The sequence below is a fragment of the Triticum urartu genome, chromosome 1, assembly GCF_003073215.2.
Source record: "Triticum urartu cultivar G1812 chromosome 1, Tu2.1, whole genome shotgun sequence".
NCBI classification, from domain to species: Eukaryota; Viridiplantae; Streptophyta; class Magnoliopsida; order Poales; family Poaceae; genus Triticum; species Triticum urartu.
In genome coordinates this window covers 389,873,641-389,945,729 of record NC_053022.1, presented here as the reverse complement: position 1 = coordinate 389,945,729, position 72,089 = coordinate 389,873,641, and the positions used below count along the sequence as shown (strand labels likewise).

General features: G+C 43.8%; 2 protein-coding genes across 2 annotated transcripts; one reads left to right on the top strand and one right to left on the bottom strand.

Annotated features, from left to right (window-relative positions):
- The first annotated feature begins 30,475 nt into the window (after nt 1-30,475).
- Nucleotides 30,476-39,603, top strand: LOC125514101. The gene is made up of 16 exons (XM_048679362.1): nt 30,476-30,698; nt 31,978-32,506; nt 32,760-33,009; nt 33,431-33,729; nt 33,940-34,119; nt 34,289-35,023; nt 35,103-35,197; nt 35,284-35,337; nt 35,602-35,690; nt 35,768-35,833; nt 36,032-36,580; nt 37,483-37,557; nt 37,685-37,755; nt 37,839-37,896; nt 38,268-38,469; nt 38,633-39,603. Exons 2-16 carry the CDS (start codon nt 32,109-32,111, stop codon nt 39,268-39,270), a joined length of 3,759 nt encoding a protein of 1,252 aa, XP_048535319.1. The 5' UTR covers nt 30,476-30,698; nt 31,978-32,108; the 3' UTR covers nt 39,271-39,603.
- Nucleotides 39,604-40,735: 1,132 nt separating this feature from the next.
- Nucleotides 40,736-42,275, bottom strand: LOC125534370 (transcription factor MYB77-like). The gene has a single exon (XM_048697626.1). The coding sequence runs from the start codon at nt 41,979-41,981 to the stop codon at nt 40,992-40,994; it is 990 nt and encodes a 329-aa protein (XP_048553583.1). The 5' UTR covers nt 41,982-42,275; the 3' UTR covers nt 40,736-40,991.
- Nucleotides 42,276-72,089: the final 29,814 nt, after the last annotated feature.

Below are 72,089 nucleotides of genomic sequence, written 5' to 3'. Positions count from 1 at the left end.
AATTCGCACTTTGAGAACTTGGCATAGAACTGGTGTTCCCTGAGCTTATCAAGCACGAAACGCAAGTGCTTGGCATGATGTTCCTTGTTCTTCGAAAAGACCAGAATGTCGTCGAGATAGACCAAAATGAAGTCATTGGTGTAGGCGTTGAAGATGAAGTTCATCATGCGAGAGAAAGTTGGAGGAGCGTTGACGAGGCCAAAAGACATGACAGTGTATTCATATGAACCATAGCTTGTTTTGAAAGCCGTCTTGGGAATATCTTGCTCACGGATTCGAATCTGGTGATAACCCATACGGAGATCAAGCTTGGAGAATACTTGGGCACCTTTGAGTTGTTCGAAGAGCTCGTTGATGTTGGGAAGTGGGTACTTGTTCTTGATAGTCTTCTTGCTCAATGGACGGTAGTCAACACAAAGTTGGTCCGTTCCATCCTTCTTCTTCACAAAGAGTACTCCACAACCCCACGGAGAGGAACTAGGTCGGATGAGACCCATTCGCTCTTGAATATCGAGTTGCTTCTTCAGCTCCTTCAACTCTTCAGGTCCGAGCTTGTAAGGATGCTTGCAAACCAGTTCCGTGCCAGGCTCAAGATTGATGACGAATTCAACTGGCCGGTGCGGAGGCATTCCTGGAAGCTCTTCTGGAAAGACGTCTTGATATTCGCAAACGACTGGAATTTGCGAGATGGCATCCAGTTCACCCTTCTCATTGAGAGAAAAGAGACGGATTGTATCGTCATTAGCGGCAAAGACAATTACATCCTCAGACGAATGAGTCAATTGAATCTGCCTGGCAGCACAATCAAGCTGAGCCTTGTGCTTAGAAAGCCAATCCATTCCAAGAATAAGATCAATATCTGAGTTACCAGGGACCATTGGAGAAGCCAGAACCTTGAAATCACCCATCATGATAGAAACATCCGAGACTATTGAAGTAGCCCTCATAGACTTAGCCGGAGAAACCACTCCCATAGGTTTACCCAACATTTGCGAAACGAAGTTATGCTTGGAAACAAATGATGTTGACATGAAACAATGCGATGCACCAGTGTCAAAAAGAACTTTTGTGGGAAAAGAGTTAACTGGAAAGTTACCCATGATGACATCTGACGAGTCCTCTGCCTGAGCTGCATTCGGCAAGTTGACCTTGGCGTGCTTGGGGTTATGCTTGACCACAGCTGTACTTGCCGATCTCACAGGAGGAGGAGGAGGGAGACGCCTCTGATTGAAGCATTTGTTGGCATAGTGACCCTTCTGTTGGCACTTGTTGCACGTGACCTCTGAAAGCGGACGGTGATACGGAGCACTCGATCTTGGAGCTTGATACGAAGTCTTGTTCTAAAAGCCAGGGTTGGGTGGGTGGGAAAATCCACTGCCACCTTTGCTCTTCTGATACGGTTGACGGAACGGAGGAGGAGGAAGCCAATACTTCTGCTGCTTGGCCACTTGAGTAGAGGAAGAAGGAGTAGCATCTCTGACTCGCTTCTTGGAAGCATCACACTTCAGTTGAGCAGCCTCTTGCTTCAATGCCATGTTGCAGAACTCATCGTACCTCAAGGGCTCAAAGAGAACAAGAGCTAGCTGAATTTCTTCTCTGAGACCACCCCTGAACTGGTATATCATGCTCTTCTCGTCAGGGACGTCCTGCTTAGCAAAGCGGGCGAGCTTCTGAAACAACTTGTTGTAGTCATAGACAGACATAGAGCCTTGCTTCAGGTTGCGGAATTCCTCACGCATGCTTTCAACCACGCTCTGAGGAATATGATGAGCTTTGAAGTCTTGACGGAATTTATCCCAGGTAATCACACGGCCTCCTCTGGAATCATTGTACTGCTGGAACCATTCTGCAGCTTGGTCTTTGAGTTGGAAGTAAGCGAACTTGACAAAGTCCTCAGGCCTGACGTTACTACACTCGAAATGCTTGCATAAGTCCACGAGCCAATCGTCAGCATCAGTTGCCTCAACACAATTACTGAAGGTCTTTGGCCCGTTAGCAAGGAACTGGTTGAGTGTAGCAATGTGATTCTGATTGTTGCCTTGGTTGCCTTGGTTCGCTTGGTTGCGCTCTTGAAGAATTTGCATGATCAACTGCGTGTTTGCATTGGTTGTGGCCATTACAGCTTGCCATGCCTCCGGAGGAGGGGGAGGTGGTGGCGGATCAGGATTCGGAGTCGTGCGTGTTGGAGGAGCCATCCTGAAGAGGTTGACATCCATTAGCACATGGATAGACAAATATTGAAGCTGAATTCAACGGAATGAAATTGCAACATATCGCCTTCACATCCGAACAAAATGAACGAATGCATTCCAATTGAAATGGTCACATATCCATAAATTGAGAAGCCACTTAGAATTTAGGTAGAGGAATAAATCAACAAGGTACGGAACAAGAACGAATACTCGGTAAGAAATCCCAATCTCAAACCAAATATCTATGGAAGAAGAGCTAGAGCTACAAGAATTCCCACCTATGAAACTCCCGAACCTTTCCGGTTATGCAATCAGGTGTTGGGGATACAGGGGAAGCATAATATCTCCCAAATCTAGCAAATCCTACATCCAGCTGTATCCATCCTTCAACACATAACCGAGAAAACTTCGGAAACCATCTACCTCAACCTTCGAAAAGCATCCATTATACAAGTTATGGCAATACTCTCGAACTCCCGCCCCAGTACTGGGTGGCGTCGAGGTTATCTCACCAACAACTGCATAAAAGAGATTTTCGATGTCAGCGTACTAAACTCAGGTATTCCAAAACTACAACGATAAAATTGTGACGACAACACCTCGGAGCTCAACTCCCCGGGACACTGCCACAACCCCTAAATGACAGGAGGCACCAAGAACAATGTTCTCGTCACAAATCCATCGAAACGATTCCAAGATACCCGCGTGATCCTAAATTTTTTTAGTGAAATTTGAGAAGAGAAGAGTCGAAACTCTACGTCAGGATGCCTTACCAGAGCGATGAAGGGACTGGGGAGTAAAAAGAATTCCTAAACTCTCTGATATATAATTCCTAATGACTCAAAACATTTTTTCTAGACTCAACAACGACTGCTAAAAACGATCAATCAGTGGGGGCTCCTAAGGTTGGGGAAGGCTCTGATTACCAACTTGTAACGCCCTCGATGCGGCTATATCTCCTACGTGTCGAAGCATGAGTTAGAGGCATAACCGCATTGAAAGCAATGTCGCAAGTAAGGCAATCTTCACAACATCCCATGTAATATAGATAATAAAAGGGGAAGGTACATAGTTGGCTTACACTCGCCATGTCAAACAAAGTACATAAATAGCATTACATCATCCAATCACTCATGGCCCGACTACGGTGCCAAAATAAAAGATCAACCCAACATGTGACATGGTCCCGATCGCCCCAAATGGGCTCCACTACTGATCATCAGGGAAAGACACATAGTAACGGCGTGAGTCCTCGTCGAACTCCCACTTGAGCTCAAGCGCGTCATCTGGAACGGAGTCATCAGGCCCTGCATCTGGTTAGGAAGTAATCTGTGAGTCACAGGGACTCAGCAATCTCGCACCCTCGCGATCAAGACTATTTAAGCTTATAGGTAAGGCAAGGTAATATGTGGAGCTGCAGCAAGCGACTAGCATATATGGTGGCTAACCTGTTCGCAAAAGAGAGCGAGAAGAGAAGGCAAAGCACGAACGAATAACTAAAGAACATCCTGCGACAAGCATTACCCCAACACCGTGTTCACTTCCCGGACTCCGCCGAGAAGAGACCATCACGGTAACTCACATAGTTGATTCATTTTAATTAAGTTAAGGTTCAAGTTATCTACAACCGGATATTAACAAATTCCCATCTGCCCATAACCGCGGGCACGGCTTTCGAAAGTTCAAATCCCTGCAGGGGAGTCCCAACTTAGCCCATGACAAGCTCTCACGGTCAACGAAGGATATACCTTCTCCCGAGACATTCCGATCAGACTCGGCATCCCGGTTCTACAAGACAACTCCGACAATGGTAAAACAAGTCCAGCAACACCACCCGCTGTGCCGACAAATCCCGATAGGAGCTGCACATAACTCGTTCTCAGGGCACACCGGATAAGCTAAGCATACGAGAGCCAACGTAACCCAAGTTGCCAAGGGACGGCCCCGCACGGTGCTCTAGGTTGGACCAACGCTCAGAGGAGCACTGGCCCGGGGGTTTAAAATAAAGATGACCCTCGAGTCCGCGAAACCCAAGGGAAAAGGCTAGGTGGCAAATGGTAAAACCAAGCTTGGGCATTGCTGGAGGAGTTTTATTCAAGGCGGACTGTCAAGGGGTTCCCATTATCACCCAACCGCGTAAGGAACGCAAAATCCGGGAACATGACACCGATATGATGGAAACTAGGGCGGCAAGAGTGGAACAAAACACTAGGCGAGAGGTCGAGCCTTCCACCCTTTACCAAGTATATAGATGCATTAAGATAACAAGATAATATAATGATATCCCAACAAGTAAACAATGTTCCAACAAGGAACGGTCTCCAATCTTCACTTGCAACTAGCAACGCTATAAGAGGGGCTGAGCAAAGCGGTAACATAGCCAATCAACGGTTTGCTAGGACATGGTGGGTTAGAGGTTTGACATGGAAATTTGGGAGACATGATAAGCAAGTGGTAGGCATCGGCATCGTAGCATAGGCATAGCAAAAGAGCGAGCATCTAGCAAAGCAAAGATAGAAGTGATTTCGAGGGTATGATCATCTTGCCTGCAAAGTTGTCAGAGTTGACTGGATCCTCGAAAGCAAACTCAACGGGCTCCTCGTTAGCGAACTCGTCTCCCGGCTCTACCCACAAACAAGCAAAAAGGACACAATCAACCACGTGCAAAGCTCAAACAACATGATGCAAACATGGTATGCTATGCGGGATGCGATATGTGATGCATATGCAAGATTTGACAAGACAAGGAATGAATGAACCTGGCCTCAACTTGGAAATCCAAGTGTGCCACTGGAAAGGTGAGGTGATTTCGCTTGAAAACAATATAAAGAACACCGGAATCGGAGACACGGTTTGGAAATGGCAAGCAAATCAAATATGGCACCGGTCTGCGATATACAGCAAGTAGCCATCTAAATGCAACAAGACAAACATGCTACAGCACCCAAACATGGCAACAAAATACATGGCAGGGATCCACTCATGATGCTTAACAAAATATGAACACTGAGCTACGTCCAATTCATCCATTAACAGGTTCAAACAAGCATGGCAAAAGTGCAATTGGTAAGCAGATCTCAGACTTAGTGAAATTAACACTTGTCTGGAATTTCAGATCAGGTAGCACACTTTGGAGCATGAAAACTATAAGCTACAGGAACTTAACATGGCAAAGTAAGGTATGGAATGGAGCTACTCAAAGAGCTTAACAAAAGTCCCTTAGTGACCTTGAGCCAAAAGGGATCAGAAAATACAATTGCAAGCATGTGAACATGGCAAAAACTTAAACAGATCACAGACTTAGTGAAAAACTGGAGCATGCAAAACAGATATCAAGTAGGCATGTTTATGAGCTTGATGCACTCACTACAGAGCAAGTCATGACAATCTAAGCATACACCCATCAAGAATACACATTATAAAAGCTAGACATGGCAAGAACAATAACATAGCATGCACGGATCAACTACAACATCCTCGGCAAAATCGCTAACAAGTAGACAATCTGCCCAGATTCATGAAATAGCAAAAGTAGAGCTCCATTGACTCAAGCTAGGGTGCTCCATAATTGCAAACAAAGACATGGATGGATAGAGCACTACAAGATTAACAAATCATCCTTATTGATCATCCTCAAAAGAGGCACGGATCACTAGGAAACAACATGAACATATGGCATATTGATAAAAACAGATCAAGGACTTAGTGGAATTGCTAAGTCCCTGAAATCAGCATTAACGAATGCACCACTTTGCAAGCTTGTGCTAGTCACCACATAAATCACAAAAATATATGGATGGCACCTCTGGAAAGATGACAAAGCATATAACAAAACATATGTAGAGCTCAGGGGCATATCATGCACACATTAATCATGGAAAAAATAACAAATAGCTATTTGGAGCAGCAGATCTGACAATTAACTCAAATAGCACTCTTTCAACAGCATTTCGGGCTCCAAGATGAACTCAAATGAAAATGATGCAATGAGATGAAATGATGTGCTCTCTGAGACGAACATTTTGATATGCTATACGTCCCAAACGGATCTATGGATGAGGAGATATAGCATGATGAAAAACACAAATTATTAGGGTTACGGGAGGAAAGTCAACCAAGGCAATTATCCTAGATCTAGATCCGGATCGGGGTACTATTCATGCGCGCCTCCCGAGGATCGACGGCACCGGAGCTCGATTCGCCGGAGATGGAAGCGGGCGGCCGGAGGAGGCGCGGGCATGGAGGAGGCGGCGGTTGGTGGCGCCGGCCGACGAGGAGCGAGGCGCGGGTGCCGGCGGGCTGCGGGGCGAGCGCCGGCGAGCTGGGGAGGCGGCGAGCTCGCTACGGTGCGGGGGCGCGTCGGCGGCGGCGACCGGCGACGTGGCCGGCCTCGGGGAAGAGGAGGCAGGCGGCGGTGAGAGGCGATGGGCCTCGGGGGCCCGTCCTGGGCCTCCCGGGCCGGCGGCGCCGACGAAGTGGGGCGACGGCGCGGGTCGGACAATGTCCGGCCCGGCGATTTTTGTCCGGTGGCGGCGGATGGAGTGGATCTAGGGTTTCAACCGGGATTTCGAATGGGGGAGATATTTATAGGCATAGAGGGAGCTAGGAGTATCCAAATGAGGTGCGGTTTTCGTCCACGCGATCGTGATCGAACGCTCTAGATGATGGAGAGGGTTTTGGTTGGTTTTGGGCCAAATTGGAAGGGTGTTGGGCTGCAACACACACGAGGCCTTTTCGGTCCCTCGGTTAACCGTTGGAGCATCAAACGAAATCCAAATGGTACGAAACTTGACAGGCGGTCTACCTGTAGTAAACCAAGGCCGCTTGGCAAGTCTCGGTCCAATCCGGAAATGTTTAACCCCCACACACGAAAGAAAGGTAGAAAAGACCACCGGAGGAGAACGGAGCGTCGGAATGCAAAACGGACAACGGGGAAAATGCTCGGATGCATGAGATGAACACGTATGCAAATGCAATGCACATGATGACATGATAAGAGATGCATGACAACAACAAAAACACACGGAGACAAAAACCCGAACCCGAGGAAATAAAATAATTTAACGCCGGAAACGGCAAGAGTTGGATTACATATTAGGTAAATCATATCCGGGGTGTTACAGCCAAGCGCTAAAACCTCTTGGGAGGGCTGATCTGGAGTCCGTTCGGGGCTCCGGAGAGGGGGATTCATCGCCGTCGTCATCATCAACCATCCTCCATCACCAATTTCATGATGCTCACCGCCGTGTGTGAGTAATTCCATCGTAGGCTTGCTGGACGGTGATGGGTTGGATGAGATTTATCATGTAATCGAGTTAGTTTTGTTAGGGTTTGATCCCTAGTATCCATTATTTTCTGAGATTGATGTTGCTATGACTTTGCTATGCTTAATGCTTGTCACTAGGGCCCGAGTGCCATCATTTCAGATCTGAACCTATTATGTTTTCATGAATATATGTGAGTTCTTGATCCTATCTTGCAAGTCTATAGTCACCTACTATGTGTTATGATCCGGCAACCCCGAGGTGACAATAATCAGGACCACTCTCGGTGATGACCATAGTTTGAGGAGTTCATGTATTCACTATGTGCTAATGCTTTGTTCCGGTTCTCTATTAAAAGGAGGCCTTAATATCCCTTAGTTTCCAATAGGACCCCGCTACCACGGGAGGGTAGGACAAAAGATGTCATGCAAGTTCTTTTCCATAAGCACGTATGACTATATATGGAATACATGCCTACATTACATTGATGAATTGGAGATAGTTCTGTGTCACCCTATGTTATGACTGTTACATGGTGAACCGCATCCGGCATAATTATCCATCACTGATCCGGTGCCTACGAGTTTTCCATATACTGGTTCTCGCTTATTTACTTTCCCGCTGCTACTGTTACAATCACTACAAAATACCAAAAACATTACTTTTGCTGTCTTTACTTTTGTTGCTGCTACCACCACTATCATATTTCTGTGCTACTAAACACTTTGCTGCAGATATTAAGTTTCCAGGTGTGGTTGAATTGACAACTCAGCTGCTAATACTTGAGAATATTCTTTGGCTCCCCTTGTGTCGAATCAATAAATTTGGGTTGAATACTCTACCCTCGAAAGTTGTTGCGATCCCCTATACTTGTGGGTTATCAGTGTGCAGCAAAGATGATTGTGGCAAACTAAAAAGAAAATAAAGCAAATACTCATATAATACACAATGCTCCAAGCAAAACTCATACCATGTGATGAATAAAAATATAGCTCCAAGTAACATGTCGATGGTTTGTAGACAAAAGAGCGGATGCCTTCCGGGGCATCTCCAAGCTTGGACGCTTGGATCTCCTTGAATATTACCTTGGGGTGCATTGGGCATCCCAAGCTTAGGGTCTTGCCGCTCCTTATTCCTTAATCCGTCGTGGTCTCACCCAAAACTTGAAAACTTCTGCACACAAAACTCAACAGAACCTCATGATCCGTTAGTATAACAAGCAAATCATAAACTTTAGGTACTATTGTAAACCCATTCATATTTTATTATTGCATAATACCTACTGTATTCTAACTTCTCCATGACTTATACCCCCGATACAATCCATAGATTCGTTAAAACAAGCAAACTATGCAATGAAAACAGAAGCTATCAAAAACAGAACAGTTTGTAATGATCTAAACAAACACAATACTTCTATAACTGCAGAACTTCTGGAAAATTAGGACAACATGGGAAATTTTTATATCAGTAATTTAAAAAAATCAGAATTTTATCATGTTCCAGTGAATTTAAACAATTCTAGTACTGAGCGCAAAAGTTTCTGTTTTTTCACAAAATTAAGTCAACTATCAACCAAATCAGCCCAAAGGATTTACTTGGGACAAACACTAACTAAAACATAAAAACACAACCATAATAGTAGCATAATTGTGTGCACACTCTAAAACATAAAAGAAAAAGGAAAGATAAAGATAACTATTGGGTTGCCTCCCAACAAGCGCTATTGTTTTACGCACCTAGCTAGGCATAATGTATAGTTTCAAGTGTTGTCATCCTTAGTTTTCAATACATCGGTGGCCCTTAATTGATTCATATGGTGGCTTAATTCTCTTTCTAGGAAAGTGTTCCATTCCTTTCTTTAATGGAAATTGGAATGTTATATTACCTTCTTTCATGTCAACAATAGCAGTTATGGTTTGTAGAAAAGGCCTACCAAGTATTATAGGACAAGACAGATTGAATTCAATATCAAGCACAATGAAATCCATGTGTACATACTTTCTATTTGCAGGAATAAGCAGATAATTTATTCTACCCAATGGTTTCTTAATAGTTGAATCCGCTAATAAATGCAAATTAAGGGAACATTCATCCAAATCATTAAGGCCTAGCACATCACATAAAGATTTTGGTATAGTGGAAACGCTAACACCCAAATCACATAAAGAATTGCATTCATAATCTTTAATTTTTATTTTAATAGTAGGTTCTCATTCATCATGCAACCTCCTAGGTATTGAAACCTCCAACTCTAGTTTTTCTTCTAAATCTTTCATCATAGCTTCTACAATATGGTTAGTAAAAGCTTTATTTTGTTCATAAGCATTGGGTGAATTTATCATGGATTGTAACAAGGAAATACACTCAATTAAAGAACAACTATCATAATTAAAGTCCTTGTAATCCAAAGTAGTGGGTACATCACTAGTTAAAGTCTTGACCTCTCCAAACCCACTTTTACCATTTTTGTCATTAGGATCATCACCCTCCGAACAATTGGGACGCCTTCTAGCTAAAGTTGACTCATCTCTAGTCCCTTTTTCATCAAGTTTTATATTACTAAATAAATATTCGATGGGTGAGATACCAATCATTTTAATTTCTTCATTATGATTACGGTAAAAATCGGACGGAATAGCTTTTTCTAGGAATTCTTGCTTAGCTCTCAAATTAGCGGTTCTTTCTTTACATTCATTAATGGAGACATAGATAGCTTTAATGGACTCATTAATATCAAGATTAGGTGGCAAATTTTTAGATTTGAGATTTTCCACATCATGAGCAATTATGTCCATGTTCCTAGCCATATCATCAACTTTATTCAACTTTTCTTCTACCATGACATTAAAAATCTTTTGAGAACTAATGAATTCTTTAATATTACTTTCAAGATCATTAGGTATCTTATTATTATTATTATTATTATTATTATTATTATTTCCATTGGGATTACCATAATTATTAGAGGAATTTCCAGGATACGACAAGGATTAAAATTACCTCTATAAGCATTGTTATTGAAATTACTTCGATAGACAAAATTCACATCAAGAATCATTATTTTGCACAATCAAATTAGATAATGGCACATCATTAGGATCAACATAAGAATTCTTACTAGCAACCATTTTCATAAGAGCATCCACTTTATCACTCAACATAGTAATTTCTTCAACAGAATTTACCCTCTTACCAGTTGGAGCTCTTTCAGTATGCCATTGAGAGTAATTTACCATAATATTATCAAGGAGTTTTGTAGGTTCTCCTAATGTGATTTTCATAAAGGCTCCACCCGCAGCAGAGTCAAGAAGATTTCTAGAAACAAAGTTTAGTCCCGCATAGAAATTTTGTATAATCACCCATAGACTTGAAGCATGAGTGGGGCAATTTCTTATCATTAATTTCATTCTCTCCCAAGATTGTGCAACATTTTCATGCTCAAGTTGCTTAAAATTCATAATTTGATTTCTAAGAGAAATAATTTTTGCGGGAGGAAATTACTTGGCAATGGAAGCATCCTTACACTTATCCCAAGAATCAATACTATTTCGAGGCAAGGATGAAAACCAAATTTTAGCACGGTCTCGTAGTGAGAATGGAAATGATTTTAATTTGACAATACCATTATCCACATCTTTTTTTCTTTTGCATATCGCATAATTAAATGAAAGTATTAAGATGGGATGCATCATCTTCATTAGTGATACGTCTCCGTCATATGTATAATTTTTTATTGTTTCATGCCAATATTATACAATTTTATATACTTTTGGCAACATTTTCTATTATTTTTTGGACTAACATATTGATCCAGTGCCTAGTGCTAGTTCCTGTTTGTTGCATGTTTTTTGTTTCGCAGAATATCTAAATCAAACGAAGTCCAAACGTGATAAAAATTTACGGAGATTTATTTTGTAATATAAGTGATTTTTGGGAGGTGGAATCGACACAAACGGACGCCCACAGGATCCACTAAGCACCAAGCCACGACCTCCCCCAAGGCACGCGGTGATGCCTAGTGGGCACACCATAAGTCGGTTGGGGCTCTTCTTCCATATGGTTGTAGGAAATGAAGGAAAAGCAACGCGCAACTCCAATAGTAGGTGAAGAGCCAAAAACATATGTGCAAATTGTTGCAGAGGTTCTCAAGGGAGTTTCCAAGCACAACACGTTCCTCGTAAGCATGGGAGAGTCATCTGCCTCCAGGCAGAAGACAACCTCTCATGAACGCATTAGAGAGCTTGAAGAGAGGCTTGCAACTCAGGAGGTATTTGCGAGATTAGTAGCCGATAGGTATCAAGAAGAGCTGAATGCAAGAATGGCAGCGCATCAACAGGAAATCGAAGAGATGAAAACAAAGCGGTTAGATGAAATTGTAGCCCTCAAGAAGGCACAAGAGGAGAAAACTGCTTCTATGGAAAATAAGCAATCACAATTCGAAGGAACTTTAGCTTTCTCTTAAGGATGCATGGCGATGATACGTCTCCAACGTATCTATAATTTTTGATTGCTCCATGCTATATTATCTACTGTTTTGAATGTTTATGGGCTTTACTATACACTTTTATATCATTTTTGGGAATAACCTATTAACCCAGAGCCCGGTGCAAGTTTCTGTTTTTACCCTGTTTTAGGGTTTCGAAGAAAAGGAAAATCAAACGGAGTCCAATTGACCTGAAACTTCACGGAACTCATTTTTGGAAGGAAAGAAGCCCAGAAGACTTGGAGTGCACGTCGGGGAACCTACAGGAGGTCACGAGGCAGGGGGCGCGCCCACCCCCTGGGCGCGTCATCCACCCTCGTGAGCCCCTCGTGGCCCCCTGACGTACTTCTTCCGCCTATATATCTCCATATACCCTAAAAACATCCAGGAGCACAATAGATCAGGAGTTCCGCCGCCAAAAGCCTCCGTAGCCACCGAAAGCCAATCTAGACCCGTTCCGGCACCCTGCCGGAGGGGGAATCCTTCTCCGGTGGCCATCTTCATCATCCCGGTGCTCTCCATGACGAGGATGGAGTAGTTCTCCCTCGGGGCTGAGGGTATGTACCAGTAGCTATGTGTTTGATCTCTCTCTCTTGTGTTCTTGAGGTGATACGATCTTGATGTATCGCGAGCTTTGCTATTATATTTGGATCCTATGATGTTTCTTCCCCCCTCTACTCTCTTGTAATGAATTGAGTTTCCCCTTTTGAAGTAATCCTATCGGATTGAGTCTTTAAAGATTTGAGAACACTTGATGTATGTCTTGACGTGGATATCTGTGGTGACAATGGGATATCACGTGATTCACTTGATGTATGTTTTGGTGATCAACTTGCGGGTTCCGCCCATGAACCTATGCATAGGGGTTGGCACACGTTTTCGTCGTGATTCTCCGGTAGAAACTTTGGGGCACTCTTTGAGGTTCTATGTGTTGGTTGAATAGATGAATCTGAGATTGTGTGATGCATATCATATAATCATACCCACGGATACTTGAGGTGACATTGGAGTATCTAGGTGACATTAGGGTTTTGGTTGATTTGTGTCTTAAGGTGTTATTCTAGTACAAACTCAAGGGATGTTTGTGACACCTATAGGAATACCCCAACAGATTGATTGGAAAGAATAACTTTGAGGTGGTTTCATACCCTACCATAATCTCTTCGTTTGTTCTCCGCTATTAGTGACTTTGGAGTGACTCTTTGTTGCATGTTGAGGATAGTTATGTGATCCAATTATGTTAGTATTGTTGAGGGAACTTGCACTAGTGAAAGTATGAACCCTAGGCCTTGTTTCCTAGCATTGCAATACCGTTTACGCTCACTTTTATCATTAGTTACCTCGCTGTTTTTATAATTTCAGATTACAAATACTATTATCTACTATCCATGTTGCACTTGTATCACCATCTCTTCGCCGAACTAGTGCACCTATACAATTTACCATTGTATTGGGTGTGTTGGGGACACAAGAGACTCTTTGTTATTTGGTTGCAGGGTTGCTTGAGAGAGACCATCTTCATCCTACGCCTCCTACGGATTGATAAACCTTAGGTCATCCACTTGAGGGAAATTTGCTACTATCCTACAAACCTCTGCACTTGGAGGCCCAACAACGTCTACAAGAAGAAGGTTGTGTAGTAGACATCAAGCTCTTTTCTGGCGCCGTTGCCGGGGAGGTGAGTGCTTGAAGGTATATCTTTAGATCTTGCAATCGAGTCTTTTAGTTTCTTGTTTTATCACTAGTTTAGTTTACAAAATAAAACTACAAAAAAATGGAATTAAGTTTGTCTCATACGCTTCACCTTTTTAATATGTTTCGTGAGTATGATGGAAAGGATAATTGTGCTCAAGTGCTAGAAGAATAAATCTATAAAATGTTTGGCACTAAATATTTGAATGATGAGCATGATTGCAATGTTGTTAGTACGAATTCTTTGAATATCCATGATGCTACTAATGATTGCACTAGTTATGATGAAAATGCCTCCTATAAACATGTCAATTTTTGTGGAGTAGACTGGGTTTGCAAGTACACACCAAACAGGGAAGATAGATATTGCAAGAGGCATAAGTACTTAGAAACCAATTTGTTGCAAGAAGAGCTAGATGAATGTGCTGAAAATTTATCTTTTCTTAGCCCTACTTGTGAACTTTGCAATGAACGTGATCATTTTAGTACCCAATGCAAATTGTTTCATGAGCGTATCGTGTCCAAAAATTGTGATGACTTGATTTCCCTTGCACATCATAATGAACTTAGTTTGTTCTTGGGTTATGAAGAAATTAAATGTAGAACTAAGGATATTCCAAAATTTGCCCTCGATAAAGTTCTTCATTTTGATCTAGAGGAAATTTATATGTATTACGCGGTGAATTGCATTGAAAATCCTTATATTGCCAATTACATAAAGAAAAAACAAATAGAAGATGAAGAGAATACTAATGAAAGGGAAGAGACTTCCAAATATCCTCCTATTATTTCTTATGACGAATCAGGTAACGAGGAGGAGCCTCCTATTCAACCAATCTCATTAATAAGGAGCTCCAAAAAGGGGATTGAACCCACACATGATGTGGTGAAGAAGAAGAAAAGAAAAAGGAAGAGAGGTAAAAAGATATCTCTCTCAAATAATGCTACTCCTATTACTATTGTGCCTCATGAAAATATAATTGTGGAATATAATGATACTTCTTATGATCTTGAAAATCTTTTTGGCACTTGCTTGGAAGAATATGATAATTGCTATACTATTGGTGCTATCCATACTATTAATTATGAGAGCGATTATGCTTATGATATGAAAAGGCCCAAGCTTGGGGATGCTATGTTTGATGAAGATGATGTTTTTGAGAATATATTTGCTGCAATTAATGTTTGTCCCAAGCTTGGTGAAGCTATGATTAATGAAGATGATATTTTTAGTCTCCCAAGTTTTGATATGCAAATTTATAATGATGATAGCATACCTCCTACTTATGATAATTATTGTGATGATACATACGCTATAAAAAGTAGTGATTATATTTATAAAACTTGTCATGATTATGATTACCCCTTCTCTGAACATTACTCTTTTAATGTGGAAACAATTTATAGTATCCAAGTCTCTTATGATACTCCCACTATTCCGAATGAAAAGAATTTTGCTTATGTGGAGAGTAATAAAATTTCTATGCTTGTAGATCATGAAAATAATGCTTTAGGTGCTGGTTATATTGTTGAATTCATTCATGATGCTACTGAAAATTATTATGAGGGAGCAATATATGCTTGTAGGAATTGCAATAATATCAAATTTCCTCTCTATGTGCTTAAAATCTTGAAGTTATGCTTGTTTTGCCTTCCTATGCTAGTTGATTATTGTTCCCATAAGTTGTTTTCTCACAAAATCCCTATGCATAGGAAGTGTGTTAGACTTAAATGTGCTAGCCATATTCTTCATGATGCTCTCTTTATGTTACAATTCTTATCCTTCATGTGAGCATCATTGAAATCATCATGCCTAGCTAGGGGCATTAAACGATAGCGCTTGTTGGGAGGCAACCCAATTTTATTTTTGTTCCTTGCTTTTTGTTCCTGTTTAGTAATAAATAATTCATATAGACTCTGTTTAGATGTGGTTTTATGCTTTTAATTAGTGTTTGTGCCAAATAGAACCTTTGGGAAGACTTAGGGAAAGTCTTGTTGGTCATGCTGTAAAAAACAGAAACTTTAGCGCTCACGAGAATTGCTGCCATTTTTATTTGGAGAGTGATATTTAGTTAATTCTTTTTGAAGATGATTAATAGATAAATTCCTCAGGTCCAGAAATTTATTTGAGAATTTTATGAGCTCCATAAAGTATACGTTTGATCCAGATTACTACAGATTGTTCTGTTTTTGACAGATTCTGTTTTTCTATGTGTTGTTTGCTTATTTTGATGAATCTATGGCTAGTAAAATAGTTTATAAACCATAGAGAAGTTGGAATACATTATTTTTAACACCAATATAAATAAATAATGAGTTCATTACAGTAACTTGAAGTGGTCTTTTGTTTTCTTTCGCTAACGGAGCTTACGAGTTTTCTGTTAAGTTTTGTGTTGTGAAGTTTTCAAGTTTTGGGTGAAGATTCGATGGACTATGGAATAAGGAGTGGCAAGAGCCTAAGATTGGGGATGCCCAAGGCACCCCAAGGTAATATTCAAGGACAACCAAGAGCCTAAACTTGGGGATTCCCCGGAAGGCATCCCCTCTTTCGTCTTCGTTCATCGGTAACTTTACTTGGAGCTATATTTTTATTCACCACATGATATGTGTTTTGCTTGGAGCTTAATTTATTTTGTTAGGATTTTCTTGATGTTATTTAGAACAATGTTTTGCATCTTTTATTTCAATAAAAGTGGCATTGATAGCCTTTACTATGCCTATGTTACAAGTATACATGTTGCTGTTTGAAAACAGAAAGTTTACCGCTGTTGCAATAATTCCCTAGAAAAGTAAGAATGTGATAAAATGTTGAAACCTTTTGCATATTAAGCTCTGATAAATTTACTACAGTGGGAATTTTCTTTCATAATTTTTGGAGCTAGGGAAGTATGGATGTTGCAGCATTCTTTACAGACTATCCTGTTTAGGCAGATTGCAGTTATGTTTGCATTGTTTGCATATGGTTGCTTCTTTAATGATTCTATTTGAGGATAGGACTATTAAATATGCAGAGGAATTTAGTATGTAATGTTGAATAATAATTTTAGTGATTTGCTACAGTAGAGTATGATAAGGTTTTGGCAATGGTTTATACTAACTTATCTCACGAGTCCTTATTGAGTTTTGTGTGGATGAAGCTTTTGAGATTTAGGGAGACCTTGATATGAGAGGAATTAAGGAGACACAAAAGCTCAGGCTTGGGGATTCCCAAGGCACCCCAAGATAATATTTTAAGAAGTCTCAAGCGTCTAAGCTTGGGGATGCCCCGGTTGGCATCCCACCTTTCTTCTTCAACGATTATCGGTTAGTTTCGATTGATCCTAAGTTTTTGCTTCTTCACATTATTTTTGCCATTCTTAGAATGTCATTTTATTTTGCTTTGTTCGCTGTTTGAATAGAATACCAAGATCTGAAATTATTAAATGTTAGAGAGTCTTCACATAGTTGCATAATTATTCGACTACTCATTGATCTTCACTTATATCTTTCGGAGTAGTTTGTTGTTGCTCTAGTGCTTCACTTATATCTTTTAGAGCATGGTGGTAGTTTTATTTTGAAGAAATAGATGAACTCTCACGCTTCACTTATATTATTTTGAGAGTCTTAAATAGATGGTAATGTGCTTAAAAATCCTAATATGCTAAGCATACAAGATTTGTAAGAATTCTTATGAGTATGTTGAATACTAAGAGAAGTTTGATGCTTGATGATTGTTTTGAGATATGGAGGTGATAATATCAAAGTCGTGCTAGTTGAGTAGTTGTGAATTTGAGAAATGCTTGTGTTGAAGTTTGCAAGTCCGTAGCATGCACGTATGGTAAACGTTATGTAACAAATTTGAAACATGAGGTGTTATTTGATTGTCCTCCTTATGAGTGGCGGTCGGGGACGAGCGATGGTCTTTTCCTACCAATCTATCCCCCTAGGAGCATGCGCGTAATGCTTTGGTTTTTGATGGCTTGTAGATTTTTGCAATAAGTATATGAGTTCTTTATGACTAATGTTGAGTCCATGGATTATACGCACTCTCACCCTTCCATCCTTACTAGCCTCTTCGGTACCGTGCATTGCCCTTTCTCACATTGAGAGTTGGCGCAAACTTCGCTGGTGCATCCAAACCCCGTGATATGATACACTCTTCCACACATAAACCTCCTTATATCTTCCTCAAAACATCCACCATACCTACCTATTATGGCATTTCCATAGCCATTCCGAGATATATTGCCATGCAACTTTCCACCATCCAGTTTATCATGACACATTCATCATTGTCATATTGCTAGCATGATCATGTAGTTGACATAGTATTTGTGGCAAAGACACCGTTCATAATTTTTTTCATACTTGTCACTCTTGATTCATTGCATATCCCGGTACACCGCCGGAGGCATCCATATAGAGTCATACTTTGTTCTAGTATCGAGTTGTAATCATTGAGTTGTAAATAAATAGAAGTGTGATGATCATCATTCAATAGAGCATTGTCCCAAAAAAAGGGAGAAAGGCCAAAGAAAAAAAAAGGCCCAAAATAAAATAAAATAAAAGTTAAAAGGGGCAATGCTACTATCCTTTTTTGCACACTTGTGCTTCAAAGTAGCACCATAATATAGCGAGTCTCATATATTGTGCTTCAAAGTAGCACCATGTTCTTCATATAGAGAGTCTCATATGTTGTCACTTTCATATACTAGTGGGAATTTTTCATTATAGAACTTCGCTTGTATATTCCAACAATGGGCCTCCTCAAGTGCCCTAGGTCTTCGTGAGCAAGCAAGTTGGATGCACACCCACTAGTTCCTTTTGTTGAGCTTCCATACATTTATAGCTCTAGTGCATCCGTTGCATGGCAATCCCTACTCCTTGCATTAACATCAATCGATGGGCATCTTCATAGCCCATTGATTAGCCTCGTTGATGTGATACTTTCTCCTTTTTGTCTTCTCCACATAACCTCCATTATCATTATTCTATTCCACCCATAGTGCTATATCCATGGCTCGCGCTCATGTATTGCGTGAAGGTTTATAGGTTTGAGATTACTAAAGTATGAAACAATTGCTTGGCTTGTCATCGGGGTTGTGCATGATGAGAGCATTCTTGTGTGACATGAAACATGACTAAACTATATGATTTTGTAGGGATGAACTTTCTTTGGCCATGTTATTTTGAGAAGACATGATTGCTTAGTTAGTATGCTTGAAGTATTATCATTTTTATGTCAATATGAACTTTTGTCTTGAATCTTTCTAATTTAAGTATTCATACCACAATTAAGAAGATTTGCATTGAAATTATGCCAAGTAGCACTCCGCATCAAAAATTCTGTTTTTATCATTTACCTACTCGAGGACGAGCAGGAATTAAGCTTGGGGACGCTGATACGTCTCCAACGTATCTATAATTTTTGATTGCTCCATGCTATATTATCTACTGTTTTGAATGTTTATGGGCTTTATTATACACTTTTATATCATTTTTTGGACTAACCTATTAACCCAAAGCCCAGTGCCACTTTCTGTTTTTACCCTGTTTTAGGGTTTCGAAGAAAAGGAAAAACAAACGGAGTCCAATTGACCTGAAACTTCACGGAACTCATTTTTGGAAGGAAAGAAGCCTAGAAGACTTGGAGTGCACGTCGAGGAACCTACGAGGAGGTCACGAGGCAGGGGGCGCGCCCACCCCCTGGGCGCGCCCTCCACCCTCGTGAGCCCCTCGTGCCCCCCCTAATGTACTTCTTCCGCCTATATATCTCCATATACCCTAAAAACATCTAGGAGCACAATAGATCGGGAATTCCACCGCCAGAAGCCTCCGTAGCCACCGAAAGCCAATCTAGACCCGTTCCGGCACCCTGCCGGAGGGGGAATCCTTCTCCGGTGGCCATCTTCATCATCCCGGTGCTCTCCATGACGAGGAGGGAGTAGTTCTCCCTCGGGGTTGAGGGTATGTACCAGTAGCTATGTGTTTGATCTCTCTCTCTCTCGTGTTCTTGAGGTGATACGATCTTGATGTATCGCAAGCTTTGCTATTATATTTGGATCCTATGATGTTTCTTTCCCCCTCTACTCTCTTGTAATGAATTGAGTTTCCCCTTTTGAAGTAATCCTATCGGATTGAGTCTTTAAAGATTTGAGAACACTTGATGTATGTCTTGCCGTGGATATATGTGGTGACAATGGGATATCACGTGATTCACTTGATGTATGTTTTGGTGATCAACTTGCGGGTTCCGCCCATGAACCTATGCATAGGGGTTGGCACACGTTTTCGTCGTGATTCTCCGGTAGAAAATTTGGGGCACTCTTTGAGGTTCTATGTGTTGGTTGAATAGATGAATCTGAGATTGTGTGATGCATATCGTATAATCATACCCACGGATACTTGAGGTGACATTGGAGTATCTAGGTGACATTAGGGTTTGGGTTGATTTGTGTCTTAAGGTGTTATTCTAGTACGAACTCTAGGGATGTTTGTGACACCTATAGGAATACCCCAACAGATTGATTGGAAAGAATAACTTTGAGGTGGTTTCGTACCCTACCACAATCTCTTCGTTTGTTCTCCGCTATTAGTGACTTTGGAGTGACTCTTAGTTATGTGGTCCAATTATGTTAGTATTGTTGAGGGAACTTGCACTAGTGAAAGTATGAACCCTAGGCCTTGTTTCCTAGCATTGCAATACCGTTTACGCTCACTTTTATCATTAGTTACCTTGCTGTTTTTATAATTTCAGATTACAAATACTATTATCTACTATCCATGTTGCACTTGTATCACCATCTCTTCGCCGAACTAGTGCACCTATACAATTTATCATTGTATTGGGTGTGTTGGGGACATAAGAGACTCTTTGTTATTTGGTTGCAGGATTGCTTGAGAGAGACCATCTTCATCCTACGCCTCCTACGGATTGATAAACCTTAGGTCATCCACTTGAGGGAAATTTGCTACTGTCCTACAAACCTCTGCACTTGGAGGCCCAACAACGTCTACAAGAAGAAGGTTGTGTAGTAGACATCAGGCGACTCTGACAAAAGCATGTCACGGCCTATTTTGGGGGGCTATGACAACAACATGTCGCAGCCCACTTTGGGGGGCTTTGACAACAACATGTCCCAACCCTGATGGTGGTCTTCTTCGTTCGAAAGCTTTGGTTGTCCCTTATTATATTTTTTAATGTGTGGTACTCTGTCGGTTTCCTTTTATGTCGTGTGTGGTACTTTCTCGGTTGGCTGATCATTATCAGAATTGTGTTAAGCATGTCTGTTTTCAGTGTTAACGAAAGTCATTTCATTCTCATAATTGATATTTTACAAATTTTAAACTTTAAATTCAAATTTAAATTTGGTTGACAGTTGTAACAATGAATAAATTGTGACGGTAATAGTGACGGAAATGTGTGTGATCACCATCTTCCGGACCCACATGTAAGCAGCCACGTCAGTATCCCATGGGCCCACATGTCAGGATCTTTGACCGGTCAAACCTGATTATTAGCGATGGGCACCGTCAGTGGTAAAATCTCGGTTCGGCCCAGTTGAAGGTGCCACGTTAGCATATTATGGGCCCGCACGTCAGATTCATTGACTGGTCAAACATGGTGGGTCGCTTGTTGCTACCTCTTGAGCACTGCGTTGGTTTTCCCTTGAAGAGGAAAGGGTGATGCAGCAAAGCAGCGTAAGTATTTGCCTCAGTTTTTGAGAACCAAGGTATCAATCCAGTAGGAGACCACGCGCGAGTCACATCGTACCTACACAAAACAAATAAGAACCTCGCAACCAATGCGATAAAGGGGTTGTCAATCCCTTCACAGCCACTTGCAAGAGTGAGATCTAATAGAGATGATAATAATAAGATAAATATTGTTGGTATTTTTATGATATAGATTGAAAATAAAGATTGCAAAATAAAATAGATTGGAAACTTATATGATGGAAAATAGACCCGGGGGCCATAGGTTTCACCAATGGCTTCTCTCAAGATAGCATAAGTATTACGATGGGTGAACAAATTGCTGTCGAGCAATTGATAGAAAAGCAAATAATTATGAGAATATCTAGGTATGATCATGTATATAGGCATCACGTCCGTGACAAGTAGACCGACTCCTGCCTGCATCTACTACTATTACTCCACACATCGACCGCTATCAGCATGCATCTCGAGTATTAAGTTCATGAGAACAGAGTAACACCTTAAGCAAGATGACATGATGTAGAGGGATAAACTCATGCAATATGATATAAACCCCATCTTTTTATCCTCGATGGCAACAATACAATACGTGTCGTTTCCCTTTCTGTCACTGGGATCGAGCACCGCAAGATTGAACCCAAAACTAAGCACTTCTCCCATTGCAAGAAAGATCAATCTAGTAGGCCAAACCAAACTGATATTCGAAGAGACTTGCAAAGATAAAACAATCATACATAAAAGAATTTAGAGAAGATTCAAATATTATTCATAGATAGACTTGATCGTAAACCCACAATTCATCGGATCTTGACAAACACACCGCAAAAGAAGATTACATCGAATAGATCTCCAAGACAATCGAGGAGAACTTTGTACTGAGATCCAAAGAGATAGAAGAAGCCATCTAGCTAATAACTATGGACCCGAAGGTCTGAGGCAAACTACTCACACATCATCGGAGGGGCCATGGAGTTGATGTAGAGGCCCTCCGTGATTGATGCCCCCCTCCGGCGGAGCTCCGGAGAAGGCCCCAAGATGGGATCTCTTGGGTACAGAAGGTTGCGGCGGTGGAAATAGGGTTTCATGGTGCTCCTGAATGTTTTCGAGGTATATGAATATATATAGGAGGAAGAAGTAGGTCGGTGGAGCAACGAGGGGCCCACGAGGGTGGAGGGCGCGCCCACCTGTCTCGTGGCCTCCTCGATTGTTTCTTGACGTCCACTCCAAGTCCCCTGGATCACGTTTGTTCCAAAAATCATGCTCCCGAAGGTTTCATTCCGTTTGGACTCCGTTTGATATTCCTTTTCTGCGAAACACTAAAATAGGCAAAAAAACAACAATTTGGGTTGGGCCTCCGGTTAATAGGTTAGTCCCAAAAACAATATAAAAGTGCAAAATAAAACCCATTAACATCCAAAACAGATAATATAATAGCATGGAACAATCAAAAATTATAGATACGTTGGAGACGTATCAAGCATCCCCAAGCTTAATTCCTGCTCGTCCTCGAGTAGGTAAATGATAAAACAGAATTTTTTGATGTGGAATGCTTCCTAACATATTTCTCAATGTAATTTTTCTTTATTGTGGCATGAATGTCTAGATTCGAAAGATTCAAGATAAAAGTTTAATATTGATATAGAAATAATAAATTTCAAGCATACTAACTAAGCAATTATGTCTTCTCAAAATAACATGGCCAAAGAAAGTTATCCCTACAAAATCATATAGTCTGGCTATGCTCTATCTTCATCACACAAAATATCAAATCATGCACAACCCCGATGACAAGCCAAGCAATTGTTTCATACTTTTGATGTTCTCAAACTTTTTCAACTTTCACGCAATACATGAGCGTGAGCCATGGACATAGCACTATAGGTGGAATAGAATGGTGGTTGTGGAGAAGAGAAAAAGGAGAAAATAGTCTCACATCAACTAGGCGTACCAATGGGCTATGAAGATGCCCATCAATAGAAATCAATGTGAGTGAGTAGGGATTGCCATGCAACGGATGCACTAGAGCTATAAGTGTATGAAAGCTCAACAAAAGAAACTAAGTGGGTGTGCATCCAACTTGCTTGCTCACGAAGACCTAGGGCAATTTGAGGAAGCCCATCATTGGAATATACAAGCCAAGTTCTATAATGTAAAATTCCCACTAGTTTATGAAAGTGACAACATAGGAGACTTTCTATCATGAAGATCATGGTGCTACTTTGAAACACAAGTGTGGAAAAGGGATATTAACATTGTCCCTTCTCTCTTTTTCTCTCATTTTTTTATTTGGGCCTTCTTTCTTTTTTCTTTTATTTTGGCCTCTTTTCTCTCTTTTTTCGTCCGGAGTCTCATCCCGACTTGTGGGGGAATCATAGTCTCCATCATCCTTTCCTCACTGGGACAATGCTCTAATAATGATGATCATCACACTTCTTTTTACTTACAACTCAAGAATTACAACTCAATACTTAGAACAAAATATGACTCTGTGTGAATGCCTCTGGCGGTGTACCGGGATATGCAATGAATCAATAGTGACATGTATGAAAAAATTATGAATGGCGGCTTTGCCACAAATACGATGTCAACTACATGATCATGCATGGCAATATGACAATGATGAAGCGTGTCATAACAAACGGAACGGTGGAAAGTTGCATGGCAATATATCTCGGAATGGCTATGAAAATGCCATAATAGGTAGGTATGGTGGCTGTTTTGAGGAAGGTGTATGGTGGGTGTATGATACCGGCGAAAGGTGCGCGGTAATAGAGAGGCTAGAAAATGTGGAAGGGTGAGGGTGCGTATAATCCATGGACTCAACATTAGTCATAAAGAACTCACATACTTATTGCAAAAATCTATTAGTTATCAAAACAAAGTACTACGCGCATGCTCCTAGGGGGATAGATTGGTAGGAAAAGACCATCGCTCGTCCCCGACCGCCACTCATAAGGAAGACAATCAATAAATAAATCATGCTCCGACTTCATCACATAACGGTTCCCCATACATGCATGCTACGGGAATCAGAAACTTCAACACAAGTATTTCTCAAATTCACAACTATTCAACTAGCATGACTCTAATATCACCATCTCCATATCTCAAAACAATTATCAAGTATCAAACTTCTCATAGTATTCAATGCACTTATATGAAAGTTTTTATTATTCCTAAAAGCAAATTACCATGATGTTTTAAAGGACTCTCAAAATAATATAAGTGAAGCATGAGAGATCAATTTTTTATATAAAATAAAACCACCACCGTGCTCTAAAAGATATAAGTGAAGCACTAGAGCAAAAACTATATAGCTCAAAAGATATAAGTGAAGCACACAGAGTATTCTAATAAATTCCGATTCATGTGTGTCTCTCTCAAAAGGTGTGTACAGCAAGGATGATTGTGGTAAACTAAAAAGCAAAGACTCAAATCATACAAGACGCTCCAAGCAAAACACATATCATATGGTGAATAAAAATATAGCTCCAAGTAAAGTTACCGATGAACGAAGACAAAAGAGGGGATGCCTTCTGGGGCATCCCAAAGCTTAGGCTTTTTGGTGTCCTTGGATTTACCTTGGGGTGCCTTGGGCATTCCCAAGCTTAGACTCTTGTCACTCCTTGTTCCATAATCCATCAAATCTTTACCCATAACTTGAAAACTTCACAACACAAAACTTAACAGAAAATCTCGTGAGCTCCGTTAGCGAAAGAAAAAAAAACACCACTTTAAGGTATTGTAATGACCTCGTTCTTTATTTATATTGGTGTTAAAACTACTATATTCCAACTTCTCTATGGTTTATGAACTCTATTACTATCCATAGATTCATCAAAATAAGCAAACAACACACGAAAAACAGAATCTGTCAAAAATAGAACAATCTGTAGTAATCTGTAACTAACGCAAACTTATGGAACCCCAAAAATTCTAAAATAAATTGCTGGACGTGAGTAATTTATCTATTAATCATATGCAAAAATAATTAACTAAATATCACTCTCCAATAAAAAATGGCAGCAATTCTTGTGAGCGCTAAAGTTTCTATTTTTTACAGCAAAATCAAAAAGACTTCCCCCAAGTCTTCCCAACGGTTCTACTTGGCACAAACACTAATTAAACACAAAAAACACAACCAAAACAGAGGCTAGATAAATTATTTATTACTAAACAGGAGCAAAAAGCAAGGAATAAAAATAAAATTGGGTTGCCTCCCAACAAGCGCTATCGTTTAACGCCCCTAGCTAGGCATAAAAGTAAGAATAGATCTAGGTATTGCCATCTTTGGTAGGCAATCCATAGGTGGCTCTCATAATAGATTCATATGGTAATTTAATTTTCTTTCTAGGGAAGTGTTCCATGCCTTTTCTTAACGGAAATTGGAATCTAATATTCTCTTCCTTCATATCAATAATTGCACCAATCGTTCTAAGGAAAGGTCTACCAAGAATAATAGAACATGAAGGATTACAATCTATATCAAGAACAATGAAATCTACGGGCGCATAATTCCTATTTGCAACAATAATAATATCATTAATCTTTCCCATAGGTTTCTTAATAGTGAAATCCGCAAGGTGCAAGTTTAAAGAACAATCATCAAATTCACGGAAACCTAACAAATCACACAAAGTTTTTGGGATTGTGGAAACACTAGCACCCAAATCACACAAAGCATGGCATTCATGATCTTTAATTTTAATTTTAATTGTAGGTTCCCACTCATCATAAAGTTTTCTAGGGATAGAAACTTCCAACTCAAATTTTTCTTCATAAGATTGCATCAAAGCATCAACGATATGTTTAGTAAAAGCTTTATTTTGACTATAAGCATGAGGAGAATTTAGCACAGATTGCAACAAGGAAATACAATCTATCAAAGAGCAATTATCATAATTAAATTCCTTGAAATCCAAGATAGTGGGTTCGTTGCTATATAAAGTTTTGACCTCTCCAATCCCACTTTTATTAATTTTTGCATCAAGGTCTAAAAACTCCGAATTTTTGAGATGCCTTCTGACTAAAGTTGACTCATCTCCAGTCCCATCATTATCAAGATTCATATTGCAAAACAAGGATTTAATAGGGGACATATCAATAACTTTTAGATCTTCATCCTTATTATCATAAAAACCTTCCGGTTTAGCGGCTATCCTATTAACTAAGGTGGCCTACTTATCCGAGATTTTAGCAATTTATTTTTCAAGATGAGCAATCTGAGATTTCAAACCATAAAATTCCTTAGACATATCATCGAGCTCTTTATTCATGAAACCGATAAAACTTTTTTGTTCTTTAAGCTCGTTTCTAAAGAAATTATTATGCTCAAACTGCAAGGACATAAAACTTCTAACATTGTTTTCGATTTCTTCCAACCTTATAAGGTGAGGATCAACCCCTTTTGGTAAAGCCATAAGGGCAACAAGCAACAAGAGGCAAGCGAAAAAGAGGCGAACGAAAAAGTGAGGGTGAAAGGAAAAGAGGGTGAATAAAATGGCAAGGGTGAAGTGGGGGAGAGGAAAACGAGAGGCGAATGGCAAATAATGTAATGCGAAGGATAAGAGTTGTGATGGGTACTTGGTATGTCTTGACTTGGTGTAAATCTCCCCGGCAATGGTGCCATAAATCCTTCTTGCTACCTCTTGAGCACTGCGTTGGTTTTCCCTTGAAGAGGAAAGGGTGATGCAGCAAAGCAGCGTAAGTATTTGCCTCAGTTTTTGAGAACCAAGGTATCAATCCAGTAGGAGACCGTGCGCGAGTCACCTCGTACCTACACAAACAAATAAGAACCTCGCAACCAACGCGATAAAGGGGTTGTCAATCCCTTCACGACCACTTGCAAGAGTGAGATCTGATAGAGATGATAATAATAATATTTTTTTGATATTTTTATGATATAGATTGAAAGTAAAGATTGCAAAATAAAGTAGATTGGAAACTTATATGATGGAAAATAGACCCGGGGGCCATAGGTTTCACTAGTGGCTTCTCTCAAGGTAGCATAAGTATTACGGTGGGTGAACAAACTACTGTCGAGCAATTGATAGAAAAGCGAATAATTATGAGAATATCTAGGTATGATCATGTATATAGGCATCACGTCCATGACAAGTAGACCGACTCCTGCCTGCATCTACTACTATTACTCCACACATCGACCGCTATCAGCATGCATCTAGAGTATTAAGTTCATGAGAACAGAGTAACACCTTAAGCAAGATGACATGATGTAGAGGGATAAACTAATGCAATATGATATAAACCCCATCTTTTTATCCTCGATGGCAACAATACAATACGTGTCGTTTCCCTTTCTGTCACTGGGATCGAGCACCGCAAGATTGAACCCAAAACTAAGCACTTCTCCCATTGCAAGAAAGATCAATCTAGTAGGCCAAACCAAACTGATAATTTGAAGACTTGCAAAGATAAAACAATCATACATAAAAGAATTCAGAGAAGATTCAAATATTGTTCATAGATAGACTTTATCATAAACCCACAATTCATCGGATCTCGACAAACACACCACAAAAGAAGATTACATCGAATAGATCTCCAAGAGAATCGAGGAGAACTTTGTATTGAGATCCAAAAAAAGAGAAGAAGCCATCTAGCTAATAACTATGGACCCGAAGGTCTGAGGTAAACTACTCACACATCATCAGAGGGGCCATGGAGTTGATGTAGAGGCCATCCGTGATTGATGCCCCCTCCGGCGGAGCTCCGAAAAAGGCCCCAAGATGGGATCTTTTGGGTACAGAATGTTGCGGCGGTGGAAATAGGGTTTCATGGTGCTCCTGAATGTTTTCGGGGTATATGGATATATATAGGAGGAAGAAGTAGGTCGGTGGAGCAACGAGGGGCCCACTAGGGTGGAGGGCGCGCCCAGGGGGGTAGGCGCGCCCCCTTGTCTCGTGGCCTCCTCGATTGTTTCTTAACGTCCACTCCAAGTCCCCTGGATCACGTTTGTCCAAAAATCACGCTCCCGAAGGTTTCGTTCCGTTTGGACTACGTTTGATATTCCTTTTCTACGAAACACTAAAATAGGCAAAAAAAACAGCAATTTGGGCTGGGCCTCCGGTTAATAGATTAGCCCCAAAAATAATATAAAAGTGTAAAATAAAGCACATTAACATCCAAAACAGATAATATAATAGTATGGAACAATAAAAAATTATAGATACGTTGGAGACGTATCACTTGTTAGTATACGATGAAAGTTCTAGACATTTTTTGGCCGTCGTAGAAGATAGTTTTGGCGACCTTTTTGGTTCGTCACCTAAGATACGATCTTGCGTGATGGAGGAAGTGGTACCATCAAGATTTTATTTTTTATGATGGTGTTTCGGAAAACGGCTATACGTGACACAAGTGAAATGTCGCAAATAGAGCAAATTTTGTAGCGTGAACAATATACACTTATGACATACTTTCTGCTGAATGTAATCTCAATACATGTGAGAAACTAAAGATGATACTATAAAAAGACAAAGGTAGAACGTTAGCCCCAAAACACTGTATAATAGGTGAATAATAATTCTCTAACCATGTTCATGATAATACGAGAATGATGATAGTACATGGCAACATAGTCGAAAGTTTGCACCCCCCTCCTCTGGAGAAGATCATGAAGTGACTTCTGATGAAGGAAAAGAAATGAGAAATGGAGAGACTCAGAAGAACGTTGCAACTCTTCGCACCATAGGATTAAAAGAAGAATGAAGAAAAAGAGGATCAAGAAAGCAGAAGATGGTCAAATATGAGATAATTACTTCATTAGCTAGATGGCACATTAAGTGAACAAGGAAAAAATATGAGAAGATCAATGCCAAAGGTTCTACAGCACGTACCGATGCATGCACGAAATTGAAGACCAATTATCGTGTCACCACCAGGCCACCGGAGGGGTGAATCCGCCACCAGTTAGTCGATTGAAACATTATCCTACGCCAACGTAGTCTCACAGTTCTTTTCAAAACCCCCATCATTTCCCAACATTTCTTCCTCCTGTTTGACTTATGGATATTTCTTGTTTCTTAGTTGTCGCATTATCGTACTCCTCCTTAGATCCACTATCGTCCGCTAATTTCATATGCTTTGACAATGCCAAGTCGGGGCATCGCCGCTTGTCGGTCGTGCACTCACATCTAAGTCGGGGGGGGGGGAGGCTTATTATCCTCTCAGCCATTAGTGCGCCACCACCTTGTTGCCGTCGTCATGCGCCACTTCCTTGACGTTGGTCGCCGGTTGTCTGTCATTATCGTTCTTGCCACTCCAACTTGTACACCTTCTCTCTTCTTTTCCTTTCTTTTTCGCCGTTCCGGCTTGTCATTCCTACCCGTTGCGTTCCTTCTTCACCGCTTCGGCTTGTCATTCCTACCCGTTGCGTTCTAGGACCATCCACTCGACATTCCTTCCGTAGTTTTTTTTGTTTAGCAGTTATCTTGAACAATTGAAGAAGTAAGAATTTTCTAGTCTGAAATGAATGAATGGCATTGGTTAGATGCGATGTTTGCCTTTTGAAAACCTTTGTATCCCGCTGGAGTTTAAACAAGATTGAAATTCTTCAGAAAAATGCCGCAATCTAAACATATGCCTTGAGACTCCTTAACCAGTAGCTCTAAATTTTGGCTTTACGGCGTTGTTTGGATACGTGATACGTAGATAACTGGTTCTCTACAAATCAGGAAAACGATGTAACAAACTAAAATCCTGTTTGGCAACTCTATCTAATCCGTGAATATAGAAAATCTGGTTCTCCATAATCCAGGATTCGGGTATATAGAAAAACGAGGATTAGTTGTTTTTCTAAAAATGCGATCTGGATATACTCGATCGCCAACTTTTTCTCTGCGCCCGTCCTTTTCTCAACAAACTCGTTGATGCGTGTGGGCGAAAAGCCTATCCAAACCAAACAAGGAACGTGACAAACGAGCCTAAGTTTTTTCTAGTCCAAACATCTTTTTTCATAAACTGGTTACACATATAACAATTGATAAAACCGATTTTACTAAAACTTGGCTAAAAACCAGTTCTATATAATCCCGTCGCTGCCCAAACAACGCCTACAGGAGATTGTACCCACCAGGCCAACGAAACCCCCACACATCACCGCCCCCTGCCACTGCCCAGCGAGCCCGGTCCCACATGTCATCGGCACAGCCACCGCCACCCTTTTAGCTTGACTCGTTTTCCTCCTTTGTCTGTTCAGACCGACGGCGACCCCACCTCGTCCCCTTCCTTCCTCCGCCTTCACCGAAGCCGCCCTTTCTTCCCTGGAAGCTCTCTCCAACTCGAGCTCTTCCTCCGAGCCCGAGCTCCCCCGCCGGATTGAAGATCCGGATCCCTGCGCTCTTGGTAAGCCCTAATCCCACCGTTCACGCCCAATTTGATTCCGCCGAGCAATCGTGCTGTTCCCTCGTGCGCGGGGTGCTCGGGGGCAGCTGTCTGAGCTTGCGGGCGGGATTTCTTTGTGCGACGCGTGGTCTGACATGTGGGCCCACCCCGGCGGTTGATCCGCCACAAGGGTTTGGCCACGGGATCCGGCATGGGTCGGGGCGTCTAGGATGATGGTGGTGTTGCTGATGGTTGCAGGGCTGTGGAGAGGTTCACGAGAGATGGTATGTGCTGGATTTATCTGGAATTGCCGGGATCTCTGCTGAGATCCGGGCGGTGAGTGGCGGTTGGTTGAGCCGGCTGGATCAATAGAGGCGGGCTAGAGTGCTGTAGTGGCAAGCTTCGTTAGCTTTGAATTTGGTGAATTCTTGATTGCAGCTAGCACGAGACTTATCAATTTTCTGCGGGGTTTGACAACCGAGAATGGCTGAGTTTGCTGGACCTTTGAAAAAGAATTGAGAGTAGTTCTCAGTGCTTCATTTTGCGCTTCAGCAACTTCTACATTTCGGTCATTGAGGGACGTTGCATGGAGCCATGTATCATGGTTTATTTGATTTGTTAGCTAGCTCCAAGAACTTTGGGTAAAGTTGTTCAGTCGTCCTTTTCCTTGTAGATGGTGCATTTCTGTTGGTGATACTGATTGTCAAGTGGTCTTCGGTTTGTACTAGAGCTTATCCAGAGGAGCTGCTAGTATCTCTGTTGAGCTTTGCTCTGTGCATTACATTGCCACTATGGCATGATTAACCGGATTTGGGATTTGAAAACTAACTAGAAGTCTAATCTGATGGAAAACAAACAAATTTTGTGTCTCATAGTTTACCCCAAGACTTATGGAAGGAGTAGAGCTGGTTGCACTTATCAATAGTATTGTTGCATTAATGGACGCGTCACATATAATTTGACAAGTTGTTTATTTATAATTTATGTACGACTAGCGTGTCACACTGCAGTTGGCCTGTTTTGCAGACTATGTTTTATCGGTCAATATTAATACGTAGAAAGTTTCTTTACACGGAAAGAAGTTTGTGTTTGTAAAAATCATGGAATAGAACAAGATGTCACACGCAGAAATATTTATTTAAAACATTAAGTGGTGGCACAATCCATTAATGTCGTGTGTTTTGTTTGGTCAAAGCTATCTTTTTTGCTCCTTACTTTGGACCTGGAGCGTACCATGTTACTTGATGTGAAAGACTGGTTCCATGATTTATTTATAACTCACGATCTTCTATATTGACAGGTATTTCTGTGATTTGAGATCCCTCACTGCTTCTTGGGCATTTGAGCTCAATGGTTGCAAGATTAGTCTTTTGCAACTTTTTGTACTCATGTTGAACTTTTTAGCGGCGTAAACTAGCCAGAACCAGGTTAATGGCATCTAGTACAAAGTCAGACTTGTTGTCTGGCAGCCCTGATGGGCATGGATACTTCAATGGATCACGCGGGTCATATTCGTCTGCTTCATTGGAAAGGTCAGGAAGCTTTCGTGAAGGTGGTGATAGTTATGCGACGTTCCCAGTATCAAGCTCAACAAGATCACCAGCAATTGACTCTGCTACCTTGCTTCAATCCCTTGCCATGGAACTAAGGGCAGCAACTTTGGATCAGAAAGCATCTCGATTAGATGTAAAAAAATCAATAAGTTCCATATTTGGAACTTCCCCAGAAGAATCAACATCAGCTCCATGTACAGGAAGGAACTTTCCTAATTCTCTTGAAGAGATCAGACGTTTGAGGCATAACATTAATGAGATGTCAAACAAAGCTAGGTACTACTCTCTATGCTGTATTGTCAGATGAACTAAGAATGTGAAAGACGGCAGCAAATACGGAACTCTAAATTCTGTTAATTAGTTGATTGGCTGATGTGTCCAATTTAGAAACGCATCTTTTATTGGAGATAGGCCTTTCTTCTACAATACTGATTTTGTCGTACTAGGAAACGTTCTATGGGCAGACAATGTGCATATGGATTATTATGTTAACTATGCACTAATTATTCAGTATGTTTTTTTTTTGCAGTTTAAGAGCTAGAGCTTTTGGTGCTGCTGTAGCGAAGATTGATAAATGTTGTCCTAACATTACACGAAAACGTTCCCGCGGAGACAGTTCATCTAATGAACGATCTACTGCATCTTTGTGTGGAGGAGCTATGTCCAGGATTGGCCCGTACGGCCATCTAAATGCAGATGATGCAGAACTTGGGCCTCAAAGAGAAGAGAGGACAAAGAATGCAGTACAAAATAGGAGATTGCGTACATCCATGACGGAGGTTGTAGCTTGCAGTGCTAAATTTTGTTTAACTCTCCGCTTGTCACTTCTTTTCTTCTACATGGTTGTTTAATAACTAGTTGCTAAAGTGTTGGACAAAAAGGAATGATATGACTATGTGTTGCTACTCAGTGTACGGGTTGCTCTCTATCTCTATTAGTTTTCCACACTGTCAAATTAGGCCTTGCTTTAAACTGATTTTCTCTCCATTTATCATGTTGTTTAGCTATATGTTCTACTACATTGACTCTGATATGCTGTTTTGTCATTGTTAACTTGCATGGAATGATATTTCTTGTGCATGGAAATCAGATGACCTGCCAGTTTTATTTAACTTATTATTATGGATTTTTATATATTTGTTTAGTTTACATTTTGATTGTTCTCTTAATTGATAACACAACTTATTTCTGGTTTACTAGATTGACTCAAGGACCACGAGTATCTCAAGGGGGCTGGCACCCGTTGATAGAAGCTCGGATCCTGGGAAAGTTACAAATGGTGGTCCAGCAGTTCCTGAAGAAAAAACGAGAGGCCTGGCAACTAGTATTGATGGTTGGGAGAAGCCAAAGATGAAGAAAAAGCGTTCTGCCATCAAGGCAGATGCTTCATCTGTTAGTACTTCACGAACCATGGATGTAGACTGGGAGCAGAAACAAGGCATGCAACACAAGTTTAGCAGTGATGCCAGGGCAAGAATGGGAAATTCCCCTAGTTTCAGGTGAAAGACTCATTCTTCGGTCCTTGCTTTTCTTTGCACTGATTCTCTATTGTTCAGGCTTCATTTGCTCTGAGAAATTCAACTGTTTCTCTCTGTACATTCTTCAAATTCAGTAATTCCACTAAATTTAATAGGTAGTCCTTCTCATGACCATGCAGCACCTTCTTTCTTCTTCTTCTGGGTATTAATTATGTGAAACTGAATGTGCAGGTCTGGAGCTGTTGCATCTGTCTCTGGCACTGGTAAAGCAGACTTGCTTTCTGGACAAAATGGTCTTGTTGGGCGATCCCTGAATAGGAATGACCAAGACAGTGGTTTCCATCCTACTAACAAAAGGGATCGACAACTCGTTTTAGACAAGGAAATGTCCAATCCCAAAGCTATTAACAAGTAAGATGTTTCTCTACCTTTCACTTTGTATCCTCTTACCCCAATTCATCACTTGCCACATCGAATGGACGTAGTTACCTCCTGCATGTCAAGACTTACTTTTTTCTACCAACAGTTGCTTCTTTCTGCAAGTAAAAATGCATGGCATCTGATGCATTGAATTTTTCAGATTCAATGAAGATGACACTAGTTCTAATATCACAGCAGTATCAAAGGCAAACGGGTCTGCTAGGGGACCCCGATCAAACTCTGGTTCATTATTGAAGTCATCTCCAAACAGGCATCGACTACAAGCTAATCCTGATGACTGGGAACATCCTTCTGCCACAAATAAGTTGAGTTCTGCTAGTGGATCTGGCAATTCTAAACGTACAAAGTCTGCACATTCACTATCCCCTCCCACCCAGTGGGGTGGGCAGAGGCCTCAGAAGATTTCCCGTTCAGCAAGGAAGTCAAATCTCCCCATCATCACAAGCACTGATGGGACATTAGTATCTGGTTCGCTTGAAAGTCCATCTATCAGTGAACAATCTGCTGGGTTACCCAGGCGTGCATCTATAAATGGTTCACAACAAGCCAAACGGGGAGATCATGGGCACTCAACTGGACCTGAAGGAGGCGAGTTTGGATTTGCTGAGAAAAAGTTGAGGGACAAAAGCAAAAGGGCTGGTGAACTGGATGATGGCCACTGTGGTTTTCAAAAGACTGCAATGCTTGGGCATCCTTCCAAAAAGAATAAGTTTTCTGCTGATGAAGATATTGGTGATGCTTCACGAAGACAAGGAAGGATTGGTCGTGGTTTTACTCCAACCAGGCCCAGTACCCCTTCATCACTTGACAAGCTTGAAAATGCTCCGATTACAAAACAAAGAAGTGTAAGGACAGTCTCGGAGAGAAATGAAAGGTGAGACTTTTCCCTCAACCAACCGCAAGTCATTTGAGATACGGCTCAGAGATATTCTTACGGTGAATTTTCCTTGCAGTAAATCTGGAAGACCACTGATAAAGAAGATATCAGAGCGTAAAGGCAATGCACGCTCCAGGCATACAATTAGCAATCTGCAGTCGGACTCTCCTGGTACATGCCCACCACCGAGTGTTCAACTGTTGTTTGTGATTCTAGTGTTCTTTCATTCTGCTGACGTTATTTTATTCACTTGCCAGTGCAATCAGAAGATGATCATGAGGAACTGCTTGCTTCAGCAAATTCTGCTCTAAGTATTTACTATACTCCTTAAAGTCCAGCATTTATCTTTGAGAGAAGTCCATATTACAACCTTGAATTGTCAACAAAGTCTAAGATACAACCCCGAACTTCAAAACTGTCTACTTTACAACCTCAGACTTCCAAAATCTGACAAAAACCAACTCTGAACTGGTTTCAACTTTCAACACAGTTTTGACTGATTTTGGCCATTGACTTCATAGTCAGCATCATCTTTTTATTTGGAAGTTACTGAGTGATGTTTCTGCTTGTTTTAGGGTCTGCTTATGGAAGTGCATTTTGGCGGCAGGTGGATCCTTTCTTTGGTTTTGTGACCACGGAAGACATAGCGTACCTAAGTGAACAGGTATACATGATCTTATTTTCTATCAAAATAATTACTCTTTACTCGGCGGTTTCTTGATTAATACTTCAATTGTTTAGATACATTTGCTAGATGACTCTGCTGCGAGCAGGTCAGTTGAAGGAGACGAAAGTCGGAAATACAAGGTACTATAGTATGCTATGAAGATTACTTCTTTCATTACACTACTGTAAAAATATGTCTGGTTAGCTATGCATTTGTGGGTAGTTACCATATATAGAAGTCGAGAATGCATTCATAGTTTGATACCCTCTATTTATCATTAATCCCTACCATTTGTTTCTGGTACAGTCAATTTATGCTGAAATTTTTCCATTTTGCAGGGTAGCCTTGAATACATTTCAGAGCCATCAACTCCGGCTGGTAGCAACAAAGATGACCATAGTGCTCTTCCAAATGGGTATGCCCTGAATGGGATGGTGAATGATTCAGGCGCCTGGGGGACAAGCTGCATTGAACCTATCCTGGATCAACTTGTCCAAGGAATTGATGTGCGAGAAGTTGGTTCGGTTGGCCAAAGACTTATTCAAGCTTGGATAGATGAAGACAAGGTTGATGATATTGCCAACGACGTTTACAGAAGCGAAGGATATCCATTCGATACACATGAAATACATTTTGATGAAGGAGGATGGAAATCTCATTCAGAAGGTTATAAGTTGGAGCCTTTGCTGAATTTTGAAGCTGCAGGGAATTGCCCTAATGGTTTCATGTTGGGATCTGATTGGAAATACAATGATGAACCGTCACACAAGAACAGTAATGTCATGGAGAAGGCCAAGGTGTGGCCCGAGTTTCAGTACAGTGAAATGTGCTTCAGTGATAGGATTATCATCGAGCTAAGTGAAGTGGGTGTATCTATTGAACCCGTGGTAGGTATCTTGTCACTATCACAGTAGCATTTTATGCAATTTGTTTTGGTTACATAGGATTTTATTTTGCATTGATTATCTTCCCATGTGCATTTTGAACACGAACATGTATGGTCTACTCTCAGTAACAACTTATTTTCAATCCATTTCTTTTGCATAATCAGATAATAACTTTGGAGATTGCCTTAGCGAGCAGTAAGAGGTTGACAACCATTGAAGTTAGACCGCTCATGAGTGGGTTTGCCTAATCTGCCGAGACTGCTCATATGCCAACATCTTGCCCGTGTTGAAGTTTATATGTGGATTGCCTAGCCCTTTCCATCAGTTCGGACTTTTGGTTGTGTTGGCTAGTGCATGAAACTTAACATGGTATTAGGACCTAAGGTCTTGAGTTCAAGTCCAGGCTTTCCCGCGTCACACGTGAGAGGGGGCTAGTGCATGAAGCTTAACACGTTGCACCATTTTTGGCGGGTTATCGCTAATGAACAGCCATAGTAGACCTAGTTCAGAAGTCACTGCATTAACAGTTTCTTCTATTTTAGTTTAATAATTAGGTGCCTTCTTATTTAGTATGGGCTATGTTTTTCTACTGTTAAGAATGTTGGACATGTGAAGAGTATTTTGTGCTACACACCGAATATACCTGCAGCCCAATAATAATAATAATATGATGATGATGATGAGTATTGGAGGCAAATAGTAGGTAAATTTTATTAGCATTTTAATATGGGTATTTATGTTTAGCTCTATTTATTAATAAAACTATTGATGTTTATATTTATTGATAGAAGCATTTATGTTTACATTTATTAATAAAAGTATTTATGTTTTGGTCTCTTAGTTTTCTGAAATTACAGTGCAGATCGTTTTTCCATGTTTTGACTGTTCTGTTACCATTCCAGCCCGATCTTGCACAGAGTGAGGACGAGGATGTCAATGCTGAAATCTGTAGATTAGAAGGCCAACTTCATAAGGAGGTATTAATAAATCACTATACATGTGTGTGCGTGCGTCGGCTAACCTGTTTCACTATTCTGAGTGTCATTGGCTCATTCCTTCAACATAAGATGTCAAGTTAATTGTAATCCTTTTATGGTGTTGAAGGTTCTTGAGAAGGAAAAGTTACTAGCGAAGTTGGACAGAATGGTTAGAACTGAGAAGGAGTCTCAGCAGAGGTATTGTACATTGTTCCTTATTTGTTACAACACTATTTCATGAGTTTCAAACTTATATTTACACGGTTCGGCCCAATTACCAGGGAATTTTCGCGGCGCGCCATGGAGAGACTTGTGCTGATTGCTTACGAGAAATACATGGTAATAATTTCATTCTAAAAATCTCGAAAATACAACTACGGAAGTACCTCTTAATTTCTTTGGGTCATTGGCTAGGGTGCACTAATGTAGTTTCCTAATTGCTAATATAGTATGAATATAACCCTAATTTTGTTCTACTTGGGTTTTTGAGTCGAATGAAGATATTTGCTAAAATTGAAGGTTTTGTGTTGATGTTATTTTGTTTGAAAATTTCTTAATAATCAAGATTTGTTTTCTCATACCAAGCATTTGCTGTTTATGAGATAATGACCTTGGTTGCTTTGTTTACCTCAATTTCTTTTTGTGAATCCCAAATTCATTGTGTTAGAATACTTTATTAAACGGTTATTATTGTTGCTGCCAAACTACAGGCATTCTGTGGGTCAAATAATTCAAGCAGCAAAAGTGTTAATAGAGCTAGCAAACATGCTGCCCTCAGTTTTGTTAAACGCACGATGGCGCGTTGCCAAATCTACGAAGAGGCAGGAACAAGCTGCTTTGATGAAGCCCCTTTCAAGGATATGTTTATATCAGCAACTTCACACAGAAGGGACCCAGATTCTGCTTCACAAGGTATTGTTTGTACTTTATATTAACTACTATTAAGCATCCATACACAGATTCATAAAGACAAGTAATACTTGGGTTCTTGGTAGTAAGCATTCGTGTATACCGAATACTGTTCTACTTTGTCTTCACTATAACATCGCTTGTGTTCTTACTCGTCTTTTTACAGAAAATAATACACTACCAAAATCGGTCCAAAGGTCTAGTGCATCAGACGCTTCTCGAGCGAGCAGTCACATGTCGGACCTGTCATTTGCTAAGGAGGATCCCTGGACAAATAATGTAAAACAAAGGGAATTGTTGCTTGATGAGGTTGTAGGCAGCATAACTGGAGGAACCCTGAAGAGTTCGGGCCTTGGGGCTTCCCTTGTTAGCAATGCAAAAGGAAAGAGAAGTGAGAGAGATAGGGAAGGTAAAGGGCACAGATCAGGGCGACCGCCATCGTCCAATGCAAAAGGGGAACGGAAGAATAAAACAAAGCCCAAACAGAGGACAGCCAACATATCTGCTCCTGTGGGCAGTGCTCCTCCCCGGGATCCGGATCCACAGCCGCAGACGATAGTAACTCCTTCAGACAACAAGAGCAAGGACGGTGGCACCTTTGCTGCCACTAGACGTGATGAACCGGCAAATCCCGCAAATGATGCTGAAATACCAGACTTATCTAACCTCGAGCTGCCAGGAATCGACGGCGATTTCGGCGGCTGGTTGAATAATATAGACGACGACGATGGGTTCCAGGATCTCGACTTGATGGGCCTCGAGATCCCCATGGACGACATCAACGAGATTAATATGATGATATAGGCCCACATAGAAAGCTTCATATAGTGCACAGGTAACAGGTGGTTCTCTCAAGATAACCACCAAACCCCAGCAGGTTTAACACCAGGCCGGATAGTCTCCAGGTAGCTTTTTGTTCTTTTTTGATAAAAGCTTGTAGAGACCTCACACCCCTCCCCCCTTTGTATCATCGGCGTGCAGCTCGCCTCCCTACCTTGTACAGCACGTCACCTTGTACTGTACATATCTATTTTGGTGCTGTACAAGGCAGGGAGGCCAGTTGCTTGATTGTACTCGAAAGGCTGTACATATGGTATCCCCTTGTGCCAAAATAAAGCGGCGTCGGTTATAGCTTTACTGCTGTTTGCCTGTTGGCGTTTTGTTGGTTGCGGTCTGCCGCAACAGTTGGCGCACGCCTCCGTTGCTACCTGGCAGGCGCATTTCCCTTGCTATTTCGGAGCGTCTTGTGTATCTCGGCCGATGCTTTCTGTCACCTGTTTCAGTGGACCATGTGACACCGTCTCGTTATGCCAGCCAGTTGCGGGACCAAGTGCTATGAACTTCAAATTAAGTTGAAAGAGACACTCCCTCTGTTAAGATCTTATATTTCTTTAGAAAGGGAGTACCAACTAGTCTTGCTATAACAAGGTCCATCCATTTTATTATCGCCAAATGTAGCTTAATTATGCCGCTTTGATTATAAAAGATCAAATACCGAGTAACATACCGAAAAAGGTTCCCCTGCTTTGTATACAAAGCAACAATGCCAACAATGGCAGCTCGACAAAAGCACGGATGACGTGCCACCGCTGCGTACCAAGCAACACCTCCGACCCTCAAAAAAAAAAAACCCAAGCAACACCTCCAAGAAGGAATGCAACACCGATGATGATGTTGCCTGGACGTGTCCTAGGATACCGAGTAACATATACTCACTCCCTTCCGGTTTACAGATCCTAATTCAAAAAACTTCCCAACTAAGAATTTATTAAATTTTATAGTTTGCGAAAGAACCTAATCAATACGTTCGTTTTCTTAAAAAAAATTACAACCGTATTAATTGCAATGCATGCATGCATAACCATTAAATAAAAAAAAATACATGCATATAGCGAGTTTTCTTATGATTAATTTAATACGCCTCAAAATCTGAACAGGTGATGGGATAGAAATGGGACTAACAAAGTGAAAAAAAAGAGATATAAACTCCGCCACATCTTGTGCTAATAGATGTAAACTCACATCTAGTACCCCGCAAAAAAAAAAAAACTCACATCTAGTAGCAGTAACGGAAACGCCCGTCAAAGTGTGAGCCCACTGGTGTACTCACTTGAAACCACCAGCAAAACCGTTACTGGGCGAGGAGCCGAGACGACGTGACGGCGACGTGCGTGCGTGCGGTTGGGTAACGCCGCGCCCACCCAACCAAACTCAACGCACGCACAACACATTCAGTGACAATCGCAACCACACCCGAACGAACTCCCCAGCAGGAAAATAGCACCAATCCGTCGATCCAACCGGCCCAACTAATTCACAGGAAACACAGTGCTCATCCGAAATGCTTCTGTTTCTCTTGAAGATGTAATTTCTAAGGTAAATAAAACAACAAAAAAAAGCTAGCTAGATTCTACTAGCAGGGGACGGAAATGGAGATGGAGACGGACATGGACGAGATCGACGAGTGACAACGAGGAGTTGAGTGAAACTTGCAATGCAGCCGCTTCTTGACGCGTCTCGTACGTCTATCCGTCCGTCCGTTGGTCTCGACCGCCTGCCGGGTGCGTTTCTGATCGGTCGACCCTGGCCGTCGGCAGGGTGGCCGCCGCCGCGCCGGCCCTGCCCAGGGACGCCATGATGGAGCACACGCTGCCCATTTGCCGCCGCACCTCGTCTTCGACCATCCGCTTCATCGCCTCCATGAACCACGGGTTCTGCTCCAGCATCGCCCTCGCGCTCTCCATCCAGGGCTCCTTCGCCGGCGCTGGCGCTGGCACCGGCGCCGGGGGAGTCGGCGGGGTGACGGCGCCGACCCCGGTTCCCGGCAGGCTGAGCGACAGCGACGTGGGCGGGTCGGGCGGCGGCGCCCGGTCGTCCACCTTCACCGCGGGAGGGACGACGTCCACGCGGGGCCGCTTGGCGCTGGCGGGCGGTTCCACCGAGCCGTCGCTGTCGCCGTCGTCGTCGTCGTAGTCGTCCTCCCCGCCCTTGGTGAGATCCACAGATTGGAACGACATGGCAGAGGCGGGCGCGAAGGCGGGCCCGCCCGCCGCGTTGCCGACGGTGGCGGCGGCCGCGGCCGCCCTGCGGCGCTTCCGGAGCGTGGAGTTCCAGTGGTTCTTGACGGAGTTGTCGGTGCGGCCGACGAGCTTGCGCGCGATGGTGGCCCACTTGTTGCCGTGCTTGCTGTGGAGGTCGAAGATGAGGCGGTCCTCGTCGGGGGTGAAGGCGCGGCGGTGCACCCCGGGGCTGAGTTGGTTGCACCAGCGCAGGCGGCAGGACTTGCCCGTCCGGCCGGGGATCTCGGCGCTGATGACGGTCCAGTTCCGGGCCCCGTGGCGCGCCACGGCGTCGCGCAGCAGCTCGTCCTCCTCGGGGCTCCACGACCCCTTGATCCTCCCCGCCCCCGCGCCCGCGCTGTCCGACCCGCCCCCGCCGTCCGGCATGCCTCCTCTCCCCTCTCTAGCCGCGTCGGTCTCGGTCTCTCGGCTGCGGCTGCCGCGGGGGTTGTGCATATAAGGAGGTACGTGGACGTGGGCGTGCGGTTGGGCCGGGGGACGGGATGCGGGGCGTTGGTTGGTTCGTGTGCTGCTGCGGGCGTGTTAGGTGGGCGGGCGCGCTTTACAGTTTCGCGTTTCGGGCGTTTTCCGTGGGGTTTTTGGGCGTTTTCGGTGGTTTCCGGCGGGCGGTGCGTGGGACGGATGGTTGCCCCTGGCCGGCGTCACCCGCGAACCGCCGGCGATGGACGCATTTGCATGCCCGGCTGGCTACACGGCGTGCGCGCGCGATGTGCCGGGCCAGGCCAGGCCAGGCCAGGCGGGGCTGGACGTCACGCGTCGCGACCTGCTGCCGTTTCTCTCGAGTGCTGTGGGCGGAAGGTGGCCCGCGAGACGTCCGTTTCCTGTTATCTCCAGCCCCAGGGTGCGACGTGCCGTGGGGGAGGGAGGGAGGGTCGGTCGCAATCCGCCGAATACTGGTGCCGTCGGGCCATATCTTATTTGCTGCCTTGGAAGGCCGTTTTGAGTTTTTATTTTTTTGATTGATGAGTCGATGAGTTGTAGTACCAATCTGAAGCTTGTCGCCGTCACGATGCTTCTTGTGTTTATCTGAAAAAAGGTTTCTGATACTGGTTTTATGTTTGCGTGCTGCAAAAAACTACTTCTAAATCGATCAATTTACGACTACAACTTTACAAGTAAGTATTATCACAATCTTCCCTAAAAAAAGTATTATCACAATCTTTTGAGTAATTTATTTAAATACTAATTAAATTGCACACCATCTTAAAGATTAAAGGTTTGGCGTCATGGAGTCTCTTTCCATGTACTACAGGCTGCAGTCTCATGGCTGGTAGTGGTATACGTGTAAGTGTAGCGAGAAGGGCTCTGCATGCTCCTGTAGGAGTACGCCCACGCGTGAGCATGCGCGTAGAAAAAAAAAAGATGGCTGCATGCGTGCGAGGGAAGATCGCAACCTTCGTACCAGAAGCTGGCGCTATCTTGTTGCCTTCGAACTACACACACTTGCATTTGGCCGATAGTGCACATGATAAACCGCCTCTCGCTTATTATTTATTTATTTATTAGCAAAATATTAGCCAGGTCACTTAAACCGTTTAGCCCTCTCCTAGCCATGATGGCCTTTCCCCCAAAAAGAATGTACTCCGTATAAGGTTAAATGGCGTTCAGCTCACCCTGTTCTCATGGCAACGGAAAAAGGTTCGTAGCCACGTCAGCAGCCGGGAGCGAGAAGCCCCGAACTCACGTAGTACTACTACGTTTCTCTCCCTACCGGAGTTGGGGACCATCGAGGATAGCTTTTCTTGCTGCGGTCTGCAGATATCACAAGACGCATGACCCATCAACTGTCAGGTTAGCTTGGCATATGGTGACCTGCGGCATGCTTCCCCGTCAAATCGGTTTAGTACTACCGATGATTTGTGCCAAGTGCATCCAATTATGTTTGTACCCAATGCTATGCTCTTGTCCCCATTGGCGTACTCACAGATTTTTTTTTAAAATATAGAATTATGGATACAACAGTATTAGTACTAGTTAAATCGGTATGTTTTTACTGTACTAACTAAATTTTGGTCAAGGTTAGACCCCAAATTCGAGACGGCCTTACCTTTTTTTTTTTGCGTGGAAGCTTTACATGTTCTAAAGAAGAGACTGTTAACTTGTCAGGCAGAAGTCACAAGGCTGTTCCCAACACACGCGCATGCATTCCTCATTGCGTCTCCGATTCACAATTCGTATAGCTAGCATGAGAGAAAGAAACCACACAAACGAAAACAACAAGGGAACAGCAGAAGAGAAAGGGAAAGGCAAAGGGAGAAAAGCGGCGAGGGCTAGCCATGCATGGAGTCATGTCTCTGCTGGTGCCAAGCGTGCGTTGGGTTGTCACCAATTTTTTGGTTACCCAATCAACCGCTACTAATTCGTCGGCTAGGCTGCAGGTACTGTATGTGGTTGTGTTGCTTTGTGCTGAAAACATTTGACACTGCATGCATGCAGATCAGTCCGTCGGCCGTGTGATTGGTACGCACCTGCGCAGCGCAGGGCGCCTAACCGAAATGCTAGCGGGCGGGTAGCCGGCCGGTGAGACATGGACGGGCTAGCCGGCCGCGCTCGACGGCTCATCTAACCCCGACGGGGGCTCGCGTAACGACCTGCGGACCTGGCACCAAACCGGCCGGTGAGCCATGCATGCAGCCAGAAAAGAGCAACCCCAACAACACACACTATATAAATATATCGGATTTGCTAGTTGCTAAGAAACCAAATATTGCCTTTTGAGTCCGAGCACCATGGAGGCCTCCATTTGCAAACACAGAATTCATATTTTTACATTTTAAAAAATTCTGAAAAAAATACAGATATGCATGGAGGCATAATGTACACGTGCCTAAATTCTCGGGACGAAATACATTGAAACGAGGTCTATGCAAAAATAAAAAACTGAGGCTTTTCCGCACATGATACTATTCATCCTCTCTTCAAATAGGCTTTCGTCCCGCTTTATAAATAAAGCAGCACCGAAGAAAAGTACACGGCCGAACGATACAAGATGGTGAGGTTGCCATCTTACACAGCTGATCTCAGGATAATCGGATCACGCAGAGCGCACGCGCCTACGCTACCAACACAGAACACAGGAAGAAATGAACATAATGCCACACTATGACCTAGTGCACCTAAGCTCCACTACAACACCCTCAAGAGGGAAGACGACGCCAAGCGTCGCCGCTGTCGAGTCCACAGCGGACAAAGGTCTTCGCCCAGGGCCCTGACACGGAGAGAAGAACCACGACGACGTCTTCATGAAGAGTGCGACACCCACGGGCGTCGCCGTCGTCGGTGCCAGGTGCGGAGCTTTCGCTCGGCATCTCACACGTGCCACCATGAGGTCGCTAGGACGAGTGTGACGAGGTCAGGTCCCCATAGCCGGATCAGGGCAATGCCCCTGTGGGGACAGAGGGCATGCCCGAGCCACCCGTCGCTACACCTCCCGCCGCCCGCACAACTAGGAAGGAGAGCCACCACCGCCGTGATGGTGCCCGCCGACGACCAAACCATGCAGACCGCCATCCGGGGCCGCTGCCCCGGCCTCCATGTCGCCAGATACCGAACGCCGCTCACTTCACATCGCGCTCAGCCACGATAGAAGGAACAGAGGCACGCCCCCTACTCCTAGCCCGGCATCAGTCACCGAGTCTGGGTAGGCGCTTCCACAGTAGGGGGCACCCACGCCTGCATCCCCAGCCAATTCCTAGTGGATTGGGGGGGGGGGGGAGACGACCCTATGACTGCCGACGGTCGTCGGCGAGCCAGCCCCGAGCCCTGGCCCAAGCTAGCCAACACAACGCCATGTCCGTGGCCACTGTCGCCGTTTCGGTCCCCAACGTCCTGGAATCACGACCACCGCCGCCGACCACCGTACCCGCGAGGAGATGAAGAACATCACCCGCGAGCATAACCCAGACCAAACCCCACTTCACCTACCCGGAGCAAGAATTCCGATCTGCCTCGGGCCCAGATCCGGTCCGCCCGAGAACAAACCCTAGGTCATAGCATCCACCTGCCCGTACCCAGGAGAAGGAAAGTGGTCACCGCCACCCGCTCCCCGCCGCCGAGCACCAAACGCCATGCCATGCCGACACCAACGTCCGGAGGACCCCCGAGCCACCACCAGCCCACCACCCCGAAGCACCGGGAGCCCCCAACCATGGCCAACCAAGGCCAGCACAAGCCATCGGAGGAGAGACCCTTGCCCAGGCCGTCAACCACCGCCGATGGATGGCCCCGCACCACCCAAGGTGCCGGCGGCCAGATCTGGACCAGATCGACCCCCCGGCCACCATAGGTGCTTCCCGAACGGCCTTCCACGCGACCACCAGGGGACTCCACGAGCACGCGACATGCACTGCTCCCGCCGTCGCCCCCGGAACCGCGCCGGTGTGCCCCGCCGCCAACGCGCCACCATCCGCTGCAAAACGCTGCCCGCGCCAAATCCCGACAACCGAGGGGAAAAAGGGGTCCCGCCGCCGCCGCCGCCGACCGGGCTTTGCCCGACGGCAGCGAGGAGGAGAGGTGAGGGGAGGGTCGCGGACGCGGCGGCTCTAGGGTTTCCCTCCGGTCGCTGCGCGGGGGCGACACGGGAGGGGTGGGAGGTAAGTCTGAGAGATTGCAAATAAAAACCATACTATTCATCCTCAAAGTCTCTGAATTTGTCTTTTGTATACATGTTGCATTTCAAGTTATTTCATCTTGAATTTTTACACACATATACATTTCATCCTTGTATACTTGCATTTTTTTCAGATTTTTTTGAAACCCAAAAATTTGAATTTTGAAATTTTCAAAAGTAAAGGGTTTGTTGGAGCCCGGTCACCAAAACCCGCCACTCCTAAGTGTTAGAAGGGAGAGAGGGATTTGGTGAAATTGTGCATTGGTTGTATTGCTTGAGCCTCGTAGGCATATATATATAGGAGTACATGATCTACTTGGAGTACAAGGCAAGTCAGAATATTTCCTAGTCTAACCTATGTTTCCTAATACAATCACATTACTCAACATCCCCCGCAGTCACAACGGTAGCGACGCAGACGGTGAGACTGGAGAAGAATCCGAAGGCAAGCCGACGGACAACCCCCCACAGTCGTAATGGTCGACGCATTGCGGAGTCGTGGCTGGAGTGGAAACCAACGAGGTTGCTCAAGCAGGCGGTAGCCCTTTGTGCCGTTTGTCGATGTAGCCGAGAGCGTGGGTGGTGGAGCCGTGGTCGAGGTAGCCATGCGAAGAATGCCGTGGTCGATGTCGAGTCAGGGTGGCCGGTGTCGAGGAAGTCGCCGTGGAGCCACGGGCGCAAGGGGGCGCCGACTGAGCATGGGCGCAGTGGTGTCGATGTAGTGGTACGCCGAGGAGAAGATGTTGCTGACGACATCATGGACGAAGGCACGCATCGATGTTTCCAGCACCGGGCATGCGTAGATGGACGAAGATGAAGTTGACGAAGCGCCGACCAGGCTTGCCAGGCCCGGGGACACGTCGTGGATGAAGGCACGCATCGGTGTTGCCAGCACCAGGCATGCGTAGACTAGGGGCCTGCACGAGCTGTACGCCATGTCGAAGAAGTCGGAGGGGCCAGCAGAGAAGAACTCGACGACGATTGCGGCGTCCATCGGCGTGGGGCCGATGTCACCAACGGTGGTTGGAGTAGACGAAGTGGACGGGGTAGATGATGGCGACGCTGGCGACGAGCTGGTGCTTGGACGAAGACGAAGGGGGTGGACGAGGCGTGGCGGCAGCTATGGAGGTAGCCGCGACGGCGGCCAAAGAAGAGCGGCGGCGTCGGCCTGACGGCGGCGGCTAGGTTAGAAGTGCGGCGGCGGTGCTCGAAGTAGGCGAAGAACCCTGACAGCGTGACAAAGACCGGCGCGGACGGTGGCGTTCCCGCGCCAAGGAAGACGGCGCGACGCATACCACGGGGGGTTGACGCGCGGTGACGACGGAGCTGACCGCGGGCCGCGACGCTACGGCCCGAAGCGGCGACGCAGCGACGGCAGGCGAGTCGGGGTGGCGGCGGGAAGACCTCAGGGCGGCGGCGGGGACCGCGTATCGCGGCACTACGGCCCGAAGGGGCGACGCAGCGGCGACACATGAGTCGATGCAGTCGCGAGGAGAACCACGGGGCGGCGGCGCTGCAGCCTGACAGGGCGACGCAGCGGCAGCCCGATGTTCGATCGGCGGAGAGGCACGCTGAACTCGGGGACGATCTTCATGGGACCTGCGGAGATGCCCATAGCCGACGGGCCAGGTCGGTCGAGCGGCGTAGATGAGGCGGATCGCAGCGGTGAGCGGGTGATCAAGCCGATCGCGCGCGAGGTCGAGACGCCGCTCGATGGAGGCGTGGTGGCGGCAGAGTCCAAGATGAAGCCGGCGACGACGAACGCCGTGGGACGTCACGGACGAGCTTGTCAGCACCGGCACCCGGGCTGCCAAAGCAGCGCCGACGCCCGGGCAGCGAGGCCCGAGCGACCAACGGAGCATCGGCGTCCGAGTTGAGGCAGCCGACGAGCCTGACGTAGCCGTCCCGACGCAGCCGAGAACGAGGCCGGCGAGGTAGACCGCCGGGCCACTGTGCGCATGTGACAGAGGCAAGTGACGTGGATCGATGGGCGGGCCGGCGCGCGAGCGACAGCTATGATTGGCCGTCGCATGGCGCGAGGCCGCCGGGTCAGGACGATGCAGGTGTCTCGGTCGGAGGAAGGCGGTGACGGTCGACGCAGGGCGACGGGCGGACCGATGCGCGGACGGTGGCTGGCCGTGATGGGCCGCCTCGGCGCGCGTGGCCGCCGGGTCGGAGGAGAGGCCGGCTGGTCACGCCGGGGTCGGAGTAGAGGCGCTCGGGGTCGACGGCGGCGGTGGGCGACGCAAACCGATCAAGAATAGATCGGAAGACCAAAAAGAAACCACCGATCAAGTTGACCGGCGGGAGAGAGAAAACCCCGGAGCAAGGGCTTGGGGAAAAGACTCTTTAGGGCAGCCGGCCAACGCGGCCAGCGGACGAACCCTAGGTACGGGCGACGCGGCCCCGGCGGCGGTCATGGAGGTCGACCGCCCCGAGGACGGCGCGCGGATGCGGAAGCGGCGGCGGCTAGGGTTTAGAACTCGGAAACTAATACCAAGTTAGAAGGGAGAGAGAAATTTGATGGAATTGTTTATTTGTTGTATTGCTTGAGCCTCGTGGACATATATATATAAGAGTACATGATCTGTTTGAAGTACAAGACAAGCCAGAATATTTCCTAATCTAACATATATTTCCTAATACAATCACATTACTCAACACTAAGAAACGACCTATCAAACATTATGACAGTACAGACATCATAAAAAATAATAAAGAATATATTTAATTTCATTTTCTACCCTCAAGTTTCATGTTTGTGACACATATTATCCCATCTTAGCGATTTTATTTATTTATGCCCACTCCAGCAAACTTGTGCCGCTTTTTGCCCCATTTTTTGGTGTTGACTGGGCGTGCCATGTAGGCAAGGTTTTATCATTTTATCTAGTTTGTCATATGTTTTTTTCAACATCTAGCCCGTATTTTCGGTGGTTTATTTTGTACGACAGCGACGATGCCGTAGCATCGATGTTGAGGCCATCCGTGCCACAGTCGGCATGAAACTCATCATGTATGAGGAGAGAGGCGAGAGGTGGGAGATGACTGTGGCGCGGGGTGGGCCAAGTTGGGCCCCACGGCTGGGTATGGGTTTGCTATTTGCTGCCTACTGCTAGCTGGCTAGCCTGTGTGAGGAGAGAGAGACACACACACAGACAAAGAGAGAAAGATATATGTCTCTATTTTATTATTTCTGCTTTTATTAATGTGCTCTTGTTTTAATTTGATAGAGGGTTCAAAATACCTCTAAATTTTGTGACTTTTTGTAGCATCTCGCGTATATTAAAAAGCAACATAAATTATATCAGCACTTTGAGTTTGTACTTTTATTTCTAGAAATATAAAGTCCATTTTTTAATATGTAGGGTTGAACTACAATTGCATGATTTAGGCTTCTAGTATTCCTGAAATAATTCCGGTAGCTTCCTGTGAGCAAGTTTTTAAGAGAAATCACCATGTGAAATCCCTCCATTTAAATAGGTCAAGATCTATGCCTTTCATTAAAAATGGAGTCAATTAGAGTTTGCCCTTTTAGGAAAATTTGAGGGTTGAATTATCCTAATTTTCAATTACCAGTAACTAAACATGATGCTTGTGATGCACAATCAATTTCTAATTAGTAAGTACTACTATAAATCTGGGCTGTTACAATTTTGGCATGGTCAAACAATACTTTTAGTAGGCACTATTCCACTTTTTTCATTATTCCTATCTTAGTGTATTAATTTTCCTTTTTAAACCTAATTTTTGATTGTTTTTCGTGTAACTTTGATTCAATTTCCTTATCTTTGGTGATGCTCTAGATGGTTTATGTGTAGTTTTTTATTTATCGTAAAGTCTTTATTTTTTTCTATCACCACGGATTTGCCAATTCTCTAACCCGAGAATTAGCTAAATCCCAATCAATGATACAACGATCACATCTAGGCGAAATTATTCACGTGAGTTTATCGTTTCATGTCATAAAATGTCACTATACGCGACATTGCAGTTATTGTGAAGGTACTTTTGGAGTGCGTGCGCCTCCTAGAGGTGTGCTTGGGAGCTTTCAAAGGTATGAATGAACTAATAAGTTTGTAAGGGCAAAGAGATCACCTACTTCATAAATATCTATCCCAATGAGGCTAGAGCTTCATGGTTTAAGCCATGGTGCAATTGGTTGGTTCCTCTTCGTGAGCCCAACCCTCCATGGGCATAGTCCTTCGTGGACTTAGGAACCGTGATCTTAGAGCTTCAGGGTTCTAAGGCTCCATCAACATGAAGTTGAAGGAAATATGCCCTAGAGGCAATAATAAAGTTGTTATTTATATTTCCTTATATTATGATAAATGTTTATTATTCATGCTAGAATTATATTAACCAGAAACTTAGTACATGTGTGAATACATATACAGACAAAGTGTTACTAGTTTGCCTCTACTTAACTAGCTCGTTGAATCAATGATGGTTATGTTTCCTAACCATAAACATGAGTTGTCATTTGATTAACGGGATCACATCATTAGATAATGATGTGATTGACTTGACCCATCCGTTAGCTTAGCACGATGATCATTTAGTTTGTTGCCATTGCTTTCTCCATAACTTATACATGTTCCTATGACTATGAGATCATGCAACTCCCGAATATCGAAGGAACACTTTTTGTGCTACCAAACGTCACAACGTAACTGGGTGATTATAAAGGTGCTCTACAGGTGTCTCCGATGATGTTTGTTGAGTTGGCATAGATCGAGATTAGGATTTGTCACTCAGATTGTTGGAGAGGTATCTCTGGGCCCTCTCGGTAATGCACACCACTATAAGCCTTGCAAGCAATGTGACTAATGAGTTAGTTGTGGGATGATGCATTACGGAACGAATAAAGAGATTTGCCGGTAACGAGATTGAACTAGGTATTGAGATACCGATGATCGAATCTTGGGCAAGTAACATAAAGATGACAAAGGGAACAACATATGTTGTTATGCGGTTTGACCGATAAAGATCTTCGTAGAATATGTAGGAGCCAATATGAGCATCCAGGTTCCGCTATTGGTTATTGGATGGAGACATGTCTCGGTCATGTCTACATAGTTCTCAAACCTGTAGGGTCCGCACGCTTAACGTTCGATGACGATCGGTATTACGAGTTTATGTGTTTTGATGTGCCGAAGATAGTTCGGAGTCCCGGATGTGATCACGGACATGACGAGGAGTCTCGAAATGGTCGAGAAATAAAGATTGATATATTGGACGGCTATTACCGGAACCCCCCAGGGAAGTATTGGGCCTTAGTGGGCCTTAGGGAAGAGAGAGGGCAGCAGCCCAGGAGGTGGCGCCCCCCCAAGGGGAGTCCGAATAGGACTAGGGGAGGGGGGCGCGGCCCCTCTTTCCCTCTCCCTCTCCCTCTCTTTCCTTCCCCTTCCCCCTTCCTAGTAGGACTAGGAAAGGATGAATCCTACTCCTACTAGAAGGAAGATTCCTCCTCTCCTTTGGCGCCACTAGGGCCGGCCGGCCTCTCCCCTTGCTCCTTTATATACGGGGGCACGGGGCACCCTAGGACACACAAGTTGATTGTTCCAAACCGTGTGCGGTGCCCCCCTTCATCATATTCCACCTCGGTCATATCATTGCAGTGTTTAGACGAAACCCCGCGCCGGTAACTTCATCATCACCATCATCATGCTGTTGTGCTGACGAAGCTCTCCCTTGAAGCTCTACTGGATCGTGAGTTCGTGGGACGTCACCGAGCCGAACGTGTGCAGATCGCAGAGGTGCCGTACGTTCAGTACTAGGATCAGTCGATCGTGAAGACGTACGACTATATCAACCGCGTTGTCATAACGCTTCCGCTTATGGTCTACGAGGGTACATGGACAACACTCTCCCCTCTCGTTGCTTTGCATCACCATGATCTTGCGTGTGCGTAGGATTTTTTTTGAAATTGCTACGTTTCCCAATAGTGGTATCCGAGCTAGGTTTATGCGTAGATATTATATACACGAGTAGAACACAAAGGAGTTGTGGGCGTGGGTATATACATATTGCTTGCCGTCACTAGTTGATTCTTAATTCAGCGGTATTGTTGGATGAAGCGGCCCAGACCGACATTACGCGTACGCTTACGCGAGACTGATTCTACCGATGTGCTTCGCACACAGGTGGCTGGTGGGTGTCAGTTTCTCCAACTTTAGTTGAATCGGATTCAATGAACAGGGTTCTTTATGAAGATCAAAAAGCAATCACTATACCGTGTTGTGGTTTTTGATGCGTAGGTAAGAACGGCTCTCGCTCAGCCCGTAGCAGCCACGTAAAACTTGCAACAACAAAATAGAGGACGTCTAACTTGTTTTTGCACGGCATGTTGTGATGTGATATGGTCAAGACATGATGCTAAATTTTATTGTATGAGATGATCATATTTTGTAACAGAGTTATCGGCAACTGGCAGGAGCCATATGGTTGTCGCTTTATTGTATGAAATGTAATCGCCATGTAATTGCTTTACTTTATCACTAAGCGGTAGCGATAGTCGTAGAAGCAATAGTTGGCGAGACGACAACGATGCTACGATGGAGATTAAGGTGTTGCGCCGGTGACTATGGTGATCATGACGGTGCTTTGGAGATGGAGATCAAAGGCACAAGATGATGATGGCCATATCATATCACTTATATTGATTGCATGTGATGTTTATCCTTTATGCATCTTATTTTGCTTAGATCGACGGTAGCATTATAAGATGATATCTCTCACTAAATTTCAAGGTACAAGTGTTCTCCCTGAGTATGCACCATTGCGAAAGTTCGTCGTGCCGAGGCACCACGTGATGATCGGGTGTGATAAGCTCTATGTACACATACAACGGGTGCAAGCCAGTTTTGCACATGCAGAATACTCGGGTTAAACTTGACGAGCCTATCATATGCAAATATGGCCTCGGAACACTGAGATCGAAAGGTCGAGCGTGAATCATATAGTAGATATGATCAACATTGTGATGTTCACCATTGAAAACTATTCCATCTCACGTGATGACCGGACATGGTTTAGTAGATATGGATCACGTGATCACTTAGATGATTAGAGGGATGTCTATCTAAGTGGGAGTTCTTAAGTAATTTGATTAATTGAACTTTAATTTATCATGAACTTAGTACCTGATAGTATTTTGCATGTCTATGTTGTTGTAGATAGATGGCCCGTGCTGTTGTTCCATTGAATTTTAATGTGTTCCTAGAGAAAGCTAAGTTGAAAGATGATGATAGCAACTACACGGACTGGGTCCATAACTTGAGGATTATCCTCATTGCTGCACAGAAGAAATACGTCCTGGAAGCACCGCTAGGTGCCAAACCTGCTCTAGGAGTAACGCCAGATGTTATGAACGTCTGGCAGAGCAAAGCTGATGACTACTCGATAGTTCAGTGTGCCATGCTTTACGGCTTAGAACTGGGACTTCAATGACGTTTTAAACGTCATCGATCATATGAGATGTTCCAGGAGTTGAAGTTAATATTTCAAGCAAATGCCCGGATTGAGAGATATGAAGTCTCCAATAAGTTCTATAGCTGCAAGATGAAGGAGAATAGTTCTGTCAGTGAACATATACTCAAAATGTCTGGGTATAACAATCACTTGATTCAACTGGGAGTTAATCTTCCGGATGATAGTGTCATTGACAGAATTCTTCAATCACTGCCACCAAGCTACAAAAGCTTCATGATGAACTATAACATGCAAGGGATGGATAAGACAATTCCTGAGCTCTTCGCAATGCTAAAGGCTACGGAGGTAGAAATCAAGAAGGAGCATCAAGTGTTGATGGTCAACAAGACCACCAGTTTCAAGAAAAAGGGTAAAGGGAAGAAGGGGAACTTCAAGAAGAACGGCAAACAAGTTGCTGCTCAAGTGAAGAAACCCAAGTCTGGACCTAAGCCTGAAATTGAGTGCTTCTACTGCAAAGGGACTGGTCACTGGAAGCGGAACTGCCCCAAGTATTTGGTAGATAAGAAGGATGGCAAGGTGAACAAAGGTATATGTGATATACATGTTATTGATGTGTACCTTACTAATGCTCGCAGTAGTGCCGGGGTATTTGATACTGATTCTGTTGCTAATATTTGCAACTCGAAACAGGGACTACTGATTAAGCGAAGATTAGCTAAGGACGAGGTGACGATGCGCGTGGGAAATGGTTCCAAAGTCGATGTGATCGCAGTCGGCACGCTACCTCTACATCTACCTTCGGGATTAGTATTAGACCTGAATAATTGTTATTTGGTGCCAGCGTTGAGCATGAACATTATATCTGGATCTTGTTTGATGCGAGACGGTTATTCATTTAAATCAGAGAATAATGGTTGTTCTATTTATATGAGTAATATCTTTTATGGTCATGCACCCTTGAAGAGTGGTCTGTTTATATTAAATCTCGATAGTAGTGATACACATATTCATAATATTGAAGCCAAAAGATGCAGAGTTGATAATGATAGTGCAACTTATTTGTGGCACCGCCGTTTGGGTCATATTGGTGTAAAGCGCATGAAGAAATTCCATTCTGATGGACTTTTGGAATCACTTGATTATGAATCACTTGGTACTTGCGAACCATACCTAATGGGCAAGATGACTAAAACTCCGTTCTCCGGAACAATGGAGCGAGCAACAGATTTGTTGGAAATCATACATACTGATGTATGTGGTCCAATGAATGTTGAGGCTCGCGGCGGGTATCGTTATTTTCTCACCTTCACAGATGATTTGAGCAGATATGTGTATATCTACTTAATGAAACATAAGTCTGAAACATTTGAAAAGTTCAAAGAATTTCAGAGTGAAGTGGAAAATCATCGCAACAAGAAAATAAAGTTTCTATGATCTGATCATGGAGGAGAATATTTGAGTTACGAGTTTGGTCTTCATTTGAAACAATGTGGAATAGTTTCACAACTCACGCCACCCGAAACACCACAGCGTAATGGTGTGTCCGAACATCGTAATCATACTTTACTAGATATGGTGCGATCTATGATGTCTCTTACTGATTTACCGCTATCGTTTTGGGGTTATGCTTTAGAGACGGCTACATTCACGTTAAATAGGGCACCATCGAAATCCATGGAGACGACTCCTTATGAACTGTGGTTTGACAAGAAACCAAAGTTGTCGTTTCTTAAAGTTTGGGGTGGCGATGTGATAACCCACAAGTATAGGGGATCGCAACAGGTTTCGAGGGTAGAGTATTCAACCCAAATTTATTGATTCGACACAAGGGGAGCCAAAGAATATCCTCAAGTATTAGCAGCTGAGTTGTCAATTCAACCACACCTGGAAACTTAGTATCTGCAGCAAAGTGTTTAGTAGCAAAGTAATATGATAATGGTGGTAGCGGTAACAAAAGTAAAGACAGCAAAAGTAATATTTTTGGTATTTTGTAGTGATTGTAACAGTAGCAGCGGGAAAGTAAATAAGCGTAAACCAGTATATGGAAAACTCGTAGGCACCGGATCAGTGATGGATAATTATGCCGGATGTGGTTCATCATGTAACAGTCATAACATAGGGTGACATAGAACTAGCTCCAGTTCATCAATGTAATGTAGGCATGTATTCCGTATATAGTCATACGTGCTTATGGAAAAGAACTTGCATGACATCTTTTGTCCTACCCTCCCGTGGTAGCGGGGTCCTATTGGAAACTAAGGGATATTAAGGCCTCCTTTTAATAGAGAACCGGAACAAAGCATTAGCACATAGTGAATACATGAACTCCTCAAACTACGGTCATCACCGAGAGTGGTCCCGATTATTGTCACTTCGGGGTTGCCGGATCATAACACATAGTAGGTGACTATAGACTTGCAAGATAGGATCTAGAACTCTCATATATTGATGAAAACATAATAGGTTCAGATATGAAATCATGGCACTCGGGCCCTAGTGAAAATAATTAAGCATAGCAAAGTCATAACAACATCAATCTCAAAACATAATGGATACTAGGGATCAAACCCTAACAAAACTAACTCGATTACATGATAAATCTCATCCAACCCATCACCGTCCAGCAAGCCTACGATGCAATTACTCACGCACGGCGGTGAGCATCATGAAATTGGTGATGGAGGATGGTTGATGATGACGGCGGCGACGAATCCCCCTCTCCGGAGCCCCGAACGGACTCCAGATCAGCCCCCAAGAGGTTTTAGGGCTTGGCGGCGGCTCCGTATCGTAAAACGCGATGATTTCTTCTCTCTGATTTTTTTCTCATCGAAACTCAATATATGGAGGTGGAGTTGGAGTCGGAGACGCAACAGGGGGCCCACGAGGTAGGGGGGCGCGCCCTAGGGGGGGCCCACCCTTGTGAGAAGAGTGTGGGCCCCCTGGTCTTCATATTTGGCGAGGATTTTTTATTATTTTTTCTAAGACCTCCCGTGGAGTTTCAGGTCATTCCGAGAATATTTGTTTTCTGCACATAAAACAACACCATGGTAATTCTGCTGAAAACAGCGTCAGTTCGGGTTAGTTCCATTCAAATCATACAAGTTAGAGTCCAAAACAAGGGCAAAAGTGTTTGGAAAAGTATATACGACGGAGACGTATCAACTGCCCCAAGTTTAAACCCTTGCTTGTCCTCAAGCAATTCAGTTGACAAACTGAAAGAAAGAAAGAAAAACTTTTACAAACTCTGTTTGCTCTTGTTGTTGTAACTATGTCAAGCCAGCATTCAAGTTTTCAGCATAGATCATAACTAACCACATTTGCAATAATTCTCAGGTCTCATCATTACTCATATCAATAGCATAATCAACTAGCAAGTCATAATAATAAATCTCGGATGACAACACTTTCTCAAAACAATCATAATATGATATAACAAGATGGTATCTCGCTAGCCCTTTCTGAGACCGCAAAACATAAATGCAGAGCACCTTTAAAGATCAAGGACTGACTAGACATTGTAATTCATGGTAAAAGAGATCCAATCATAGTCATACCCAACATAGATTAATAGTGATGAATGCAAATGACGGCTGTGCTCTCCAGCTAGTGCTTTTTAATAAGAGGGTGATGACTCAGCATAAAAGTAAATGGATAGGCCCTTCGCAGAGGGAAGCAGGGATTTGTAGAGGTGCCAAGCTCGATTTTGAAATAGAGATAAATTGTATTTTGAGCGGTATACTTTCATTGTCAATGTAACAACTAAGAGATGACGATATCTTCCATGCTAAACACATTATAGGCGGTTCCCAAACAGATTGGTAAAGTTTATACTCCCCCTCCACCAACAAGCATCAATCCATGGCTTGCTCGAAACAACGAGTGCCTCCAACATACATCAGGTCCCAGGGGGAGTTTTGTTTACAATTAATTTTGATTTAGTTTGCATAAAGCATGGGACTGGGCATCCTGATGACCAGCCATTTTCTCGTGAGTGAGGAGCGGAGTCCACTCCTCTTGAGAATAACCCGCCTAACACGAAAGATAAGGACAGCCTTTGTTGATACATGAGCTACTCGAGCATACAAAACAGAATGTTTATTTGAAGGTTTAGAGTTTGGCACATACAAATTTACTTGGAACGACAGGTAGATACCGCATATAGGAAGGTATAGTGGACTCATCTGGAATAACTTTGGGGTTTAAGGGATTGGATGCACAAGCAGTATTCCCGCTTAGTACAGGTGAAGGCTAGCAAAAGACTGGGAAGCGACCAACTAGAGAGCGACAACAGCCATGTATATGCATTAAAATTAATAAACATTGGATGCAAGCATGAGTAGGATATAATCCACCATGAACATAAATATCGTGAAGGCTAGGTTGATTTGTTTCAACTACATGCGTGAACATGTGCCAAGTCAAGTCACTTAAATCATTCAAAGGAGGATACCACCTCATCATACCACATCATAATCATCTCAATAGCATGTTGGCACACAAGGTAAACCATTATAACTCATAGCTAATCAAGCATGGCACAAGCAACTATGATGTCTAATTGTCATTGCAAACATGTTTATTCATAATAAGCTGAATCAAGAACGACGGGATCATCATATTTACAAAAACAAAAGAGGTCAAGTTCATACCAGCTTTTCTCATCTCAGTCAGTCCATCATATATCATCATAATTGCCTTTCACTTGCACGACCGAACGGTGTGAATAATAATAAGAGTGCACGTGCATTGAACTAAGCTGGAATCTGCGAGCATTCAATAAACAGGAGAAGACAAGGCAATATGGGCTCTTTGGTTAATTCAACAATAATGCATATAAGAGCCACTTCAACAATTTAATTATGGTCTTCTCCTACTTACCCCCAAAGAAAAGAAAAGAAATAAAACTATTTACACGGGAAAGCTCCCAACAAGCAAAAGAAGAACGGGAAATATTTTTGGGTTTTCTTTTTAATTATTACTACTACAGCAGAAAAATAAACTACTACTAATTTTTTGGTTTTTCTTAAGGTTTACTAAACACACAAGAAGAAAGCAGGAAAAAGAAAATAAACTAGCATGGATATTACAGTGAAACAGTATGAGCACCGACATCTAGTAATGAGTGTGTGTGGACATAAATGTAATGTCGGTGAGAAATACGTACTCCCCCAAGCTTAGGCTTTTGGCCTAAGTTGGTCTGTGGCCACGGCTGGCCTGGCGGATATCCATAATAATAGTTGTTGGGGTCGTACTGTGATGAAGAGGAATAGTTAGGATCATACTGTGATGAAGAAGAAGACTCTGACTGCCACTGGCTGACAGTCATCTCTGGATCCCAAGAATAAACAGATTGTCGTGGAGGCTCATCTTGTGGTTCCTGTTTTGGCTCCTCGACTGGTGCAGGGTTCCGGTAGGCGTGAATAGCCGTCAACGGAACAAGGTACGTGCCTACAGTCAAATCAAACAAAGAAGGAGCAGGTAAGGTAATAGTCTCATGATGATGTTTATTAAAGAACAATTGATATCTAAGCTCCCCTGCCCTATTTTTAACAATAAAATCATGTGCCACCATACTTTTATGATCTAGATAAACACGGGGTTGCACTTTTTCTTCCTTCTCGGCATGCCTAATAGGTATGTTAAAATGTGCTGCTAGGCGTGTGGCATAAATGCCTCCAAAGATGGGGCCCTTAGTACGGTTCATATTTAACCGTCTAGCAATAATACCGCCCAAACTAAAAGTGTTAGCACTATATAAACCTTGGAGCAGAATAATTAAATCAAGGATACCAAGGTTTCCAGAATTTCCGCGTCCAATTAAACAACGACTAGCAAATAATGCAAAGTAACGCAAAACAGGAAAATGTATGCTAGTGATTCGTGCATCAGAAACCTTCCTGGTTTCTCCTACAGTGATATTATCAATAAACCCAGCCACATCATCATGATGTGGTTCTTCTGTCTTTCCGTCAAAAGGGACTAAACAAATCCGACAGAAATCATAAAGTGACATCTCCTTAGGCTCATCATATAAATGAAATTCCACCGTAGGTGGTGAGTTCCTATGATGAAAATAAAAGTTTTGCACAAAGGTATTTGTGAGTAAGAGATACTGATCGCATTGGTCGTGGAGGAAAGCGGTGAGGCCTGCATTGTGAGCCAATTCATGAAAATCTTCATAGATACCAGCTGCTCTCAAGAAATCATCAGAAGGCCATTCACACGCCCGAATCTCCGCGGTGCGTGGCAAATTATACTTAGGCTTAGGTGCCTTTTCCTTTGAGCTTTGGCTTGATGAGCCCCTCAATAATCTCCTCATCATTTTTCCGAAATAATCTGAAATTTTTAGTAACTTCAAACAAAAATGAACCAACTTCAATAAAACTGATAGTAACTACTCCTACAAGTGCCTAGAGCCTATATCAAGCATTAGAACTACTTGGAACTATATAAATTTGACATGAAAACTCAAGAACATGGTCACCTATTGTAACGCCCTCGATGTGGCTATATCTCCCATGTGTCGAAGCACAACTTAGAGGCATAACTGCATTGAAAGCAATGTCGCAAGTGAGGTAATCTTCACACAACCCATGTAATACATAAGGGAAAGAGATACATAGTTGGCTTACAATCTCCACTTCACACAATACATGAATAAAGCATTACAACATCCAAATACAATCAAGGTCTGACTACAAAACCAAAATAAAGAGCAACCCCAAATGCGACAAGGTCCCCGATCGACCCCAACTGGGCTCCACTAATGATCAACTAGAACAAAACAACATAAAGGACACGATCTTCATCGAGCTCCTCCTTGAGCTTGGTTGCATCATCTGCTCGGTAACATCGGCACCTGCAAACTAGTTTTGGAAGTAGACAAACGGACGTAGCCAAATGGGTCCTCACAAACGCGACGTTAACGGAACCAACCCGAAGAAGCAACACCGGAAAGAAGCACATAACATAGTAAACAAACCACTCATGAACATGGTATGATATGCGGGATGCGGGATGCGATGCATATGCATGATTTGGAAAGGAATGATTGAACCTGGCCTCAACTTGGAAATCCAAGAATGCCATTGGAAAGGTGAGGTGATTTCGGTTGAAATCGATATAAAGATCACCGAAATCGGATGCACGGTTTGGAAATGGCAAGCAAAACAAATATGGCACCGGTCTGCGATGATCAGCAAGTGACCAACTAAATGCATCAAGATAACTATGCTACAACACTCAAACATGACAAAAAATACATGGCAGGGATCCACTCATGATGCTTGACAAAAGATGAACACTGAACTACGACTAATTCATCCATTAACAGGTTCAAACAAGCATGGCAAAAGTGCAAATAATAACAGGTTTCAGACTTAGTGAAATTAACACAAGTCTGGAATTTATCATCAGGAAGCACACTTTAGAGCATGAAAACTACATGCTACTGGAACTTAACATGGCAAAGCAAGGCATGGAATGAAGCTACTCAAAGCACTTAATAAAAATCCCTTAGTGACCTTGAGCCAAAAGGGATCAGAAAATACAATTGCAAGCATGTGAACATGGCAAAAACATAAACAGATTCAGACTTGGTGAAAAACTGGAGCATAGCAAAACAGTTAATGTGTATGCATGTTTACGAGCTCGATGCACTCACTACAAAGCATGGCATGACAATCTAAGCATACACACATCAAGAAGACATGGCATAGGAGCTAGAAATGGCAAGAACAACATCATAGCATGCACGGATCAATAGCAACATCCTCGGCAAAATCGCTAAACAAGTCAACAATCTGCCAGGATCATAATTTAGCAAAAGTAGAGCTCGATTGACTCAAGCTAGGGTGCTCCATAAATGCAAACAAAGACACGGACGGATAGAGCACCACAATGTTAACAAAACATCCTTACTGATCATCCTCAAAAGAGGCACGGATCACTAGGAAACAACATGAACATATGGCATACCGACAAAATCAGGACAAGGACTTAGAGAAATTCTAAGGCCCTGAAATCAGCATTACCGATTACGCTACTTTGCAAGCTTTTGCTAGTCACCACAAATATCACAAAAATACATGGCAAGCACCACTGTAAAGATGGCATGGCATATAACAAAACACATGTAGAGCTTAGGATGATATCATGCACACATTAATCATGGCAAAAATGACAAAATGCCATTTGGTGAAACAGATCTGACAAAATACTCATATAGCCGTCTTCCAACAACATTTCGGGCATCAAGATGAGCTCAAATGAAAATGATGCAATGAGATGAAATGATTTACTCGTCGAGGCGAACATTTTGATATGCTACACGCACAAATTGGAGTCACAGATGATGAGTTATGATGCGATAAAAATGGGCATATGAATCTGGAAACTTCGGGGACTTAGTGGATATTTTACCTCCGCGAAAAGTCAACGTGGGATGAGGATATCCGGGACGTGGGGAAGGAGCCGTTTGGTTGGAGGGACCGGTGGATCTGGTCCCGCTTCTTCTCCGGCGAGGCGCGGTTCTCCGGCGAGCTCGAGGAGGTCCGGCGAAGACGACGCTGGCCGGAGTTGATGGATCCGGACCGGATCTGTCCGGATCCGGCCGGATCTCGACGAGGGCGGCGCGGTGAGGTAGCAACCGGCTGTGGGCCAGGAGGCCGGTGGCGGACCTCGGGAGACGAGGCAGCGGCGCCATGGCTTCAGGCGGCGGGGTGCGGGCTTCGCGGCGGAGCGGCGGCGCACGTGGGCCTCGGCGGCACTCGGGAGTTGTCGGGGCGAGGCGCGAAGGCGGCGGGATGCGGTGGCCGGCGGCGAGCAACTCCGGCGAAGACGGCAGAGACGGCGGAGTCCGGCGATGCTCCGGTGGTGGAGTCGGCGGCTGACGGGCGGCGCGGCGTCTCGGGCACCCGGGCGGTGCGGGCGGCGGGATCCGGGCCGGGCGGGCCGCGCCTGGGCCCGCAGGGCCACGGCGGCGGAGGGGAGAGAGAGAGGAGCCGGCAGGATGAGGTGGCGAGGCGTGATTGGAGGTGGGAGGCGGCGGTGATGACGTGTCCTAACGTGATTCGCCGGAGTGAGGTGGCGGCTGGACGCGTCCGGCGGGCGCGGACATGTCCGGCGGCGTGCGGGGAAATCTTTAGGGTTTCATCTACGCAAAAATTTCGGGGGAGGCCACATATTTATAGGTAGAGGGAGCTAGGAGAGTCCAAATGAGGTGCGGTTTTCGGCCACACGATCGTGATCGAACGACCGAGATGATGGAGGAGGTTTATGTGGGTTTTGGGCCAAATTGGAAGGGTGTTGGGCTGCAACACTCATGAGGCCTTTTCGGTCCCTCGGTTAACCGTTGGAGTATCAAACGAAGTCCAAATGGCACGAAACTTGACAGGCGGTCTACCGGTAGTAAACCAAGGCCGCATGGCAAGTCTCGGTCCAATCCGGAAATGTTTAACTCCCGCACACGAAAAGAGGTAGAAAGGCACACCGGGTGACATAGAAGCGCCGGATTGCAAAACGGACAACGGGGAAAATGCTCGGATGCATGAGATGAACATGTATGCAAATGAAATGCACATGATGACATGATATGCAATGCATGACACGCAAACAATGACAAGGCAACAGCAGCGAATAACTGGAGGACACCTGGCACATCGATCTCAGGGCGTTACAACACTCCACCACTACGAGAGGATCTCGTCCCGAGATCTAGAATGACACCAGAGGGAAAAACGGAAGAGAAAGAGAAGAGGTAAAACTAAGTTGCTTCTTTGACAAACGAGTGAAACCAAAGAACCTTGAAAAGGTTGAGCAAAAAGAAAGAAAGAAAGCCATGGAGAAGAACAAAGTTGAAAGCACTCCGTTAAGAAAGAGGAACAAGGAAGAACAAATTTGAACAACACTCCGGTTGAGAAGGGATGCAAGACTTGATAAAATGAAAGAACTTGAGCAGCGGGCACACACTCCAGTTAAATGGATAAGCACGAAAAGAACATGATCTTCACAATTCGAGATGATGATTGAAAAGAGCAACATCACAAGGCCTCCGGAACGAAAGAATAGAATATAGATAATTGAAATAAAAGAATGGAGAAGAAAATGCCAACTTCTGTCACAAAAGAGTTTGAGAAGGCATCCTTCGGAGAAGGGTCGAACGGAGTTGTTGGAACACGAACAACGAAAAAGAATAAGCTTAATATGGTCTTACGGAATACATCTCAAATTATGAGGTGAAATTATGCCACTGACGAAAAATAATAGATTGGATTGATATCAACAAGGAGACGAGAAACTTATTTCCCCGGGAGGATAAATGAAGAAATTGGATCATTTATAAGCACCATAATTAGCAACAATCCTTACGGAAAGTTTTAGGTGAAATATAACCCAAGATAATTCCAATGAAGAGATTGATGGATTTAAAATACCTCATTCTTAACAACGTGTGAATCATGAAACATGAACTCAGATTATCAAGAATGACATAATACCACCTCCAATGATACGGAAGAAAGAATTGCACTCCGGATAGCAAGATGAAGAAAACTTGAGCTTCTTAGCAAAGAATGTCGATGAACACTTCGAGAAGGAATTAAATCCTTGATGAATCCAGCATGTAGAACCTTCATGAAGAACTCTCGTAATAAAAGAATGATCCAAAATAATTGAATGATGAAAAGAATAAGATTGAAGCCTTGCAATGATTTAGATAGAGAACTCCGTGATAATATAATTGAAAGAGGTTGGAACTCCGGGAAAAAGAGAAAATGAAACAAATGAAACCGAGAATTTGAAGGGCCTCCGGAATAAAGAATTAATCATTAGGATGAAACAAGAATAAGAATTACATTATGCTTGTCCTTCATCAATTAAATTGATGATAAACAATGGGTTTGGCACACTACTTATTCCCGTAGAAAAGATTAAGAAAGATATAACATAAACTTGAGAATGTCTTCAACGAACTGCCGGTAGAATCAAAACAACGAATGAATAGATATGATAACGTATAAAGAGGGATCTTGAACGAACCACCGTAAGAATTGGAAATGAATGAAGTAAAGATAAAGAAACACCGGGAAGAATTATAAAAATAACGAAGATACTTGAGACAATCTACATACATGAGAACGAAGGGATCACGAGCCGATTAGAGAGTCCTTGATTTAAACACCGGTATGATTTAGAGTATGAGAGCTGAAAGCTGGAATGAATAAACCTGAATTTATGGACTCCGGATAATCCAACTGAGAAGGCTCTTGAATTGCTCCGGATAGGTGAAAAGAATTCTCACAATCCAAAAACAACTATGAGAGGATGGCAACAAGCTAGAATGACGAATCTTTGAGAGAACAGATAAGATATGGAGGAAAAACTCTTCTTCGGTCTTCAAAATCTGAGAATGACGATGAGAAACACCACCATGAATTGTAGAGGCACTCCGGAATAAAGAAGAATGGAAAAGTTGAACCAACGATGAAAAGAATTTGAAAAATCTTGGAGAAATACATATGACTGATGCTGAATCATTCTTACGTCAAACTTTGAAAAAGAATTTTGAGAATAACTCCGGAAAATTAGAAGAGTCAGGTAAGATCCAGGGAAAAGACCTGTGGGTTAGGGCCCACTCAAAAGAAACACTGTTGACATGATTTAAAACAGAGGTTGCACCGGTTGAATTAAATGACTTGAATGAGATAACAACCTCGAAAGATCTTGAACGAATGCAGAGTGAAAAACACGAATCTTCGAGATATCTTGAGCACTCCGGAACAATTGAATAGCGAGAGGTGAATGATTAAGAATTGCACCGGCATGAGAAAACCTTGAAATGAGGAAAAGGATATGATCCACAAAGCTTGAATTGAAACCCCCGAAGAAGAAAACAAGTGAAGAGTGACGAACTAGAAGCTCCGTTAGTATCTTCTTTGAGAATCACCGGGTAAGAACATTTACGGAAAAGAATGGAGAGATTTCGCACCAATAAGATGGATACTTGATAATGAAAACTTATTCCTTGAAAAAAAAAAAGGGGGGGGGGGGGGGGAAAAACAAAGGAAACTTGGAACGGATGAAGCAAACACCGTTGAGAAGAACTGTAATAGATCTTGCTGATATTGAAATGATCGGATCCACTTGAAGAGAAGCACACCGGTTGAAAAGGATTGACATGACATTCTCGATTATCATGAAGGTTTGGTATTCACATAGGAGTATGAGAACACCATTTGGGGAAGGTATGGGATCAACACTTGACATTGAAGCAACTCGAATACCACCACTGAAAACAAAACCAAAGGATTGGCTTGCAAAATAAGCCGGAACACACATATGATAGAGATTTCGTCCGAAGTTTTTGTGGTGGGGCCTACACGGGCTCGATCGTACAACACCATCATGTACAAGGCAGTACACATGACATACGAAGCGTCCCCGAGTCGGCATAGCCAAGGACTCTTTAAGACACAACGAGACCACTGTAAAACCAACCGTGGATAGGTGGACCACCAGACGTCGAACCCCAATTCCATATCATACATCTGTCGGAAAGATATCCTAAGAGCTACTTGAATTCCCACTTATAAACTCCCGAAATTCTCTGGTTATGCAATCAGGTGTTGGGGATATAGGGGAAGCATAAAATCTCACCCAAAACTAGCAAATCCTACATCCAGTTGTATCCATCCTTCAACACATAACCAAGAAACCTTCGGAAATCGTCTACCTCAACCTTTGAAAAGCATCCGTTATACGAGTTATGGCAATACTCCCGAACTCCCGCCCCAGTACTGGGTGGCGTCGAGGTTATCTCACCAACAACTGCATAAAAGAGATTTTTGATGTCGGCGAAACTAAACTCAGGTATTCCAGAACTGCAACGATAAAATTGTGACGACAACACCACGGAGCTCAACTCCCCGGGACACTGCCACAACACCTAAATGACAGGAGGCACCAAGAACAATGTTCTCGTCACAAAACCATCGGAACGATTCCAAGATACCCGCGTGATCCTAAATTTTTTTAGTGAAATTTGAGAAGAGAAGAGTTAAAACTCTACGTCAGGATGCCTTACCAGAGCGATGAAGGGACTGAGGAGTAAAAAGAAGTCCTAACTCTCCGATATATATAATTCCTAAATGACTCAAAACATTTTTCTAGACTCAATAACGCCAGAGATTCGATCAAGCAGGGGGCTCCTAAGGTCGGGGAAGGCTCTGATTACCAACTTGTAACGCCCTCGATGCGGCTATATCTCCCACGTGTCGTAGCACGACTTAGAGGCATAACCGCATTGAAAGCAATGTCGCAAGTGGGGTAATCTTCACACAACCCATGTAATACATAAGGGAAAGAGATACATAGTTGGCTTACAATCGCCACTTCACACAATACATGAATAAAGCATTACAACATCCAAATACAATCATGGTCTGACTACGGAACCAAAATAAAGAGCAACCCCAAATGCGACAAGGTCCCCGATCGACCCCAACTGGGCTCCACTACTGATCAACTAGAACGAAACAACATAAAGGACACGATCTTCATCGAGCTCCTCCTTGAGCTTGGTTGCGTCATCTTCTCGGTAACATCGACACTTGCAAACTAGTTTTGGAAGTATCTGTGAGTCACGGGGACTCAGCAATCTCACACCCTCGTGATCAAGACTATTTAAGCTTATGGGTAAGGTAAAAGTTATGAGGTGGAGCTGCAGCAAGCGACTAGCATATATGGTGGCTAACCTATTCACAAAAGAGAGCGAGAAGAGAAGGCAAAAGCATGGTCGAACAACTATGATCAAGAAGTGATCCTAGAACAACCTATGTCAAGCATTACTCCAACACCGTGTTCACTTCCCGGACCCCGCCGAGAAGAGACCATCACGGTTACGCACGCGGTTGATGTATTTTAATTAAGGTCAACTTCAGGTTTTCTACAACCGGACATTAACAAATTCCCATCTACCCATAACCGCGGGCACGGCTTTCGAAAGTTCATATCCCTGCAGGGGTGTCCCAACTTAGCCCATCACAAGCTCTCACGATCAACGAAGGATATTCCTTCTAGCGGGAAGACCCGATCAGACTCGGAATCCCGGTTACAAGACATCCTCGACAATGGTAAAACAAGTCCAGCAACACCGCCCGAATGTGCCGACAAATCCCGATAGGAGCTGCACATATCTCGTTCTCAGGGCACACTCAGATGAGACATCCTACGAGTAAAACCAACCCTTAAGTTGCCCCGAGGTGGCCCCGCAGTTTACTCGGTCGGACCAACACTCAGAGGAGCACTGGCCCCCCCCGGGGGGGGGGGGTTAAATAATGATGACCCTCGGGAGCAAGACTCCCAAGGGAAGAAGAGGCTAGGTGGCGAATGGTAAAATCAATGTTGGGCATTGCTGGAGGAGTTTTATTCAAGGCAAACTATCAAGGGGTTCCCATTATAACCCAACAGCGTAAGGAACGCAAAATCCGGGAACATAACACCGATATGACGGAAACTAGGGCGGCAAGAGTGGAACAAAACACCAGGCATAAGGCCGAGCCTTCCACCCTTTACCAAGTATATAGATGCATTAATTAAATAAGAGATATTGTGATATCCCAACAAAATATCCATGTTCCAAACATGGAACAAGCTTCAATCTTCACCTGCAACTAACAACGCTATAAGAGGGGCTGAGCAAAGCGGTAACATAGCCAAACAACGGTTTGCTAGGACAAGGTGGGTTAGAGGCTTGGTTCAACAATATGGGAGGCATGATAAGCAAGTGGTAGGTATCGCATCATAGGCATAGCAAAAGAGCGAGCAACTAGCAAGCAAAGATAGAAGTGATTTCAAGGGTATGGTCATCTTGCCTGAAATTCCGCAAGGAAGAAGAACGAGTCCATGAAGAAGACAAACGGACGTAGCCAAATGGGTCCTCACAAACGCGACGTTAACGGAACCAACCCGAAGAAGCAACACCGGAAAGAAGCACATAACATAGTAAACAAACCACTCATGAACATGGTATGATATGCGGGATGCGGGATGCGATGCATATGCATGATTTGGAAAGGAATGATTGAACCTGGCCTCAACATGGGAATCCAAGAATGCCATTGGAAAGATGAGGTGATTTCGGTTGAAATCGATATAAAGATCACCGAAATCGGATGCATAGTTTGGAAATGGCAAGCAAAACAAATATGGCACCGGTCTGCGATGATCAGCAAGTGACCAACTAAATGCATCAAGATAACTATGCTACAGCACTCAAACATGACAAAAAAATACATGGCAGGGATCCACTCATGATGCTTGACAAAAGATGAACACCGAACTATGACTAATTCATCCATTAACAGCTTCAAACAAGCATGGCAAAAGTGCAAATGATAACAGGTTTCAGACTTAGTGAAATTAACACAAGTCTGGAATTTATCATCAGGAAGCACACTTTAGAGCATGAAAACTACATGCTACTGGAACTTAACATGGCAAAGCAAGGCATGGCATGAAGCTACTCAAAGCACTTAACAAAAATCCCTTAGTGACCTTGAGCCAAAAGGGATTAGAAAATACAATTGCAAGCATGTGAACATGGCAAAAACATAAACAGATTCAGACTTGGTGAAAAACTGGAGCATAGCAAAACAGTTAACGAGTAGGCATGTTTACGAGCTCGATGCACTCACTACAAAGCATGGCATGACAATCTAAGCATACACACATCAAGAAGACATGGCATAGGAGCTAGAAATGGCAAGAACAACATCATAGCATGCACGGATCAATAGCAACATCCTCGGTAAAATCGCTAAACAAGTCAACAATCTGCCAGGATCATAAGTTAGCAAAAGTAGAGCTCGATTGACTCAAGCTAGGGTGCTTCATAAATGCAAACAAAGACATGGATGGATAGAGCACTACAATTTTAACAAAACATCCTTACTGATCATCCTCAAAAGAGGCACAGATCACTAGGAAAAAATATGAGCATATGGCATACCGACAAAATCAGGACAAGGACTTGGAGAAATTCTAAGTTCCTGAAATCAGCATTACCGATTACGCTACTTTGGAAGCTTGTGCTAGTCACCACAAATATCACAAAATACATGGCAAGCACCACTACAAAGATGGCATGGCATATAACAAAACACATGTAGAGCTCAGGATGATATCATGCACACATTAATCATGGCAAAAATGACAAAATGCCATTTGCTGAAACAGATCTGACAAAATACTCACATAGCCCTCTTCCAACAATATTTCGGGCATCAAGATGAGCTCAAATGAAAATGATGCAATGAGATGAAATGATGTACTCGTCGAGGCGAACATTTTGATATGCTACACGCACAAATCGGAGTCACGGATGATGAGTTATGATGCGATGAAAATGGGCATATGAATCTGGAAACTTCGGGGACTTAGTGGATATTTTACCTCCGCGAAAAGTCAACGCAGGATGAAGATATCCGGGACGTGGGGAAGGAGCCATTTGGTTGGAGGGACCGGTGGATCTGGTCTCGCTTCTTCTCCGGCGAGGCGCGGTTCTCCGGCGAGCTCGAGGAGGTCCGGCGAAGACGACGTTGGCCGGAGTTGATGGATCTGGACCGGATCTGTCCGGATCTCGACGAGGGCGGCGCGGTGAGGTAGCAACCGGCTGCGGGCCAGGAGGCCGGTGGCGGACCTCGGGAGACGAGGCAGCGGTGCCATGGCTTTAGGCGGCGGGGTGCGGGCTTCGCGGCGGAGCGGCGACGCGCGTGGGCCTCGGTGGCGCTCGGGAGTTGCCGGGGCGAGGCGCGAAGGCGGCGTGCGAGCAAGGCAGCAGGATGCGGTGGCCGGCGGCGAGCAACTCCGGCGAAGACGGCGGAGAAAGCGGAGTCCAGCGATGCTCCGGCGGCGGAGTCGGCGGCTGACGGGCGACGCGGCGTCTCGGGCACCCGGGCGGTGCGGGCAGTGAGATCCGGGCCGGGCGGGCCGTGCCTGGGCCCGCAGGGCCGCGGCGGAGGAGGAGGAGAGAGAGGAGCCGGCAGGATGAGGTGGCGAGGCGTGAATGGAGGTGGGAGGCGGCAGTGATGATGTGTCGCGACGTGATTCGCCGGAGTGAGGTGGCGGCTGGACGCGTCCGGCGGGCGCGGACATGTCCGGCAGCGTGCGGGGAAATCTTTAGGGTTTCATCTGCGCAAAAATTTCGGGGGAGGCCACATATTTATAGGCAGAGGGAGCTAGGAGAGTCCAAATGAGGTGCGGTTTTCGGCCACACGATCGTGATCGAACGACCGAGATGATGGAGGAGGTTTATGTGGGTTTTGGGCCAAATTGGAAGGGTGTTGGGCTGCAACACTCACGAGGCCTTTTCAGTCCCTCGGTTAACAGTTGGAGTATCAAACGAAGTACATATGGCACGAAACTTGACAGGCGGTCTACCGGTAGTAAACCAAGGCCGCATGGCAAGTCTCGGTCCAATCCGGAAATGTTTAACGCCCGCACACGAAAAGAGGTAAAAAGGGGCACCGGGTGACATAGAAGCTCTGGATTGCAAAACGGACAACGGGGAAAATGCTCGGATGCATGAGACGAACATGTATGCAAATGAAATGCACATGATGACATGACATGCAATGCATGACACACAAGCAATGACAAGGCAACAACAACGAATAACTGGAGGACACCTGGCACATCGGTCTCGGGGCGTTACACCTATGCAGCACAAATTTGCAATGAATAAAGCACTAGAACAAAAACTAATTGGACCAATGGAGGACTCACATACCAAGGAACAATCTCCCCAAGCAGTTTTGCAAGAGGTGCTTTGAGCAAGGAGATCGAAAATCACAGCAAAAGTGGTTGGAACTCGTGCTTGAGTTGGTTTTTCGGGTTTGTGTGAGACAGAGGAAGAAGATGGGTGCTGGGATAAGTGGAGGAGGGCCACCGTGGGCCCACGAGGCAGGGGGGCGCCCACCACCCTTGTGGCCAGGTGGCAGCTCCTCCCGCGGTAATTTTTGCACAGTAAATCCTCAAATATTCCCGAAAAAATCATATTAAATTGGCATGGCATTCTGAGGACTTTTATTTTCGGGATATTTTTATATTGCACAGATAGGTCAGGAAACAGACAGAAAAATACTATTTTTACTTTCTTTAATATAAATAACAGAAAATATAGAGTGGGTATAGAAGTTTGTACTTCTAGTTTCATCCATCTCATGCTCATCAAAAAGAATCCACTAACAAAGTTGATCAAGTCTTGTTAACAAACTCATTCTGATAATCATGGAACCGGAGAAATTTCGAAAAACACTAAGTTACCTCAACGGGGATATGCACATCCCCAATAATAATAATAATATCATATTTGTTCTTGACAGTAGGAAGAGGAAATTCAAAACCTCCAAATATAATTGATGGAATTTTCCCAATAGAATTGATACTATGAACTTGAGGTTGTTTCCTCGGAAAGTGTACCGTATGCTCATTACCATTAACAT

What these genes read in the sequence shown, in the direction of transcription:
- LOC125514101 (XM_048679362.1), top strand. Translation starts at nt 32,109, where the DNA reads ATGGCATCTAGTACAAAGTCAGACTTGTTGTCTGGCAGCCCTGATGGG. An exon ending in TAGCGTACCTAAGTGAACAG is followed by an intron (nt 35,691 to 35,767) that starts GTATACATGATC and finishes TCAATTGTTTAG; the next exon opens with ATACATTTGCTAGATGACTC. An exon ending in ACGAAAGTCGGAAATACAAG is followed by an intron (nt 35,834 to 36,031) that starts GTACTATAGTAT and finishes TCCATTTTGCAG; the next exon opens with GGTAGCCTTGAATACATTTC.
- LOC125534370 (XM_048697626.1), bottom strand. Translation starts at nt 41,981, where the DNA reads ATGCACAACCCCCGCGGCAGCCGCAGCCGAGAGACCGAGACCGACGCG.